Source organism: Amblyomma mixtum, chromosome 7, assembly GCF_055824585.1.
Source record: "Amblyomma mixtum isolate Tamu chromosome 7, ASM5582458v1, whole genome shotgun sequence".
Classification (NCBI taxonomy): domain Eukaryota; kingdom Metazoa; phylum Arthropoda; class Arachnida; order Ixodida; family Ixodidae; genus Amblyomma; species Amblyomma mixtum.
Window position 1 is genome coordinate 29,007,738 of NC_143018.1, and position 71,414 is coordinate 29,079,151.

The following is a 71,414-nucleotide window of genomic DNA, read 5'->3' on the forward strand; positions in this document are numbered from 1 at the left end:
ATCATGGCATAGCCGAGCTAGGCCACTCTGAATTGTTTTCTGGGAGTGGCTCCCAAACTGTTTCTGTGTCGATTACAAACAACAAAACTTCTGAATTGATTGCCATCTGCGGTTTTTTGCACAATGTTCTTCGAGTTTTCTGAATGCGTTCTTTAGTTTTTCCTGATCATTAGCGTCCTTTGTTTAATGTTATAGCGCACAATCTTCAGCGAAGGGCCGTATTTTCACTTCAGTTTCGCTTGGTATGTCGTTTATAAAGAGTAGGAACAACAACGGAGCCAAAACTGTACCATGAGGGACTCCTGAAAGAACAGGAACTAATGCGACTATCACTGGAATTTGGACACTTCGATGTCTATGGTAAGCAGAATGCTTTAGCTGTGTGGGAACCCTAGTTCTTCATCAAAAACACTGATTCCAGCGCGGGGCATAAGCATCCAGTCCGTTGGTAGGGGTTCGCCTCCGAGATCATGTTTGTTGTGGAATGCAGATTGATGGTCGCTAGGTGGTTCCAAACTTCAAACTTAAAATGCATTCCTAGGATAGCATTAAGGGAGCACTGTTGTAAAACTCAAAAATTTGCAAAGTGCATGTGTCAATTTACTGTCGGTCTTGTAGTGCACTACCCCCACGGGGTGATGACGCGGCCTCCAGATGCGCGTATCTGCGGACAGTCAAAATTGGTCATAAGTTCTACTTGTCAAGAATAGTTCTCTGCCATGCCGACTGAAGCAGTAACCATACGGCCGTCGAGAGCCATTTGCAGCTGGGATGCTTCTGCTGTTGCGTTGCACGTCACTGTCCGCGTCGGGTAATAGCTTCGCCGGGTTTGGTTTAGAAATCCTGGGTCGGGCGTGTCATCATGATTTTTCTCAGCGGCTGCATCTTCAGACTTCTATCGCGTTTTTCTCAGACTTATCGTCTTGTGCAGGGTCATTGTAGTGGATGCGTCCCCATGAGTCGTCGTCGGATCAGTACCTTCGTCGTCTCACCGTAAAGCAACTCCACCTCCAGAACATTATCTCTTTACGACTGCCGGGCTACCTACGAGGACTGGGGCAACTTCCGCGGGCAGCAGCTCCGCACCAGAGGCTTGGCTCTGAGAAGCGGCGTGGGGGATGGGGAGTGACGGCGATGAGGACATTAATGAACGGTCGAACGAATATTGAGTGCAGGCCAAGTTGTTTTCCACTTGGTTGCTTCCGGGTCGCGGTGCGTCGTAGGAAAAAGCGAGAAGGCCCATGCACTTTTGTGGCCACTGTCGAGAGATGTGCCTGGCTTCACCGCAGTGAGAGCACAGGGATGCTTTTCAGCGGTATTCTAAGCGTTGCTTTTCAGGGGCGTCTGGCTCTGTCGTCAGTGAGGTGGGCAGATGAAAATGGGCGGCGCTCTGTCGCGGCAGGTTAATATCGACGAGATATTGGTATGTCTCTTTGAGAAGCCTGCTTTAACCTGGCGGTGTGGCTCACGGCCGGTAGTACTTGTGCTGTCGCAGTCGGGGCAAAGTGCCAAGCTCCTGCTGAACTTCGCATACGACATCCAGGAGAGACTCTTCCTGGGCCTACGATAATGATGCCGGAGTCGACGCTGTTCCTCCCGGACTACTTTAATGGCAATTTCCTACCAGTCGTTGGTGGTGCTTGTCGTGCCCGGGTTAATTGTACAGGCCTGTACCGGGCGGTTGTACCGCCGAGTGTGGGCGGCTTCACCGTGCTTTCGATTGTGGGTGCTTGTGCGAATTCGGCAATGATTTTATGCTAGTTCCTTACGAGACTGTCAAAAAGTGACTACTTTATGCCTAGCATTAGGAGTGCGACTTTCTTTTCTTCTGTAGAGTTGAGGTCCGCTCTTCGAAAAGGCACTCAATTTCTTTAACAGATATGTACATAGTCTCATAAGGCTGCGTTTTCTTTAAAAAGAATGTTGGTAAGTCTTCAGGGCTACACTGTTCAATAAATCCCAAGTCCTCGCGGTGGTCTCATAGGTTCTGTACCATGTTTTAGTAGAGCTGGCGGTCGAAAAGAAAATATGCCGGAGCTTCATCTCATCCTCCACCTGTTGAATATAGCAACGCACTAAAATTGGTAAAGCCATTCTTCCGGATGTTCACTAGGGAAGTGGTAGAATGCTGAAGGTAACCCAGGCTGTTGTAGTATATTAGCGCTGCACGCTGGTGGCGGGTTCATGGTGGACCCACGTTCTACTGGGCCACCGCGGCGGGTGACTATAGCTGTACTTAAAGGGGTGCAACTTTGCTACAGCAACTGTTCAACACGATTAATCATTAATGGCCAGCTCTCGAACCCTGTGCCAATCCGCTCTTCCGTGAAGCAAGGCTGTCCGATGTCTCCTCTGCTTTTTGCTCTTTACCTGGAACCGCTTTGTTTGAGCGTTTTGCGTAACAGTAACATCCATGGGTTCCCTGTTTTGAGTAACGAAGTCAAATTGCTAGCATATGCTGACGACCTTGCATTTTTCTGCATTGACAAGCCCAGCACTGATGATGTGTTGTCCACAATAGATCGATTCGGCATCGTTTCTGGTGCTCAAATGAATCGCTCCAAAAGTTCTGGCCTATGGTTTGGTTCATGGGGCACAACTCCGCCTCGATAAGCTGGCATAGAATGGTCTTGTGTGCTTCCTAAATATCTTGGTGTTCCACTTCATGCCTACAAATCCAGCGCCCATTACTGGAGAGAGCGCGTTCCGGCTGTTGAGCGTTATGCTCAGACGTTTGTACCGCATCGCCTCTCAATTTTTGGTCAAGCCCAAGCTTGCAACACCTTTCTGGCAACAAGGATTTATTACGTACTCCAGGTCCTTCACTGCGCCAGACATTACATACAGCGTTTCCATCGTATATTTGCGACGTTTATTTGGTCCTCCAAATTTGAGCCCATGCGGCGTGATAACCTTTTCAGGCCTATTTGTGCAGGAGGCCTGGGCCTAGAGCACCTGTATGTGAGACAGTTGGTTGCCCGTTTCTTCTTTTTTCGTGCTTGTTCGCTTCCGATTATTAGAGCATTCTTGCAGGTTACCTTCATGACTGTACTTCCGAATTTAGTAGTTTCTTCCAGTTTTACTGAACGACCCCGTTTACTAGGCTTTATGCAGGAAGTTTATGCCTCCGTGCGTTTTTTGACAGTTCGGTTTTCAAATGAGTACTTATATTCTGTTTCGCGCAAAAATCTGTACAGGGATTTGATATCGACGCTCTTCCCGCCCCCACTGTATCGTTCCGTCTACTTTGGGCTCATGGGTCATGATGTCTTAAAGCAAGTGCGTAAAATGCCAATTACTCCTTGCACCAAAACATTTTTCTATAAATTACACACTGAAACTCTACCTGTCAAGACGTGGCTCGATGGGAAAAACATTTTTGTGCCTTCTGTAAACTGTCGCTTGTGCAATGTGCCTGAAACAATTGAACACTGTTTTATAGACTGCAAAGACGCGACTTTGTTTTGGGATGTGTTGCAGAGGACGCTACAGAAAGATTTTCTCCTAAATTCCTACAGTGTGCGCTACCTTGTTGTTTCCCAACCTGATTCGAACCCCTATGACATGATTCTTCTGATTGGACTTCAGAGCCTTTGGAAAACGCGCATGCACGACCGCAACGTTGAACCTGTTGTTTCGCCCAGAATTCACTTTAGCCGAATGTTGCTGCAGGTAACGGACATTTACAAAGAATTGGACTTTGTACCGGATTGGTTTCCTCTCCTGATGCGCTGTTATTCTTACCGGCCTTTTAGTTATATGTTACTATTATGTTTCTGCTACGTAGCGCCTACCTAGGTGCTCTGTAAATGGTTGTTTTTGTGTGTGTGTATACACACACACATATGTATATATATGCTTTCTATACAAAACCATGTAAATAAATGCCATGAAAGAAAAAAAAAGCCGCGGTGGCTCAGTGGTTACGGCGCTCGGCTGCTGACCCGAAAGACGCGGGTTCGATCCCGGCCGCGGCGGCTGAATTTCTTGAAGGCGAAATTCTAGAGGCCCGTGTGCTGTGCGATGTCAGTGCACGTTAAAGAACCCCAGGTGGTGGAAATTTCCGGAGCCCTTCACTACGGCGTCCCTCATAGCCTGGGTTGTTTTGGGACGTTAAACCGCAATAAACCAAACCAAACCTATGCTATAGTCACCCATGCAGGGTCTCCTGTCTTCTATTTTCCTACCTTGTCATTGCAGATGCCCATCAATACAGTGCCCTCTGTTTTTATTGCACGCATTGTCTTTTACACGTCTTGATAGAAGCTGTTGGCTATCTGGTAATCATTGCTGGATTTTGGCGCGTAGGCCTCTATCCCCGTCAATGTTTCCCTGTTTTTAATTAACCCTTTATAACCCTCAATCTGTATGCATGTCTCAAATATATACCAATGATAAAATTGCACCCCGAATGACTATAGAAACTGATCACACTGTAAAGGCATTTCGACTGCTGCTTTTGCAAAAAAACACGCATACATTCGTACGAACGGCTTCGTAAAAAGACCTGACATCGGGTACGTATCCATACTTGTCTTTACGATGAATAAAAAAACTTGCATTAGAACTGAAAACTGAATTAAGGTGTTTTGTGAGGCAGTTGACTGACGGAAAAAGCCCGAAATGTTAATGAATTTTCAAATATTTTTTTTTCTCCAAAATGATCCTCATCGAACAATACACCCGTTGTTGTAAACGCACACAGAACAAGAACGAGGCCAACTAGCGAAAGATGAAAACAGAGTATATGGTTTTCTTAATCGGTTGGTCCCGTTCAGCATGTAAAAATATGGTACTTGAAGCAAGTGGGACGACATTAATCCTGCAGTCTTACCAAGAATAGCGGAACTCTGATGATAACTGCCACCCTTTTATAAATCCTACAAAACTGCTCCATGTTGCCAGCTGTATCCTTACTAATCTAGAATCACACACCTCGCTATCGTCTCTCCGCTAAACCACGACTGCAGACGTCGTGTCCGTTCTTTAGCACTGTGCATCTTTCCCTGTCCTCCTAAGCTCACTAAGCCCTCACCAAGGTGCTAACCAGCTAAGGAAGAATCAGTGATTCGCATTCACACTCTTGCATCTTTCAGAGCGGCAGTGCTAAGCCCTGAAGTTCCAATATTGCCCGCCACGCCAGGAGCAACAGCTATTTACAATAAGAGGCATTTTGAAACGATAGCTTCACTCTGCTAGGTAAAGCTGGGTATCGCCGTGTGTGCAACACGACCTTCGGGAGAGCTCTGGGGGCTCTGGTCTGACGTCATGACAGGCCCGTAGAAGAAACCTAGGTAGGCAACCTAGGTCATGTGACCCTAGGGCGTCATCACAACCTGCCCACCTGATTGTGAGCAAACTGACCACCATGACAGGTCCATGGTAGAGAGAGGGTGCGGTAGATGGTCCTTGGCGATCACAAAATGAACAAGGGAGGGGAAAACCCCAGGTTGCTAGAGCCAACGTTTCGACGAGGGGACTTGTCTTCGTCTGGGCAAAGCGTTCATCATCGGCAGGGATTAAATAGGGCCTTCGCTCCGAGGAGGAAGGCCCCGGGGGTGGGGAAGGAAAGTGGTGTGGGAGGGGATGCGTGTCAGGAATGGGAGGGAGGTGAATCATGATTCGTTAGGCTGCAATAGTGGAACAACTTATATCCGGGGGGTGTGTAATGAACAAAAGGCTTTGAAGGGGCTGCGACGGGGGGGGGAGGCGCTGGGTGAACCTGCAAAACTCAGATAAAAGGATTAGTCAGCGTGGTACAGGGAAATGAGAACAATGAAAAAAAGAAAGAAAGCTGGCACTGGAAGGAGAAAGGAAGGGGGGCATTTCCAAGGAAGGACAAGGCAGGGGGAGGGGGGAAATGGCTAGTGTTCAGAGAAAGCCAAAAAGTGGGGGCGGAGGGGGTAACAGGAGTGTCATGGTTTCTAAGAATTGGTAGCAGGGGATTAGGAGAAAAAAAGAAAAAAAGAAAAAAAAGGTGAACAAAGGGAGAGGGTGACAAGGCCGGAAATGTGGTGGAAGATATGACGTGGGAAGGGTGCAAGGAGCGACAATATACTTATGTGAGGTTCTAGGAAATAGTCTGACCACGTGCAAGACATTTGTTAATTTAAAATTATGCTGACCCTGGAATGTACCTGAGAGATTCCAGGTTTCCTCTGGACATGTTAATCCCTGTTGGTTGCAGTGTTTTAAATTTGTGGATTAGGAATGCTTCTCTGTATTTTCTGTCCCTAGTCGATTTGAAGCCTGACTGAAGACAGGTGGCAGTTAAATTGATTGGTCGCGGCAAGTTGCCCTGGAGGGCAAACCTGAGTCGCACATGCCTCGCCGATGGCAGCCCTGCCATTGCACAGCCATCATCGCTTAACCGCCGTACCACGGCGCCAGGAGTGGTATGAGGACCCCCAAGGTTCTACGAATATGAAGTCAAGAATGACAAATTACGCATGTATGGGCGTCAACCCACTAAAGCTATCACGTCATCGCCTTAAGGCGGTGCTTAGTGTCCCTTACAACTTTTTTTTTATTGTGCAAACTGGCCTCCGTAACCAAATGCTGCCGTCTCGCTTAGGCGTAATGTATTGTTGAAAACATAGTGTCTCCAGCTAGAGACTTGTTTATGTTATTTGGGATTCAACTTGGCTAAATATCTACACGTTTCAGGACCACTGTCAATCTGATCGCGAAATTGTCACGGGGCAGTGGCCGAGATGACGCACCGGTAATTCAGGACAGTACACAAGGAGGTGAGACACATCTCGACATTCTTTCACGATGAACTACGTTGCCCAAATGAAATTTCAATTTTTCATGTTTGGTTCTTAAATAGCTGTGTTCGTTTTGTAAACAATCTTTCATATTCAGGTAGTTTGAATTTCGGATATGCACACGCACACACCTTGTCTGCTCACATCTTGAGAAAGCTCCTTGCTCGGAGTGTAAAAAAAAAACAGTGGTTAATAATAATCCAGGAAAATATTACAGGCTTCACACTGAATTTCTTCCCAATTTTGAGCATGGATTGCGCTTACTATTTGCTCCGGAATTTCACAGCAAGAGATAATAATAACAATAATAATAAATACTTTATTCACTCCAAAAAAACAATACAAGACGCGGACGCGCCAAAGCCTCAATTGGGCTTGTAGGGCGCCGTCCGGCAGCAGCAACAACCTCTGTTACCAAATCAATTCTTTGTTTTGTGTACATTAAAACATATGCACTAGAGCTGTTCAAGCTCGGCAATAGCATCACGTAACTGTCTGCGAGTGTTCAAGTTGAAAACATTATCAGGCATCTCATTGAATATACATGGGATATAATATGACCTCATAGACATACCAAAATGAGTTCGCACTGCAGGGACAATATATCGAGAAACTTTTCTTAATGGGATTGGTTTAACGTTGTGGAACCGAAATTCAGAGTTCCAGAAATATCTGAGTACAGTGATTTGTTTGAACACAATGTCAAAGGAAGGCAGACCTGAAGAAAGGAATACACTTTGCTGTTTATGGGGTATTGAATAGATGACACTCTTAGCCATATTCTTGAGAATACGGTTTATCCTATTTTTCCATGTTGCAGAACAGTTCTGAGCCAACAGATCTGAGCCCACACCTCATGGCACCACATTTCCTTGGAGACTTTGCGGCTACACCTGTTTGTGTATCTGCACAACGCGGTCACACACTTGCACCCGCTATGCATAGTTCACTTGGACAAAAACAAGGACCCTACATTACATTAAAAGCTTAGAACGTATGCATACCCACGCATCGCGTACGCAGTGTATTTGGTCGCGCAGGTAGGAAATATCTTTTAGAGCGCAACTCCTAGGCGTCCGCTTCTGTCTTGAGCGTCGTCTTTATTGCCTGCGTAACCGGCGTAACTACAGAAAAGCGAAGGGGCACGGCGAAGCATGAAAGTCCGGCGATGGAAATTGCTTTTCAGGAATGAAAGGCGCCGTAACTGTCTCACTTATCGGTGTACAGTTCAACCACGTCGTGAAGAAAGAAAAGAAGGAGAGTAGGAACACTACGATGGGCCTCATAAAATCCTTCACGTCGAAAAAGTCGCGTTCTTCATTGTCGCAAAAGGAGGAGACGGATGCGATAATTCTAGACTAGCCACAGCGAGGCAGCTGAAGTACTGCCGCACGCAAGAGGTCTTCACCACGGTGAGAAATACATGACTGTGAGAAATAATTCGTGCACGAATCTCCATGCACAGCAGAAGCTGATGACACCCTTTGCTAACACCGGATATCCTCCAGTGCGTTTAAAGAAACCATCAAAGTAGCTCTAAGACTACGTCACTGAGTAGCCGATGGTATCAGCAATATTGAGAGGACGCAGACTTTGGGAGGCCTGTCGTGTTGGCTCACATATATTTATATATATATCTTATCTGCGGGTGCGAACTAACGTGGAAAAAACGAAGAGAGGAAGATGGCGAGATCACGAGCTCGGTAGTCACTGGTGTGAAGGGCCGTGGGAGAAGAACTTCAGGTTTCGCTCGGTAGAGTGGGAGGAAGACGCTGCTCAGTGAATCGTGATCTCGATATTCTTTATGTAATTCAGTTATCACTATTTAAACCTCGCTTATACACCACTGCTGCTGCCATCTGCGAAGACACCCAGCTACTTAAACTACATTGTTGCTAAACTATTTTCTCATCATATGTCTGGCCTTTTTACGAGTAATTCTTGCAGTCTGCTCCGCCGCAGTGGCTCGAGGACACGTGTTCAATCCCGGTCGTTGCGGCATTAATCCAGACCACTCCACTATGGGGTCTCTCGTAGTAAATATTGCGTTGGGACGTTAAACCCTGTATAACCACACCACACCACACCACACCACACCGCACCCCACCCCACCCCACCAACCATACCATACCATACCATACCATACCATACCATACCATACCATACCATACCATACCATACCATACCATACCATAGCATAGCATACCATACCATACCATACCATACCATACCATACCATACCATACCATACCATACCATACGTACCACACCATACCATACCATACCATACCATACCATACCATACCATACCGTACCACACCATACCATCCGATTACTTGACCTACCGGTTACTTCCTCGGATTACTTGACCTTACCCAAGTTTCACGCAATAAGTTTTACCTTAGAATCCTTCAGGTGTCTCCTTTTCACCGCAGGAGCTCCTGCAACGTGATTTTATTCTAAGCAAAGGATGAGAGTCTACTAAAAATTCATCGCTCTGTCCATGAGGTTTCTTTGGTGCGTAGTAACGCGACGCGTCGTATGGTACTAAATCCGTTTTTTTTACTCGTAAGGCTAAGAAATCTCAGGTGTTCAGGTTCCTCATATAAAGTTCAGAATAGCAAGCTGCTAGGCTAGTTGGTACTATTGCATCGTGGTGGAGCAGCGCAAAGGACGGGACACAAGAAACAAGGAAGGACGTACACAGGCGCTGACTATCAACTGAATTTTTATTTCGAAATACACAGAATATAAAGCAACCATGAGGGGGCGGAACGTAGATAAAAGGGTTGCTCGGTCACCGGAATCCAGAAGACAGTCACGTCAGTAGATAAAACATATTGGTAAATGTGGTGGTGGTGAAAGACGATAAAGAGAAGCGGAGGGTGTATAGGGCCAACGCGCGAAATAACGGATGGACGGTAATGAAAGATGAGGTAGCCCAAAAGGGGCTAAAAGCTATAGAGAATCAATAACGGAAAAGATGGCATTAAAACCATATAAAATCGTTAAGAAGAATTACAAAACATTTTAAAAAGATTAATTACCGGTAGGTTGCGAGGTGTGAAGGGCCGGCAATCAACAAACACAATAAGGCCTCACAGAAGATGAATTTTTAAAGAGGCCAAAAAAGGGGGATAAAGGCACGAAACAACTAAAAAGACTAGTAAAGGCCTGCGACGAATAAAAACTAACCCTATGTCACAATTAAAAACCCGGAATAAACATTAAAAACAGGATGGGATAAAATCAAACAACGCAAAGACTCACAACGCATGCCCTGCTGTTCTCAGAAAATCCAATTCTTTCTGAGATAAACTAATGGAAGAAGTACTGACACAGTGGTCTTTCGCACCAATGTCAGACTTCAAGAACATAATAACAATGTAGCTAATATAGCCATCACTGGAAATCTGGCCAAGCACTGCAAAAAATGTGAAAGCAAAACTTGCGCCCCAATATTTGACCAATGTGCAATCATTGGGAAAGGACGAGATCGTACGTCGAGAGAAATAATTGAGGCTTCCAAAATCCGTCGTGCGAAAGACCACTGTGTCAGTAATTCTTCCATTAGTTTATCTCAGAAAGAATTGGATTTTCTGAGAACAGCAGGGCATGGGTTGTGAGTCTTTGTGTTGTTTGATTTTATCCCATCCTGTTTTTATTGTTTATTCCGGGTTCTTAATTGTGACATAGGGTTAGTTTTTATTCGTCGCAGGCCTTTACTCCTCCTTTTAGTTGTTTCGTGCCTTTATCTCCCCTTTTTTGGCCTCTTTAAAAATTCATCTTCTGTGAGGCCTTATTGTGTTTGTTGATTGCCGGCCCTTCACACCTCGCAACCTACCAGTTATTAATGTTTATAAAATGTTTTTTAATTATTCTTAAAGATTTTATATGTTTTTAATGCCATCATTTCCGTTATTGATTGTCTATAGCTTTTAGCCTCTTTTGGGCGACCTCATCTTTCATTACCGATCATCCGTTATTTCGCGCCTTGGCCCTATACACCCTCCGCTTCTCTTTATCGTCTTTCACCGCCACCACATTTACCAGTATGTTTTATCTACTGACGTGACTGTCTTCTGGATTCCGGTGACCGAGCAACCCTTTTATCTATGTTCCACCCCCTCATGATTGCTATACATTCTGTGTATTTCGAAATAAAAATTCAGTTGATAGTCAGCGCCTGTGTACGTCCTTCCTTGTTTCTTGTGTCCCGTCCTTTGCGCTGCTCCACCACGATACTCATATAAGCCTTTCATAAAACTGCTTTGTTGAAAACAATGCTGGGCAAGGACTTCACTAGATAATTCTTTACTTTTCCAGCCCCAGGTAGAAACTATTCATTTCAATACTGGAACAAAAAAGAGATGTGCGCTATTATAACCTTCTCTGACCAAGAATGTAAGTATGACAGTATTTCAGTCCTCAATCTTTTCCGAGAATATATGTTGCCATGCGTCGAAGAAGTGCAAGAAGAGCAGAAAAAAGCTTGTTCTAAAACACTGCAAACGTAAGCACGAAAATGATCTGAATAAGAGAAAGCGAAGGGGGTATTAGCGCCCACCACACTTAAGATTTAAAAATTAGCATTAACCAAACAAGCTTCGTATTAACTCGTAATCAGCTGCTTTTTAAATGTGACAGCGAAAGAGGGAATTCCTTTTATTTATTTATTTATTTATTTAGAACATACTGCAGGCCTACAGTAGGCCCAAGCAGGAGGGGCGAAATACATAATATATGCAAAAAAAAATGGCTGAGGCTTAACTTGGTTAAGCCTGGAGAATGCGAAGCATCATCGTGTCGCGTAATTTGGAGGCGCACAACCACAGCGACGGCGCGAGGTGGGCCCCCGTTTCTCCACTGTCGTGACGTCATCGTGTCACGTGGTGTGACGTCATGTATCACGTGATTTGGAGGCGCACAACCACAGCGACGGCGCGAGGTGGGCCCCCGTTTCTGCACTGTCGTGACGTCATCGTGTCACGTGGTGTGACGTCATGTATCACGTGATTTGGAGGCGCACAACCACAGCGACGGCGCGAGGTGGGCCCCCGTTTCTCTACTGTCGCGACGTCATCGTGTCACGTGGTGTGACGTCATGTATCACGTGATTTGGAGGCGCATAACCACGGTGAAGGGCTGAAGTGGTAGCTAAAGTAGTATGCTTCGCATAAAGGAACAGGTTTCTCTGTAGGAGCTAACTTTCAGAGAAATTTGCCCTAGAATAGTGAAGCCTAGTCAGTTTGGAAGCCTAGTACACGGAAAGAGATGAGATTATTAGTAGACTGTAGTTGCCACGAGCAGTTTTCTTTGGGCAATCTATTTTATTTGCATTTGCAAGAAATTGTACAACTTCAGTTGAAGTGCGCACTACGCCGCTTGAGAATCCTCCAGCAGAGTTTTGTGCTGGCAAGCTATTTGCACAGTTTCAGAGAAATCGCTCTCAGGTGCCGCGTGGCTATTATTATAATGTCCGCTATGTATCGCAGCGCTGCGAGATCGGACAGGAAAGGCTTGAGTTAGGACAGGCCGCAAAGCAAACAAGGAACGGAGGAAAAAAAAGGAAAGAACCTGATTAGCCGTTTCTTTTTCGTATGACAGGCATTGAATTGTGCAGGAGGCGCTGTGGAAACATACCTCACGATATGCACAGGCTACAAATATGAGCTAAGACAATGGAAATTTTATAAATATCTTTCGTGCCGCTAAGTATACTTCGGCCCGATGGCCAATGCATACATTGAATATTAGGCCAAAGGAGCACAAGAAAGCAATGCCAGATCAACGTACTGACTCGTGGTCGAGAATGGTGCTAACTTCAATAAAAAGGTGTGCTGCAGGCCGTTCTTTGAGGCAACTTTCCTCTACCATTATCGCTATAAAAGCGCGAGAGAGATTATGGAGGTGTCCTTTATTTCACGGAAGGACAACCTGTGTGTGCGTCAGTTATTCCTCAACCGCACTCTGCAAAAACGAGATGCCCTTTCTAGAAAGCACTTGACGTGGTCTTCGGGTGTGGTGTTACGCAGTCTTGCTTGTAATGTGTTCTGGTTGTTTCATGTTTTTTAGCATTTTTTTTAGCCTCTGGAAATAAAGGGGTATTTGATGATGGGGGAAACAAGACGATGGTCAGTGAAGAAAAAAATGGCGGACAATTTAGCGTGGTTAGACCAAATGCAATTTCTGTGCTCCAGCACTACGGCTTTCACTTTGGTTTTGGTTTGAGGCTTGTTTTTCAAGGTCAAGCAGACTTCACACAAAGATCAGCGAAATGGGAGTTAAAGGTGCACTAAGAGGAATCTGAATTCATCTTTTTACCGCGGAAACTCGATCTACACGTTCCGAGCATTCTTAGAAACTTCGAATTATTGTCCTGGGCGGCCGATTTGAATAATTTAAATCTGATTAAACGTCCCGGCTCCCGCCTTTCTTGCACGGCTCCCGCAAAAGCAATAGCATAGCAATAGCAATAGCATTTGCACGACGGGACCCGTGCAAATGCTATTGCTGTTTTGTTTTTAGACGCAAAGGAAGTGCAGCAATTGCAAACTAATTGCGCGCTAGTTAATGGCTGAAGAATAATTTCGACCACGTGGGTTTGGTCAAATGGCTTTGGAAGCTTAGCAATCGGATGCATTTTATATTCCTAGCTCATCGAAGTTGAACCATCGGGTTTTGCGGAAATAACAGTGACATCAGGATCGGTCATAAAATACCACAGGGACCGAGTTACTACGGTGGATGTGGAGCAGACTGTTTTCCATCATCGCTATCGGCCGCCTAAGAACGGTCACTGCAGAACAAAGCCCTCTCATATATCTGTTCAACTGACCCTGTCCTGTGCCAACTGCGGCCACCTTAACGCTGTATGGTTCCGAATCTCATCCGCCCACTTGAGTTTCTGCGCCCTCTGCTAGGCTGGTCTTCTCTTTGAATCCAGCTACGTACTGTTGATTGCTTCCTATAGCTAAGTTATATTCATAAACTCTCAAAGCAAAGCGCGCAATTATTTGCTCCTATATAACTGCCTAAAGTATGAATATTTGCAGAGGCTTCCAGGATGCGCAAACCACTGAAGCAATGACATTTGTGCGCTCTAATAGCAATTTAAAAATGTCGCAATGATAGATTAAAAAAAGCATCTATTGAATATTTATAAATAACGGAGGTACGTATGCACAGGTTATATGATTACAAATGACGCACAGCGCCATTAAAGAAACGAGCTGGAATTTCCCTGCATGAAATGTCAAGTGGAAAGAAAACGAAAGCAGTATTACATTGCGTCGTCCTTTACATTGCGTAAAGGACGACGTTAGAAAAAATGGGCAATGCGTTGCCTGCCTACATTTCGTAGCTTCGCTGTATCGGCGCGCATTGATGTCGAAATTTTGGCAGTTTAAGACTATCCTTCACGTGCTGAGAGTTTACATTTGCTGCTTTTCTTCTTTTTTGACAGGGAATCTTAAATGTGAGCTCCACGTTTGGAACAGAAACGTCCAAGGGACTTTGACGAATTGCGAGAGGGAGTTCGATGACCTTTGTTTCGGTCGACCAAAGTATACAGTATTTCGCGAGAATTGCCCCAGATAGCAAGGCAATGAATCTAAACTGTTCTCGGTTGCCCCAGAATTCGACGACTGTTGAGGGCTAAAGAATCGACACCATGGGTGCTTCCCCCTATCCACACTCGATAATAAAAGTTTTCATTCTCTCTCTCCATTATTATTTTGCCGGTATTCGCGGTTCGTAATGAAAGCATACTGGTTGCAGAAGGTTTTATGAAAAGGGTAGCATTTTCTGATGACACAGCTCTAGTGTCCAGGTCGCAATAACGCTGCCCGGCAGTGTAAATATGCGGGGTCTGCCACAGTCCGAAGACATGGGGTGGCTTTCTGGCACCAGGTGTTTCTGCGCGAAGAATTTTCAGTGGTAGAGTCTCTGTAGCTTAAAGGATGAATATCGCAGCATATGTCGGCAGTTTACTGCACAGAAACTAGAGAACTAGAAGAGCAGGTTTTGGTACGTATGGCGAGGTAAGCAATCGGCAATTTCTAAGTAACTATTCAACAACGCGTCGCCTGAGGCGGACATACTGTACTGCAACGGTGGTTATTTTATTTTTGATTCCCGATGAATCAGCTGCGAGTTTTGTGCGCGTTCTCTGCCTTGATAACATTTATTTGCTCTTCAGGCACCCACAGGTGTAAAATATCTGGGGGATGGATGTATTGGCATTCAGGAATAGAGGGCCAGTCTGCTATCTGAGGGAGCAAGACAGTTTCAACGCAACTGTTGTTGTTCCCCAAAATTCTAGCGAAAGAGTACCCCAGTGAAACTGTTGCCTCTCTAGTTTTCAGAACTGCACTCAGCTTCTTGTAACTTCACAGTGCTATCCGCCACCGAGAGGGAAGGGCTTCAATACACCGCTGTTGACGGACAAATACTTCCTGCCTCACTGAGCCCACTACGTTCCACAGCACCAATCCATCCTTATTAGGGAGAAGCAGCGCAACGGCCCACATACACAGACGAGAAGAATGGACGCAACACAGCTCTTCCTTTCTTGCTACCCTTCGTCCCTTCCGCGTTAGTGTGTCATTGCGTTTTTTCACTTTCATGCAAAACTAACTGGACCATCACTTTGTGCTGTCAGTTCTCGATTTCTTCGCTTATTCCATCAATTCTCTGCAGCGCTTACAATCGTTTCTTATCCCATAAGGTATTTGGTAAATTGGTTTTTCAGGGAAGGAAATGGCGCAGTATCTGTATCACATATCTCGGCAGACACCTGAACCGCGCCGTAAGGAAAGGGAGGAAGGTGGGACTGAAAGAAGAAAGAGCGAAAAAGGTGCCGTTGTGGAGGTCTCCGGAATAATATCGACCACCTGGGGATATTTAACGTGCACTGACATTGCACAGCACACGGGCGCCTCTTGCGTTTCGCCTCCATCGAAACGCGGCCGCCGCGGTCGGGTTCGAACCCGGATACTCCGGTTTAAAGCCATTCATGAATTGCTCCCTAATATGTCCTACCGGTAAGCGCGTTGCACACGGGTGCACACGAACGATGGTAGATGCCGGGCTAAATGAAATGGGTAAATTGGTTTTTGAGGAAAGGAAATGGTGCATTATCTGTCTCACATATCTCGATGGACACCAGAACCGCATCGTAAAGGAAATGAGGAAGGGGGGAGTGAAAGAAGAAAGAGAGACAAGAGGTGCCCTAGTGGAGGGCTCCGGAAGCTAGCAAAAATGTTGTTCCTTTATTATTATTTTTAAATAAACCACCACTACTACTACTATTACCACTCTATTGAAACGCAGGCGCTGCGGCCGGGGTCAAGTTGGAGTTCGCGGTTTGAAACTAGGCCGGGGTGGTGGTGAAAAGCATTTCTTTGGTATTTTACAGAGAGGTGTTCGGGGAGAGGCCCCACTAGCGGGGACAGGTCTCTCCCCTTACGATACAAGGCGGAGTCCCTCATTCCGGGATCCCGTTGGTCATGACCACTGTGCAGGTCCGCCGAATCAGGGCGTGTTGGGCCGATAGTTCCTGGCAGCCGAGCAGGGCCGCCTCCCAGTCCTCTCGAGTAGGGGAAGGGGTGAGGGGGGGGGGAGAAGGATCTTGCTTTCATGCCCAAACCATGTGGAAGGTGTCGGCCGCCTCCCCACAGAATGAGCAGCGGCCGTCAAAAGAAGCATTAAAGTGCTTGAGAACCGCCGGGCACAGCAGGGTGTTTGTAAAGAGCATGAGGAAAGTTCGTTCGCCAGCTTTACCCGTCCCTTCATAGGAACCGGGTAGTGCCGGCGTTCGGCACGATAGCGCTCAGTAATGCCTTTAAAAGAAAGGAGTGGGCTGTGATCTGGGTTCAGGTCCTCCCAAGGGACGCCTGGTGCCCGGAGAGGGAGTGCGTGGGCTGTCTCATGGGCGGCTTCGTTACCTGGCATGCCTTGGTGGCCGGGGACCCATATGATTGAGCGATGAGTTGGATCGCCATCGCGAGTACTGTGGCGTAGAATTTGGTGAGCGAGTGGAGTGATCCAGCCGAACTCAAAGTTACGATAGGCTCCGCGAGAGTCTCTGAGGATGAAATTAGAGTCGGCATGGGAGGCTGCGAGGGCGATCGCCACCTCCTCCGCATGCGTTGAGTTGGGCGCTCTCAACGAGAGGCCCTCCACCTGTTTTCCCTCGTGTATGACTGCAGCCGTGTACCATTCCCCCTGGAGCGGTAGGGGCCCGCAATATCGACGTAGAAGACGTGTTTCTTGAAGCCATAGTGGCGGTACAGGGCATCCGCCCACGCCTGGCGCCGGCCATTATGGTCCTCCTTGTTCATCTTAATCAGAAGGGGTCGAACGTAGAGGGCGCGTCTCCACAGTTCGGGCACTAGAAGCCGTTACGCCGTATGGTAATCATGTTTGATATGTAACCGGTCTAAGAGGCTGCGACCGGACACGGTGGGCGACGAGACGAAAATTGAAAGTGAGGAGGATACCGAGGTGGCCCTACAGCCCTTTTTATCAGAATATAATGCCCTCGTAACGCCTGCTGTGGGCTTGTGGGCGGGTTGCTGGTTGTTTCTGCGCAAGACACTCCCCTTTTCGGGCTTGACCTATAATGTTGATAATGAGGGCCGATTGATATGCTGCGATTTTCTGCTCTATGGAAAGCCATGGGGACTAATTAATGTCTATGCGTTTAATACAGTACCACAGCGCATTAGTCTTTTTGAATGCAGCGCCAGCTTACTGCACTATGACCAGCACGTTGTGCTAATGGGTGACTTTAATTGTGTGTGCGACCCAGTTGATCATGGCGGTCGTGCCGGTATACACCCAGAGATAGGAGCGGTGAATGTTTGTCACTTGTTACCGAAGATGCAGGGCTCATTAATACCGGAAGTTCATTTCCTGGTTCCCGCTTATTCACACGCATTCAGTGCCATTCTCACGCTCGCCTAGATCGAATTTATGCATTTTTCGCACTTGTCTCCCGAGAATTGGTCTGTGACACTGCACCAGTTTCATCCTCTGATCACTGTATGGTGGTTGCTCGCCTCGGAAGCAGTGATTGTTCAAAATTTAGGCCGAAGTGCGCGCTTTGAAAGCTGAACTCCTCAGTAATTAATGAAGAACAGTTTGTCATTCGTGTCCGCTCGCAACTGGAATCCTGTTTCTCGAGCAAGATGCCGTAGTTCGCCGCTTGGGAAATGTTTAAACAGGACGTGCGTGATAAAGCTATAGAAATTGGTTCCGTGAGGTCCTTTTACAGGAAACATAGCGAGCAGACACTCAGAAAAAATTTGTACAACCTGTATGAAATAGGATGCGAAGCACCTGGCTTATATACGGATGAATTTGCTAGTATCAAAAGTGAGCTACAAAGATTTGATGCAGAACGCTACAGGGGTGCCCATGTTCGATCCCGTACCAAGCGTGATCTGCAATGTGAACACCCGACACGACAGGCTTTGCTTGATGAGCGCCGTCATGCGACTGCAAAGTTTATTTCGGGGATGATGTCCAATGGAAAACTAGAGTCCAGTACAAATGAGATGATGACCTTGTTTGTAGATTACTACACAGACTTGTTTAGTGCTTCACCTGAGCACCTTAGTGAGCCCTTTATCAGAAGGCGATTGTTCTGTTATTAGTGGCTCTTTCACGCAGGAAGAGGTGGAACATGCAATTGATCAGTTACCTGTCTCAAAAACGCCTGGTCCTGGCGGAATTTCAGGCGAGTTTTACAAGGCTTTTAAATCTATTCTCACTCCTGTCCTGCTGCGGGTCTTCACGGTGGGTCTAGGTATAGGAGCGCTTCCTCAGTATTTTACAAAAAAGCCACACAGTGCTTATTTCGAAAACTACTGGTGAAGGAAAACTGCGCTCCGTAGAAGATTATAGGCCCATTACATTGGCAAATGTGGATTACAAAATTTTGCTAAAGTCTTGTCAAATCCGCTGCAATTCGTAATTTCGGTACTCATTGGATCTCACCAGACGTGCGGTCTGAGAGGCCGTACCATTCATATTAATGTTCACACTGCGCGGACCATTCTTGAATATTCCTCCTGCTGTCATGAGCAGCGTGCTCTGCTTCAGATTGACCCTGTGAAAGCATCTGACCGCGTTCGCCATTCATTTGTGTTTTTAGCGAGCAAACGTGGGTTTTACTGTACTTAAGGGGGTGCAGCTTTGCTACAGCAACTGTTCAACACGATTAATCATTAATGGCCAGCTCTCGAACCCTGTGCCAATCCGCTCTTCCGTGAAGCAAGGCTGTCCGATGTCTCCTCTACTTTTTACTCTTTACCTGGAACCGCTTTGTTTGAGTGTTTTGCGTGACAGTAACATCCATGGGTTCCCTCTTTTAGGTAATGAAGTCAAATTGCTAGCATATGCTGACGATCTTGCATTTTTCTGCATTGACAAGCCTAGCATTGATGATGTGTTGTCCACAATAGATCGATTTGGCATCGTTTCTGGCGCTCAAATAAATCACTCCAAAAGTACTGGCCTATGGCTTGGTTCATGGGGCACAACTCCGCCCCTGTACGCTGGAATAGAATGGTCTTGTGTGCCTCCTAAATATTTTCGTGTTACACTTCATGCCTTCAAATCAAGTGCGCATTACTGGAGAGAGCGAGTTCCGGCCGTTCAGCGTTATGCTGAGACGTTTGTACCGCTTCAATTTTTCGCCGAGCCCAGGCTTGCAACACCTTTCTCGCAACAAGAATTTATTACGTACTCCAGGTCCTTCACTGCGCCAGACATTACATACAGCGTTTCCATCGTATATTTGCGACGTTTATTTATTCTTCAAAATTTGAGCCTATGCGGCGTGATAACCATTTCAGGCCTGTTTGTGCGGGGTGAGTGCGACCAGAGCACCTTTATGTGGGACAGTTGGTTGCTCGTTTCTTCTTTTTTCGTATTTCTTCCCATCCGATTATTAGAGCATTCTTGCAGCTTGACTTCATGACTCTACTTCGAAACTTAGTAGTTGCTTCCAATTTTACTGAACGCCCCCGTTTACTAGGCTTTATGCAGGAAGTTTATGCCTCCGTGCGTTTTTTGACAGTTCTCTTTTCAAATGAGAGCTTATATTCTGTTTCGCGCAAAAATCTGTACACGGATATGATATCGACGCTCTTCCCGCCCCCACTGTATCGTTCTGTCTACATTGGTCCCATGGGTCATCATGTTTTAAAGCGAGTGCGTAAAATGCCAATTTCTCCTTACACCAAAACTTTTTTTTCTATAAATTACACTCAGAAACTCTACCTGCCAGACCGTGGCTCGATAGGGAAAAGCATTTTTGTGTCTTCTGTTGACTGCCGCTTGTGCAATGTGCCTGAAAAAATTGAACATTGTTTTATAGACTGCAAAGACGCGATTTTGTTTTGGGATGTGTTGCAGAGGACGCTACAGAAAGATTTTCTCCTAAATTCCTATAGTGTGCGCTACCTTGTTGTTTCCCAACCTGACTCGAGCCCCTATGATATGATTTTTCTGATTGGACTTCATAGTCTTTGGAAAACGCGCATGCAAGACCGCAACGTTGAACCTGTCGTTTCGCCCAGAATTTATTTTAGCCGAATGTTGCTGGAGGTAACGGACATTTACAAAGAATTGGACTTTTTGCCGGATTGGTTTCCTCTCTTGATGCGCTGTATATCCTTGCCGGCCTTTTAGTTATAATATGTTTACTATTATGTTCGTGCCACGTAGCGCCTACCTAGGTGCTCTGTAGATAGTTGTTTTAATGTGTGTATATACACACACACATGTATATATATCCTTTTTGTACAAAACCATGGAAATAAGTACCATGAAAGAAAAAAAAAGCTGGCATGACGGAGTGGTTAGCGTGCTCATCTCTCACTCCGGAGACCCTGGTTCGAATCCCCAACTCGTCCAGTTTCCTACTGTGTTATTTTTTATGTATATGGGCTGACTAAAAATGAGGCTAATTGCTTAACCGATATCATTCGAATGCCATCGATTCATTGCGCGCCAATGCTGCTAACGCTGGCTTCGAAGTCCAGAAGTGGCGGACCTCCTAGTGGCGCTATCTGTCGTAGACAGAGCAAACTGCCGGCGCCGCTGCTGCGCTGCGCGCCGACGGCGCTGCCATCTGGCGGAGCGCGGCTGAAGCAACGCTGTTCAAGGTCAACCGTGGCCACCGCCGGGGCCTACGCGGCGGCTCGTAACCTGGCGCAGTATTGTTTACGCAATAATAAAGTTTTCCCTTCCTTCCCGTAGTGGCCCATATGGTGATGTCGTCGGCCTACAGCGCATGCTGAACACTGCCGACACCCGCTAGCTGTGCCGGAAGATGCATCGAACTCGGCAGCGTCCGTGTGCTGTGCGGTGTTAGTGCACGTTATATCTCGGCATGGGTCCACGATCAACCGGAAGCCCTATGTAATTCTTGTTGTTGCGACTGAAAGAAGGATGAAAAGGAAAGTGCACGGGCCTGCCGACTGGCTCGAGCTGAGTAACAACCGCTTCCATGTGCAGACAAAAGAGAGGTGAAAGATGCGAGAGGAAAGAGAGGAAGAAAAAATGGCTGAGGCTTAACTTGGTTAACCCTGGTCAGATGCGAAGCATATTGATGGCTAGGCTTGGTAATACATGGCTTTCCTTGGTTGAATACTTGGTCATTTTAATACAACCACTAGAAGCCTTCGTCGTGGGGGAAGACAACGGCATGGCTACAGCGGAACGCCGACTAACCCCGAGACGCGCGTTGGGTGGGCGCCTGGATTGCCACGGAAGCCGCGTCCTCCTGCCCTGTGGAGCGAGCGTTTCACCTACACCGAGTGTGAACGCGCGTTCGAAATGCGCGGGAATGCCGCTCGAGGACAGTGCGGCGTCTGTGCGATGGCATCGTTCTCCCTCCCAGCGCGTGACGGCGATCTGTTGTGACGTCATGTGTCACGTGGTGTGACGTCACTGCACCACGTGGTGTGCACGGCGTGTAACCACGGCGAAGGGCTGTATGTACCTCCGCCTTCCTCTGTCGTGACGTCATGTGTCACGTGGTATGCACGTGGTGTGACGTCACTGTACCACGTGGTGTGGACGGCGCGTAACCGCGGCGAAGGGCTGTAGTGTACCTCTAGTAATATGCTTCGCATAAAAGAACAAGCGCGTCGCAACAACCGCGTCCGCCGAAGCGAGCAGCCGGCTGCAACAGATACCCCCTCTCCCAGGGAGCCCTATTCTACTACTTCTTTTTAAGGCGGAAGCCTTTAATGTCTCATCGTTGTAAGCAGCTGGTGTCGACAGAAAATGTCACGCTTTTCAATTGGTGGAAACGGTCGTGACGTCACAGTGCGCGAATTTCAAACGGGGCCAATTGTACTTTGGCTAGTAACCATGCAACCAATTGAAGGGATCGTATAGTGATGCTCCAATTAAGTGGGACTGAGCTTAGTTAATTGCTAAATTACCCAATTAGCTTTACTAGTCAGGCCATATAAATAAATAAAACCGATTAAGAAATTGGTCGAGCTCAGGAATCGAACCCCGGTCTTCGGCGTGAGAGACGAGCATGCTATCCACTCCGCCATGCCAGCTCGATGGTTTGGAATGAATAAAGGCGCGTCTAGTGAATACGGTGTCTTCACTCACTCTCACCTCCTCCATTCCCTTCCCGCGAGGTTTAGGTGTCCACCGACAAATGAGAGACAGATACATTTCCTTTCGTCAAAAACCAATTTACTGACGAGCGAGGCGTAGAACCGAATGGGCGATGGCGCTCTATGGTCTCCTTGGCAGCGTTGCAAGACGCTGTCGCGTTCCACTCTTAGGGGCATCAGTGACCACACTTTAGGTCAAAAAAGTGCCCCCCTGAATTTTGTGAGACAGTTACTGCGTAATTTCCTTTCCTCAAATACAATTTTCATTTTCTTCATTACGGCTCCTCTTTATCTATCTTCTTTCACTCCCACTTCCTCCCTTCCTCTACGGTGAGGTTCAGGTGTCCACCGAGATGACAGAGAATTACTGCGCCATTTCCTTTCCTCAAAAAGCGTTGCGCTCAAAGGGCAAGGCATCGCGCTGAACGGGTGGTGTTCCGTGGACTCCCTGGCAGCGCTACAACGCGCTGTCGCGTTCCACTCCTAAAGGCGAAGCTTAAGCGTCATTAATTAGCAGTTGATTAGTATTCAGGCATTAATCAGTAATTAACCATTAATTAGTGATTTGTCATCACTTAGTAATTAGTAGTCAATTATATGTGACGCCACCGGTGCCACAGAAACAGCGAAGGTGGTGCGGAAAACGCTTCCGCCTCTACCCACTTTAGACAGTCAAAGTGCCCCCTGAATTTTTTTCTACTTTTGAAGCGAAAAGCTTCAGTAGGCTCGTCAACACCGCGCTTCGCGCGAGCCGGAGGCCAGATTTGCCACTTCTGCGCATGCGCGAAACCGAGCGACGTCACGCGCAGCGAAGGTGGCCGCCGACTCTAATAAAAATAAATAATAAAAATAAGCACTGAAACGAGAATAAAAAGTAAATGAAAAAATAAAATAGAAATAAAAATAAATAAAAGACAAACAGTGCGCCAGGGAAAAACATATCTCGGTGGACACCTGAACCACGCCGTAAGGGAAGGAAAATGAAAAGAAAATTTGCCTTTATGGAAAGGAAACGACGTCTGTCTCATATCTCGGTGGATACCCGAACCGCGCCGTAAGGGCCTGAAGTAAAATGAAATGAAAATTGGTTTTAAGGAAAGGAAATGCCTGTCTCTTGGTGTACACCCGAAAGGAATGGATACCGCAGTACATGCCTCTAAAGCAACTTTCTAAGACAGCACCGTATTCACTACACGCGCGTCTTCTCCTCCGGCTCCATACAGGCAGTGTGAGGACGGCCGAACGCCTCCATCGTTATCGTGGTGCTCCCAGTGCTTTGTGCGCCAACTGCGACAGCCATGATGTCAAACCAAGCTCAACAGCAGCTTTTCGCTTGTATATCCAGGCTTAACCAGAGCTAAGCCACTGCCAATTTTTTTTAAATTTCCACCTCTTTCCCTTTCCTCACAGTGCGGTTGAGGTGTCCACTGGAATGTGAGACCGTTACTGCCTCCTTCATTTCCCCAAAACTACTTTTTTTGGACGATCTGCTTCGCTTTCGTAATCTTTCATCACCACTTCTGAAATATTTTTTTTTGTTGACTTCAGTCATGCGTTTGAGGATAATAGCCACGAGCTTCATAGGAAGCAAGAGGCAATGTATGCCGGTGGGCCAAATTTTGAACGCATACTGAAGAAATGAGCGGCAAGAACTATGAAGTTCTCCGTACAATATACGAGAGTTTGTTGAGATGCCGCAAGGCAACACACCTTTAGACAGGCGGCTTGGTTTGCGGTCTGTAGGCGTTTTTGGAGAACGGGCGTGCCCGGACGCTCGGTGTTCTCGTCTCTCGCACTAACGCGTGACTTGTTCACGTTCACCTCGTGAACAGGAATTCCGGGTTTTGTCTCTCTTGATCAGGCTAAAGCCTTCGATCGGGTCGAGCACCGATACCTTTTTGGAGTTCTCGGGGCTTTCGGCTTTCTGCCGGAGTTCGTAGAGCGGTTGGAGCGGCTGTAGTTTCGGGATAGGGCGCGGTATTCGCCAGGGTTGTCCCCTCTCACCTATGCTCTTCGTGTTATGTTTAGACCCGCTCTTGCGTCGCGTAGCAGAGTCTCCATCGATTCGCGGTTTTCAGTTGCCTGGCCAGGGCCAGGTGAAGGTGTCAGCGTACGCTGACGACGTGTCCTTGTTTCTGAGGGACGCGGACAGCTTCGTAGCGTTTGTACGGCTTTTTTCCAGTTACAGCGAGCTGTCCGGCGCCCTCCTCAACAGGGGCAAGAGCAAAGGCCTGCGTTTCGGGGCTTTCGCGTCGGACCTGCTGGGCGAGGTGGAGTGGGTACCGGCTTGTAAGGTGCTAGGAGTCGTGTTCCTCTCTTCGGGGGAGGTAGCCCGCGACTCGTGGACCGAGTTGAGAGGGACCGCTGAGCGACGCCTGACAGTAGCAGCGCGTTTCCGCCTGTGGCTGTCGGAACGCGCGTTTATCATAAGGTCATCGGTGTGCGCGCCGCTCTATTATATAGCTCGCGTCGCTTGTCCGCCGCGCACCTTTACGCGCCGCTTGGCCACTCTCTGTGGCAGTTTTTTCTGGGCGGGAAAAACGGAGACCGTCGCTCGCGCGCTCCTCCGTCTTCCCACGCGCATGGGCGGATTCAGCCTGCCCAACCTGCGCACAATGTGCAGTGTGCTTGCTGTTCGAGGCGTCCGTGACCTGGTCAACGCCACCGACTACCCGGCAAGAGGGCTCCTCGCCTACCTTCTCGGGACTTCGCGGCGCGTCTTTTTTGGTGAACTCGTAGGTCCTGGGCCATGTTAGCGGAGTCTGCGGCAACGCGAGTGTGTGTTCCCGGTGTGCCGAGCCTCATGATTCTGAGACATGCACAGCACAAATTCTCAGGTGTTCAAACTGCAACGGTCCCCATGCCGCCTCATCTAGAGACTGCCCGCGGCTAAAAGAAGAGCGTGCTGTCCTAAGACAAATGGTCCGAGACAACTCGACGCATCGCGAAGCCGCCGCGATCGTTCGCAAGAGACGTGCCCGACGCAAGAGGAAATCCAGACAGGCTGCTGCCAATGACAGCCGCAACGACGCGCTGTTGGCGCCTCCTGCTCACCCTCCTCCACCTCCGGTTCCACCTCGCCCCAGTGTGCTCCGTCCGCCCTCTGTGGACAAGGGTGGCCAGATGTCATCAGGTTCTGATCCTTGGCCAGCGCTTCCGCCATTATGTCCTCCTGAGGCCCCTCCACGTAAGCTCCCATCGCTGAGCACGTCGGCCGCTGCAGACGGGCTCCCGGAGCAAGACCGCCAAACCCTTGTGATTTTAAAGACCGTGGTCAACGCAATTCGGCCTCTCGTACAGGCTCTGCAATCCCCAACTGCTCGAAGCGTTTTACTAGTGCTGGACTCCCTTGGTTCAGCACTTCAAGGACTTTAATCCATAATGGCTGGCCACCTTCCCTCCTTTCGTGAGGAAGTCAGAGGCGCCACGATCTTCCAATGGAACGCAAGAGGTCTGAGGTCGCGAATGTCAAGTTTTCGTCCTTACGTATTCACTAACTACTTCCCGATATTGGTAATCTGCGAGCCGAAATTATCAGAAGCAATCAGGCTCTCCGGGTACGAATCTTTTTTCGCCCCTACATGCGGGGAGCGCAGCCAAGTCTTGGTATACTTCCGCACTGACATGACGTATGTTTGCTGCTCAGTTCCACCTCACAATGACAATCAATACGCGTGTTTCTTAATCAAGACAAAAACGCTAGAATTCACACTGATTGCAGCATATGTGTCACCCTCCTCTCAATTAGACTGCGAAAGGCTGAAGGCCATCATGGAAGAAACCCGGGCTCCTTGGATCATTACTGGCGATTTTAACGCCCACCATTTGCTATGGGGAAGCACCAGAATTAACGCCAAAGGAAGGCATCTGGCGTTATTTGCTTCCGACAATGATCTGTATGTTATGAATGACTGCAGTCAGACATACCTGCGCGGCTGTCACTACAGCAGCTGCCTGGACCTGACATTAGTCTCAAGGTCGTTGCACCGAAGTGTTCGCTGGTTTTGTGATGTGGAGACCCATGGAAGTGACCACATTCCTACCTACCTCAAAATAAACGGCCTTGGTGCGTCCTCCCCAGCCCAACTCGCGCGAATCGACTGGGCAGTATTTCGAAAACATATGGAGGAGACGAGCAAAGAAGCCCTCACTGGCAGGCTGGAGCACACTATAGCTAATGCTATGAACGTTGCGAGAAGTCAAATCACATCCTCACGAATACGCAGTGATTTTGATATTGAACTAGAACGCCTGCGTGCTCTTCGGCGGCGAGCAGAAAAGCGATACAGACGAACCAAGTGCTTAAATGATCTACGGGAGGCGAGACGTACGCAGAAAAAAATTAAACGAAGAATGGATCAGCTGGCGAACCAGCGCTGGAGGTCCTTTTGTCAGCACTTGGATCCCCGCAAGCCCATGTCCCTCATATGGCGTACTGTTCGGGGCCTCCGTACGCTTCCGCAGCAAAGACAACCGTTTTATGCGTTGGCTTTCTATCAAGATCGACAGCAGTCTGAGGTAGCAACGGACTACTGCAGGAAAATTGCTGGTGTACCAACTGCTTCGAGTTCCCGGCGTGTTCCTCCTGCCTCACGGGTCTCAGCCATGGATGTCATTTTTTCTCGCGAGGAACTCGACGCTGCTCTTGCAGGATGTCGGCGTTCGTCTTCACCAGGGCCAGATGGAATCACAGATGCTGCGCTGTCCCACCTTGGCCACGACGCGCGAGAAGAGCTCCTCAAACGTTACAACGACTCTTGGCTCGATGGTGCTGTTCCTCAAGAATGGAAATCGAGTCGATTGATACCCCTACTAAAACCAGGGAAATCTCCGCTCGAGCTCTCATCGTATAGGCCAATAGCTTTGGCCAGTTGCGTAGGAAAGGTCATGGAAAAAATGATTTTGTCGCGCCTTGAGTGGTACCTCGAGCACTACAAAATATACCCCGACGCTATGGCCGGCTTCAGGCGGGGTCGCTCTTCTGTTGACAACGTCGTTGATCTTGTATCCACGGTTCAACAACAGAAGCGCTTGAAACGTTTGTCAGTGGCACTCTTTCTGGATGTAAAAGGTGCCTACGACAACGTGACCCATGAGGTCATCCTTGATGCGCTGGAAACTGTGGGCATCGGTGGTCGGATGTTTGCGTGGATAGAGAGCTATCTGTCCAAAAGATCATTTTTTATCCAATGTGAAGATGGCCCGACGCCTGCGCATTACACCTACCGTGGCGTGCCAAAGGGCGGTGTCCTTAGCCCTACATTGTTTAATCTGACTCTCATCGCCCTCCCTGAGAACCTCCCCAACACCGTACAGGTGTGTATGTACGCCGATGACATCTGCATTTGGGCCTCCTCTGTGACGCGTCCCCAGGTGCGTGCAAGACTTCAGCGGGCAGCATCGATCACTTCTTCCTATCTCCAGAAGCAAGGTCTCAGCGTTTCACCGGAAAAGTGCGCGCTAGTGGCATTTACACGTAAATGTATGACTCCATATCCGGTACGCATCGACGGTCAAGTCATTTCTTACAGCAAAACTCATCGTTTCCTAGGGATCCTGATCGACCGCAATTTATCATGGAGCCCGCATTGCACTCTACTGAAAAAAAGCTAACATCTATCGCTCATTTACTCCGATTTCTAGGTGGAAAATCATGGGGCTCGTCGGTCCAGTCAATGCTGGAGTTGTACAGAGCTCTATTTGTCGGATGTTTGCGGTACAGTACACCTGTACTCTCAAACACGTGCAAAACTAACATGCGTGCCCTCCAGTCAGTACAGGGTCAGGCCCTTCGCACATGCCTAGGTCTCCCTCGGAGCGCATCAACACTGGGTAGCATTGCACTCGCCAAAGACCACCCAATCTCTACTTATATTGTCCTAGACTGCTTGCGAATGCACATACGTCATATCTCAAGGATTCCACAGCATCACCTTGCGCCTCTGGCACTGCAGAGACCACATTCTGCATTTGCAAAGGTCATAACGACGCAACAGTCGTCGATCCCACAACAGTTCACCCCGGCAGCACTACCTCCCTCTCCTCTGTGGTGTATGCGGCTCCCATGTGTGCGCCTTGCTATTCCGGGGATAGCGAAGAAGTCAAATTTATCGACGCCAGCCATTAAGCAACTGACACTGTCCATGCTCCACTTCGAATATTCGGACCGTACTCACGTCTATACGGATGGATCAGTAACCTTTACTAGTTCCGCTTGCGCTGTGGTCGTTCCTGCGCGACAGACTCAAATTCACCAACAAATTTCGCATCGGACTACCTCTACTGGAGCAGAGTTGGCCGCACTTCTTGCGGCGGTACAGTATATCTCTCAACAATCACCTCAAAAATGGGCTGTTTTCTGTGATTCAAAAGCTGCCCTACAATGTCTTCAATCTGCCTTGAGACATAGCGACCATGAGCAACTTACAGCGGAGATACGATGTCTGCACCACCAGGCAATCGAACAAGATCATGAAATCATCTTCCAGTGGGTACCAGGCCATAGCGGCATTGTTGGTAACGCCTTAGCTGACGATGCTGCTCGATCGGCTCACGATGCAACCAACACTGTCCGCATACCCCTGACAAGAGCTGACGCAGCAAGGCACCTTCAACTGCTCGCCCGAAACCTGACTGTAACGTCGTGGTCTGCCCCTGGAGGTTGGTCACCCCGCTCGCATCACTTCAACCTCTTGCTCCAACATCATATACCATTCGGCCTCCCCCGCGGTGATACTACGCTGTTGTGCCGCCTGTGGCTGGGAGTGGCGTTCACAAACGCCTATTGCCATCTCATCGCAATGGCTGACTCTCCTGCGTGTGACCAGTGCGGTTGTGACGAGACGATCAGCCACCTCCTCTGTGACTGCCCTCGTTTTGAGCGAGAGCGCGGCCTCCTAAGTGCTTTTCTGCTCCGCTTGGACTCGCGTCCTTTAACAGAGTCTAACGCTCTGGGGCCTTGGACACAACCTTCCAGACAACGGAAAGCGGTGAAAGCGCTCCTGACTTTCTTAAGGGACTCGGGGTTGCATTCCCGTCTATAATATTGAAGTTTTCAGAGCGCGCCCTCCGTCTCTGTGACATAGTGGTCGCTGGACACTTAGACAACTCATTTCTTTGCCGCTCTTTTTCCTTTTTTCCCCTTTGTTCCCCTCCCCAAGTGTAGGGTAGCCAACTGGGCATCGCCTGGTTAACCTCCCTGCCTTTCCGTCCTTTTCTCTCTCTGTCTCTCTCTCTCTCTCGTAGGTCCTTCAGCCGAACAGCAGCCGGTGTTCTTCCGGTATGTCTGTCGGACGGCCGAGTCTCTCACCGCCACCCTGCCCGAGGTCGACGTCTCTGAGACGCCGGCCTCCCGCGTTTGCGAGCTCCTTGCCATCCAGGAGGCTACACCTGAACAGCTAGAGCGGAGCAGGCGGGTATGGTGGCGAGACTTGACGTCGCACTGTATACCACCAGACGTCCGCGACGTCGGCTGGCTGCGAGGCTGGAGAGTCCTCCCAACGGGGGTCCGCATCGCCGCGTGGGGCATCGCTACTTCTTCTCGGTGTCCCCAGTGCGGTGCGACCGAGACCCTCGAACACGCGCTTTTTGAGTGCGTCGATCGTAGCGCGCGCTTTTTGGCGGCTGATGTCGCGCATGTTTTTTGTTAGCCTCGACTCGCACACAAGGCCGCGCGACGCATTTGTGCGGCTCTTGCTGTGCGTAGGGGCCTTTGTTTTGTGGCGCCAGAGAGGCGTCGCTTCCTTGCAGGGCCGGCCTCAACGCGCCATGTTCCCCATGCTGCAGAGGGTTCGGACGCGCCTGTTTCAACAGGCGTGTTTAGATCATGTGACCCTCCCAGAAGACGAGTTCCTGCGGCGGTGGAGCGCCCGCTTCATCGCCGCCAGCGGGGACCGCGTGACGGTGCGGCTCCTGCCGTATTGAGTGTGTGGTGCGCGGTGTCGGTGCGCGTTCATCGTATTTAGTGAGCGTGCTTGCCCCCGCGATGCCTGGACATTATGGACCCTTTGAACATTCTGTGCTGTGAATGATTTTGTGTAAACGGCGACAGCAGTCGCCGTCGTGTTCTTGTTTCATAGCTTGTTTGTACCGAGCGACACTAGTCGCTGCCTTGTTGTTTTTGTCTTTGTGAGGGACTATGGTCCCTTTGTATGAATAATGAGTCCAATAAACTTCTCTTCAAGACGGGTGTTGTTGAGCATCACGCGTGTTTGTGAAAGTCAATCTGACTCGTAACCTTGGGATGTGTGTACATAATTTTCAGTGTGCTAGCACTTATAGAGGGGAAAAACCGCGTTTGTCCTTTGTATGTATATGTGTGTGTGTGCGTCTGTCTGTCTGTCTGAGCTCATGTTGGTTACCAGAATAGATGGGCAATCTGCCCTGGTTTCTCCTCCTGTTTTGTAGTGAGGTGTCCACTCATCTCAATTTTGAGTGTCTCCAAAATTCACTCGCAGTGGACTCAGCCCTCTTCACAGTACGGCGAGCCTACTTCAAACTACAGACGACATTATTTTCCCTTGTGAGCGTGCGTGTCGGCATGACAAGCCCCACTTAGCCCTTCTGAGCTTTCTAAAGGTGTTTTCTCCAGAAAAAAAGATAACATTACGCCAAACGCTAGTCTTTCTTGCCATTCCTACTTGGCGTATCAGGCTTCGTGCTGTACATTACGTTTCTTTTTCATCCACACTGTTTTACAACGCCCTGTAAAGGGAAAAAATTCTAGGAGGCGAAATTGTACAGGTCGAGAAGTGTGGAATAAACTGATCCCACCATTGCCAAAGAACATGCACACTGTGCATCATGAAGACCGCAGGGAAAAGAGAGCCGATGCAGCAGAGAAGCGCCTCCGAAATTGGCCGCAATAAATAATGCATGGACAGCGCTCATGCTGCAGACGATCACCAGTAAGATCCGGGTCTATCTGGTATTTCTTGCAGGGGCTGAAGTAAGCTATGCCGGAAGAATCGAGGTCGTGAAAAGAGCAGAAATATTCTCCTCAATAGGCCCTAAGCAGCCAATCAGAAGCGAGTGCCGGGTAAATTTCAGCCGAGAAATTCTCCGGACTGCCGGTAGAGTACACTGCTAGAATTAATCGGACCGACCTACCCACCTCTGCGCACTCTATAAGTTTAGAGGAGGCTGGGCGACAAACTACTGCGCACCACTTCCGGAAGAAGGAGATTCAGACGGCTGACTGGCGACAGGAGTCACGCCTGATTAACCGCTGACCGAAGGCATGGGGCCTACACGGTATATTCAAGAACAACAGCAACAAAAAAAAAGAAACACTCTAATCTAAATCAAGATGCAACAAAACGCTCTCAGGCAGGAACTTAATGCAGTAACAACGCGGCTACCAAATGGAAAAGCATTGAAGCATGCATGACTGAGGAATTACAAAGCTGCACAGATAAGATAAAAGACGAGGTATGGTGAAATGAATTAACACACCATGGGTAATGCCGGTGTAATAAGGGCCAAGGGGTGCACAAGCGTGCAGAGTGTTGCGCGACTGAACAAAGCTATACAAAATTACAAAACGAGCTGCAGAGATCGAGCTACTCGGACGAGGAGTTTGAGAAAGCAGAGGGGCGGTGGGAGGGAGACGGGGGAGCAGTGGCCTATCTGCGGAGTGGCAAGGTCCGGTTCTAATGACCGACGCAGCTGCCGACGTAATGGTTGACGTAGCGGTGTCTCTCATATCAGCGATTGATGAGCACGACGACATGAACATTGACAACGTGAAATTGAAAGGAATAGTGTAGGCTAATGTCTCAAACGTGAGAATTATGCTTACCTACGCTATAACACAGTGCGTACCACCGAAATATGCGCACCTAGGTTCATCACAGGCTACAAATGAGACCTACGAAGTAACATGCATACGCCGGCTTATTTTACGCAGCGGTCCAGTGGAAATCGCCGTGCAAAAAGAACGAAGCAAGGAAAAGAGTAGCTGATGAACCAGTATGTAAAAACAGAGAACACACTGAGTCTGTATAGTACAATTTCTAGCGTTTTCGCTTGTGCACTCCTTATTGCGCTAAATATCAGCTAGCCGAGCCGTCGATCGGGCAAAGCTCCCCGATATGTTTACACATATATACAAAGTTTAGCTTAGCTTAGATTAGCTTAGATTTGAAGAGGGACCGGAGGAAACTGGTGAAGCGAAAGGCTATTAACGAGTTAGCATTAAGAGGGAAGATAGAGGAATTCAGAATGTCGCTGCAAAACAGATTTTCCGCTTTAACTGAAGAAGACGACCGTAGTGTTGAAACAATGAATGATAATCTTACAGCTATCGTTACAGAGTGCGCCGCAGAAGTAGGTGGTAGGATGGTTCGACAGGATACCAGCAAGCTATCTCAGGAGACTAAAGATCTGATTAAGAAACGCCAAAGCATGAGGACGTCTAACTCAAGAGACAGGATAGAACTAGCAGAACTATCGAAGTTAATAAATAAGCGCAAGGTAGCCGACATAAGAAAGTTTAACATGGAGAAAATTGAGCATGCTCTAAGGAACGGAGGTAGCCTAAAATCAGTGAGGAGAAAACTGGGCATAGGTAAAAACCAGATGTATGCGCTAAAAGGCAAACAGGGCAATGTCATCAGGAATATGGATAAGATAGTTGAATTAGCCGAAGAGTTCTACACAAATCTATACAGTAGCGAATGTATTCATCAAGTTCCTGAGGGAGGCAGTCGAGCACAGCAATGGGACACCCTGCCAGTAACGAAAGAGGAAGTAAAGAAAGCCTTAGGACCAATGCAAAGAGGGAAAGCAGCTGGTGAGGATCAGGTAACAGCAGATTTGTTGAAGGACGGAGGAGAGATTGTGCTACAAAAACTAGCCACCCTGTTGACCAAATGTTTTAGGGGAATCCCCCAAGGTGGAGTAGCGGTGGTCCCGGGTTCGAACCCCGGACCAGGACGAATTTTTCTTTAACTACGAAGTTTCTGGGAAAGCTGTATAGCTTTCCTTTGTAGCCGTATGGCTGCGCTCGGGTGGACGTCAATGAGTAATTACTCCCTTATTAGCCACCCTGTACACGCAATGCCTTGTGACATCGACAGTACCAGAAGCTTGGAAGAACGCTAACATTATCTTAATTCATAAGAAAGGAGACGTCAAGGACTTGAAGAATTACAGACCAATCAGCTTATTGTCCGTTGCCTAAAAGGTATTTACTAAGGTAATCGCTAATAGAATCAGGACAACCTTGGACTTTAGTCAACCAAATGATCAGGCAGGCTTTCGTAAAGGATACTCGACAATAGACCACATTCACACTATCAATCAGGTGATAGAGAAATGCGCAGAATATAACCAACCCCTATATATAGCCTTCATTGATTACGAGAAAGCATTTGACTCAGTGGAAACCTCAGCTGTCATACAGGCATTGCGGAATCAGGGTATAGAAGAGTGTTATGTGAAAATATTGGAAGATATTTATAACGCTTGCACAGCTACTATGGTTCTCCATAAAGTCAGCAATAAAATTCCAATACGGAAAGGTGTCAGGCAGGGAGACACGATCTCGCCAATGCTCTTCACTGCCTGCTTACAGGAGGTATTCCGGGGGCTGGAATGGGAACAGTTGGGGATAAGAGTTAATGGAGAATACCTGAGTAATTTGCGATTCGCTGATGACATTGCCTTGCTAAGCCACTCAGGACAAGAACTGCAAAGCATGATCAATCAGTTAGACAGGCAGAGCAGAACGGTGGGGCTAAGAATTAACATGCAGAAAACCAAAGTAATGTTCAACAGCCTAGCAAGAAAACAGCAGTTCGCAGTTGGTAGCGAGGTGCTGGAAGTAGTAAGAGAATATGTCTACTTAGGGCAGGTAGTGACCGCAGATCCGGATCATGAGAGGGAAATAACTGGAAGAATAAGAATGGGGTGGAGCGCATATGGCAGGTTCTCTCAGATCATGAATGGTAGCTTACCAATATCCCTGAAGAGAAAAGTATGCAACAGCTGTATCCTACCGGTACTCACCTATGGGGCAGAAACGTGGAGGCTAACAAAGAGGGTTCAGCTTAAGTTAAGAACAACGCAGCGAGCTATGGAAATGAATATTATAGGTGTAACGTTAAGAGATCGGAAGAGGGCGGAGTGGGTGAGGGAACAAACGCGGGTTAATGACATCTTAGTTGAAATCAAGAGGAAGAAATGGGCTTGGGCAGGGCATGTAATGCGAAGGCAGGATAACCGCTGGTCCTTAAGGGTAACGGAGTGGATTCCAAGAGAAAGCAAACGTAGCAGGGGACGGCAGAAAGTTAGGTGGGCAAATGAGATCAAGAAGCTTGCGGGGATACAGTGGCGGCAACTGACAAAGGACAGGGTTAATTGGAGAGACATGGGAGAGGCCTTTGCCCTGCAGTGGGTGTAGTCATTCTGATGATGATGATGATGACAAAGTTTAGTCGGAAGTAAAATATGGTCCTCTCTGCCCAGTGGGCCGGTTGCGTAGCTACTTCACGTAATATGCGAGAAAGTTTTGCGCTGGGGCTCCGTGTGTAGTGATAGTTATGTGCACGGTATGGGAGCACAACCGCACAGCCAGCTCTGGGAAAATTGACATGAAAATATGTTTTCTTGCATATTAAAGTGTCCACAGAGATTAAGAACACCACTGGAAAACATCGAGAGCAGGCAAGCAGCTACAGCGCTCTTTCAGGCAGGCACGAACTTCGAGACGTAGACTCACCCTGGAACTGTGCATCTTTCCCTCCCTCATCCTCTCCTCACGGCCTTCGCCCTCCGTCACCCTCGTCCTCGCATATTTTCACCGCCAATCCTTCCTCACCCGCACCTCACCGAGTGAAGTTCTCATGAGGTGAGGGTGAGGATGACTTCGATGAGGACCCGACTTCGCGAAGATACCCATGTGGGCCCATAGCTTTGGGAGGTTACTGACTGCGCGCAGAGTTTTTAACATTTTTAAATAAAAAAAAACGCAGTACATAGATTCTCGTGGATTGCTTAACTCCATTCGGAGCCGCCTGGCATGCAAATGCCCAAGAGGAATAAGTTAATTTTATGTCTTGAAGGTCTGCAGCGAGTCTAAAAAAGTAGCTGATCGAGCAAGGAATGTTATAATTTCCTTGCTGTATGTCGTAGTACTTACATTAGAAGTAAAATAAGAGCGTGGCTAACACAGGAATGTTCTCACCATAGCTTGCGTTGCAAAAGAAAGAAAAACTAGTTTATTTGCTTTGGTTCTGGGCTACATTGCCTCTTCTGAGAGAGAGAGAGAGAGAAAGAGAAAGTAATTTAATGAAAGGAAATGTGGGGAGGTAGAACTCCGGCGAGAAAAATCTACAAAGCAAAATTTACTCTTACAAGGAAACTTTGCATCGTAAATGCTCATTTGTTCAAACCCTCTTGTATGCTCCAAGTTTTCTAATAATAATTAAAATAACCTTTATTCAGTAGCAGTATAGGTCTATTGTACATGCGCGCCTAGCCACAGGCGAGCTTTGTAGGACAAGGATCGTTCGTAGTGGCAATTTTCGTTCGACCTAAATAGCACAAATGCGTCACAGAAGATAACAAAACCGTCACACAAATAAAGAAATAAATGAAACCTAGGCTCTCCTTAGCACTTTCCGTAGATCTTATTGCAGAATGTTGTCTGGGAGTATTCGAGCAAATAATTTAATCGGCAAATTAAATAAATATGGATGGAATGGAATAACATCTTTTTGCAACTGTAGCAAAATTTTTACCTACTTTGATCGAAACGACAAAGAATGACGTAATTGTTTTTTCTTTAAAGGACGATCATCTCTCTTATTAAGAGGTATGCTCTCATGAATTTCGATTTGTATTCCTGTTCGCGGCGAGAGGTTCACAACATGTATTTAAATAACACGGCTTAAATTCATTTATGTGAGCGTAATGCAGTTTTGTTTATCCTCTGGTGATTGCTTGGTCTTCGTGTCTTTGTTTTAAAATTGTGTAACCCTCAGTACTGCCTTCCTGCAGAATATGAGGTTTGTAGACTCGTCAAGCTACTCATGGGCTATTTTTTTATACAATCCTTCGGTCTCTGTTGTAAGGATGGAAACAAATTGATTTGATTCGATTGCGTTAGGCATGACAAAGCTATGTCTCCCCGGACGAGTTCTTATTTTCGCTCTACACATTAGTCTGCGCGCAATTCTGAACAGAAATGCGTGTTGTTCGCAGCGGCCTACACACGAGAAAGTTGTAAATCGTTGCGTTTGACGAACTCATCCTCATTAGCATTGCCCCCACAAATGCAATCGCGGTAACTGCATTGGCGCCGCCAATCAAAATCCATAGCCACAGCCGGGGTTTGATCTCATTGGCCATCGGCCGGCTTGGAATTCTTCCAACAACTGCAGTCGATGAAAGAGAGGACAGACTTGTCGTTGTCGCCACATTTTCAGTTGCAATAGCCTCCGTTGGAGTCTGAACTGTTTCATCTGCCGCAATTGTGGATTCGTTTGCGGCGATGTTTTTAACGTATATAGTCGGCATGTTTGTAGCTAGTTGTGTCTCTGTTTCACAGGCCGCCATTGTGGTTTCACTTTCAGGTTTGGATGACTGTGTTGCAGTGGCGCCCGGTGTGTCTGCAAAGGTTGTTGCCGCCTCAGATGTACCTGCAGAAACTTTCTGTGTGATTGTGGTTACAGGTTTTGCAGTCGCTTCTGTTGTTGACGCTGTTTTGGTTGCGTATGCTGAGGTGTCACTTTGTGCTGCTGTTGTCTGGGTTGTGCTAGGATCTGACGTGTATACTAAACTTGTTGCCTGTAATGTCTCGGTTGTCGCTGTTCCGGCCCCTTCGGTCGTGCTTGCCACAGTTGTCATAGCTTCTGTGCGTGCCGACGTCGTCACAAGGGGCGGCGTATGAGACACTAGCACAATATTGGATATCTCGGACGTCAGTCCGTCGCTGTTGTAGACGCGAGCAGCGATGTAGCCGTTCCAGTCGGTGGCGCCATCTTGTCGAAGTGCAGCGAAAATTCCGGGAACCGATGTTGTGACCGCGCGTTTGGTGCCGGGTGGTAGCGGATCGAGGTTGCCCTTGACCACGTTTTCCGCTGTGATTTCAGCTTGCTTCTCGAAGTCCGAATTCAAGTGTTCATATTCTTTACTAGCTCGAATTTCCACTGATGAAGCTGTAAAATATAACAGACTTTCATTCAAACGTATTAAAGAAACATCAGCAGGCTATAAATGTGAGATTATACCAAAAATTATCGGGGAAAATTGGGCAAAAAAGAACTATGCGGTGAGAATAATTTTTCTTCGTTAGCTCTCTCCTTCCCTTCACCTCGCTGCATTTCCTTCACCTCTCCCTCCTGCGGCCGCGGTGGCTCAGTGGTTATGGTGCTCGGCTGCTGACCCGAAAAACGCCGGTTCGATTCCGGCCGCGGCGGTTGAATTTCGATGGAGGCGAAATTCTAGAGGCCCATGCACTGTGCGATGTCAGCGCACGTTAAGGAACCCCAAATGGTCGAAATTTCCGGAGCCCTTCACTACGGCGTCCCTCATAGCTTGAGTCGCTTTGGGACGTTAAACCCCATAAACCGAGCCAATCTCCTTCCTCCTTTTCCTCCTACCAGGTTCATCTCGCCGCGACTACTAATGCAAAGTTGCTTTGTCTCAATGCAACACAAACTTGTTTCAATTCGTTTTGACACATAACTCATGCGATTTTAACTGACTTTCCGCGTCTACTGGCGCAGTTAACAGCGTCGCTTTTTTGATCTGTGCTTGCCGCCTGAATGGAATCTCTGAATGTCTAAACGCGACAAAAAAAAATAATGTACATTGTTTAACTGTCTTTTCTGTGTACTTTTATGTATGTACAGTCTTTGTCAAAAGTAACAAGGCTGTTTGGTTTTCTTCTCAATCGTATATTAAAGCTATTATGTCAGCCCTCAAGCTCTAAATCTCCCTAGTAAGAAGAACCCCTGTTCTCACCTTCAAATAACTTTTTGATCTTTAGGGAAGCCGTGAGGGCTCTGTTATACGAATGAGAAGCAAACCATGGAGCCTGGTTACTTTTGACAAAGACTGTACACTGCACCCCCCCCCCCCCCCCCCCTTATATCCTCAGTGCTGGCGGCATTTGTAAACAAATAAACTGCTATAAAAGAAGGAAATTACAAATGAGGTGGCGCTGTTAAGACGCCTTCATTATGCAGACTAATGCATACAATGTATGTGTGTGGTTAATTTTTATAGTTTTCCGGTATGCACTGAAATATTCGTGGGGGAGTGGGGTACGAACACAAGATATCCAACATGCTTTCCTTGCTATGCTTGCTTGTCAAGAATGAGGGCAACTTTTCTTTACGGTGCAAATTTTAGGATAACTTATAGCAAGATCATATCTGCAGTTTGAAGAAGACGTGTTCCAATAGTTCCTCACCGTCGCCGGATGTCAGGTGGGCTCCTGGCCACGTCCAGCTCAACTTCATGAGGAGGGTTCCGTTCGGTCTTTAGCGTATTTCGGTCACGGATAGGTCCCGGATTTTTCCTGGAGGCACCTGCTTCTCCAGAATATTCTCTGTCACCTGGAATGATCCTCCTGAAGCCACCCTCTGGAACGGGCCAGCAGTTTTTCCGCCTTTCGGAATCTCTTCTACTTCATCGGTGGTGGTGTAGACGACATTGAAGTGGTCCAATGGGTATTCTTAGTTGGCCTCGAGGTCTGATTCTGCACGGAAGTTTATTCAGGTTTATAGTTCGAACGTAAAGGACAACAGCTTCAAGATTACCCACAATGCTGCATCATTTTAGATATTTCAACAAGTACTAGCTTTAGAAGTCAATAGAAACGGGAATATCCTGGCGTGCTTTTTTGCTGCCTTCAATTTCATTTTTCACACATGTCAACAGCTTTTTACTAAAAGCATTTAGAGTAAAAGAGCGTCGAGTATTATACAATGTCCTTTCACCCGGACCAGAGCACCCATACCGATTTGGAGATTGCTTAAGAGGCAGGTATTAAATGAAAAGAGCAGTGAATATTGGTTTTTTATTAATATGGTTTATGGCGTTTGACGTCCTAAAGCGACTGAGGCTATACGGGACGCCATACAGAGGGCGCCCGGTAATCTCGACAACCGGGTTCTTTAATGTGAACAGACATCGCAGAGTACACAAGCCTCTAGCATTTTGCCTCCATAAAATGCGCCCACTGCAGCCTGGATCGAACCCGCGTCCTTCGGGTCAGCAGCCGAGAACCACAACCACTGAGCCACTGCGGCGGCAATAAATTATACGAAGGTATTGTGGGGTCACCTAAAATTTAAAATCTAGCACAGCTAGAGTACTCACCTGCATCCGTAGTAACAAATGGAGTGATGAACAAGCTGCCGGATCCAGGCTTAGCGTCTACCAGCTGAGTGTTGTTGTTGCTGGACACGTGGGCAGTGACCGAGTACCTCCCTTTTCCGACGTAGGAGGTGAAGTATCCACTGTACGTTCCATCGTTTGCCTGGTTGTCTGGATCTGCAGTGTGGCCGAGTGGAAAGAAAAAAAGTAAGTTGAATAAATTCACGGAAATTACACAATGCAATCACTTCTCTCCTCGAAAGATGCGTTCAATGCGATCTCGGGTTGACCGGTTTGCGCTCCGTTCTCAAAAGCGCCGTCTACTTTTGGACTCTTGCCGAGTGGTCTAAAGTGGCGCTGCGCTTTAAACTTTGTCTTCTGGGCTAAATATAGTAAATAACCTGGATATGAAATAAATACACTTGAAAAGCTTAGCTTGACGTCATTGTTTAGTGTCATGAAGAACGCCTCGTCAACAGATCCCAACGCAGCCTGTCGTGTTCGTCTGCAGTGTTCTGGAAAGAAAAGATTGAGCCCACTAAATTAATAAATTCCTACCTTGTCCGTTGTAACTGAGTCGAACCTTAACCTTGGGCGCTTGCATAGGCCTGGTGACCTCGGCAGTGACTTCCGCGTGAAGGCAATTTGCCTTCCTTTCTTCACATCGGCCAATATGATTACTTCATTCGCGTTTGCCACCTTTAGACTGGCCATACGACAAGACGTCCGAATCGGCAAGTCATCCAGATCCTTGGGTTGAGACGTCACTTGTATGTTGACCTCTATTTCTTCAGAGCTAGAGCTCTCCACGTGCACCGACCACGTTCCTGCATTTAAAAGAAATCAACGAATGAATCTCTGAATAAACAAAGTCGACCAATCAGAGCAATGACATCATTCCTGGACAAGATTCACTCTCCCCATCCTAACATCCTTCCCACTTCGCACCCTGCTCCCATTCCTCATTAGAGTGAAGACCCCATTAGACCACGCCAATGATGAACGCTTTGCCCTGACGAGGATAAGTCCTCTTCTCGAAACGTTAGCAAGCACCCCCCCCCCCCCTCCCAGCAACGTCAGCAATCCCCCACCTTTTTTACTTTGTTATGGTGAAGAACCATTTGCCTACCCTCTTTCTAGCGTGGGCTCCAATCAAGGCAAAGTGATTCTAGGGATGAAAACGTGCAATAGATCTTTCACCGCCCTGGAAGGTGAAGAAGTGTCGGCGACCTAAAAGAATGAACAAGGCCTAAAAAAATGAACAAGGCCTAAAAACAACAAGAAGGCAAACTATCATTTTGCTCACTGGCCACCGGGGAAGTAATAAGAGCAATGCCATTCACACGACTATAGGGGAAGAGTGAATAACAGAGAAGTGGAGTAAAACAAAATTTCATAAACGATAGTTGTGAGCAGGAGACTGGCTGGCGGTGTGCCTGATTTTGCAGGGTTCTGGCCTTAACTGTGCGTAACTGCAATTCTTGCCTAATATTATTCCTACATTCTTGTCAAAGAGCTATGACCATACACGAGCCACTTCTTCAAACACTGGTGGCTTGAAAGGTGTTAGCTAGCTAAAAGAAGCTCTTACCATTGCCGGGCTGGGTATGGAGATGGTCTTCATTTCATCCTTGTCTTCACCGCCGCAATCTTGACACTTTTTCCTCATGGGATCTACGAGCCAGGCGGTAATGGGTGGGCTGTTCGGTTTCGTGCGTTGTATGATGACTAGGGTATTGTTGCCCAAACTGTCTTCCAATATAAACTCTTCCTTTAGTTCTTTAATAAAGGATTTTGCATGGTCCACGATCTGCGACACAAACAAAAACATCTCAAAACATGAGAAACACAAACAAAGGTGCGTCAGCTTGAATAGGGTGAAGCCTGCGTGCAAACAGAAAATTTGCCTTCTGATAACTAGACTACCACCAATCTACACGATATCACAAGTGCAGTTTGTGGGAGATGGTTGAAATGCTCGAGCAAATGTTGTCGTCCTTACAGGGTTGTTCATGAAGTAAGCTATTTTTAACATACTGCCAGCCTCTTTCCAGGCTGTTGCAGGATTGGGGTAAAATATGATGGTTTTAGACACGTCACGAAAAAGCATCCGAATAAAGGACGGAAATACGAACACACAAATAATCATATGCGGCATTTTCAAAACAGATGATGTAATACGCTATAATACAATATCTGTAGTGTGTGAAAAATAAGGTTTTGTAAGAAGTGGTACATTCAGTGTCGGAGTATAATAGTTTAAATAAAACAATTAGGACAGGTTACAAAGAAAGTTGCTCCGAGATAAAGAATTCATATCTGCTTGTAAGATATTGCATCCCCTGGTCGCTTTCGGAAGAAATGAAGAACGGAAGGTGTTACCATAAAATTTATGCTCTACTAACTCCTCTAAAAGTTGTATTCTGGTATTTTGTTTATGTGAAGGAAATATTTTTAGCGTACCTAAGCGAATCTATTTTTAGCGCACCTTTGATGAGAGTAAAGCCTAACTTGAGGAGTGAGATTCGGGAGCGATTACGAAGTGGTGCGAAACTTACTTTGGTTAAGAGTTCGGTTGCGGAATAATTACGAAGATATTTGCTAAAAATAAACCTGACTGCTTTCCGCTCAAATTGTTGCACATAAAACCAAATGATCACCGAGACGTTTTTAATACCTGCTTTAGTGTCCTGGAAGCACACGGTGCCATGATTGAGTTGATTTACCCCCCCGTGAATTCAAGACTGTGGAAATGGTTCTGTGCCCTTGGAAATATATATTCCTGACGGAGGACTTAATGAACTGTCACACCACCTCGCATAAAATCTTCATTTTCTGGTTGGCGTGAATCCATATCTTACAACCCGCAGCGGTGGCTTTGTCACTGGGTGCTCGGCTAGTAAGCCGGAGGACCCGGGTTCAATCCCAGCCGCGGCGACCATTTTACGAATGGGGCGAAGCACGAAAGGTGTCCGCGTGCTGTGCGATGTAAGCGGACGTTAATGCACCCCGGAGAGTGTAAATTATCGTGAACTTTTCCACGATTGCGTCGCTCATAGCACATGTGTCGCTCTGGGACGTTCACGTCCCGATATCCCAATTGGATCTATTGTCTTCTATCATTTTAACTTATTTCAGATCCATAGCCCCTGTAACCGTTGCACCAATGAGCTGCCTCACTCGTGCATTGAAGGTATGACAGTTGAATGGTAATCGTTCCTCTCAGAAGCTCTCGCTGTCGGTAACGAAAAAGCCTTTCAATACTAATGAGGTAACTTGAGTACAGTGGGGTCTTGGGGGGACCCTAGGCCCTACGTGCTCCGAATTTCTTCGTTATAATGAAGTTTTGCTCTAGCTATCGGTAACGAAAGAGCCTTTCAATAATAATGAGGTAACTTGAGCACAGTGGGGTCTCGCGGGGACCCAGGGCCCTACGTGCCCCGAATTCCATCGTTATAAGAAAGTTTTGGTCTCGCTGTCGATAATGAAAAAGCCTTTTAATACTAATGAGGTAACTTGAGTACAGTGGGGTCTTGCGGGGACCGTAGGCCCTACGTGCTCCGAATTCATTCGTTACAATAAAGTTTTGCTCTCGCTGTCGGTAACGATAAAGCCTTTCAGTACTAATGAGGTAACTTGAATACAGTGGGGTCTTGCGGGGACCCTAGGCCCTACGTGCTCCGAATTCATTCGTTAGAATAAAGTTTTGCTCTCGCTGTCGGTAACGAAAAAGCCTTTCAATACTAATGAGGTAACTGGAGTACAGTGGGGTCTCGTGGGGACCCAGGGCCCTACGTGCCCCGAATTCCTTGGTTATAAGGAAGTTTTGCTCTCGCTGTCGGTAACGAAAAAGCCTTTCAATACTAATGAGGTAACTTGAGTACAGTGGGGTCTTGCGGGGACCGTAGGCCCTACGTGCTCCGAATTCATTCGTTATGTAATGTGGAAACTCGCACAGTTAGTGTGGACGGCCACAGTCCTTGTCCCAGCGGTGCTGCTCAGCAGGCCGGCGTTAGCAAGCGCGCATCCGAGCTTCGTCAGCTTCGTCTTCTGTCTTCTTCCTCTCCTTCGGCAACGCTAGCCGCTGAGGCAGCAAACCCCAACTCTCTTTCTTACAATACCCCCGGGGTGAAAAGGCGCCATCCTCGCGGCCTAAGGGCACGAGACGATAGCTGTGTCATAGTAGGGCTTCAGGCGGTCTAAGTGCACAATTTCACGCTCGCGGCGGCGATGGTCAGACGAAGGCGGGATGGGCTCCACAAGATAATTAACTAGCGATGTCTGCTGAACAACGCGATAGGGGCCCTGGTATTTTCTCAGCAGTTTTGTAGACTGTCCTGGGCTGGAGGAGGGCACCCAAAGCCAAACCAAGGATTCCGGAAGATAGGTCGGCGGCAGACCGGGGGAAGGGGCGCGGGAGCTGTTCTGACTTTGCTGGTCGTGTGAAGTAAAGGAACGGGCGAGTTGACGGCATTCTTCGGCATGCGCAGTGGCCTGAGAGACGGTTGTAAATTCGGACGAATCCGGGCGGTAAGGGAGTATGGTGTCCATGATGGAGGAAGGCTCGCGTCCGTACAGAAGAAAATACGGGGAAAAACCAGTAGTGGCTTGCGTTGCAGAGTTGTAGGCGTATGTAACGAAAGGTGATCGCGGTCCCAGTCTGAGTGATCGGCAGAAATGTACTTGGCCATCATGTCGCTGAGGGTCCGGTTAAAGCGCTCAGTCATGCCGTTCGTCTGCGGATGGTACGAAGACGTCGTGCGGTGAACGATATGACACTCCCGAAGAAGGGCTTCCACGACGCCGGACAAGAAGACGCGACCCCGGTCGCTGAGCAATTCCTGAGGCGCACCGTGACGAAGAATGAGGTTCTGAAGTATGAAACCGTCTACGTCAGAGGCCGTCTCAGCTGGCAACGAGGCAGTTTCAGCATAGCGCGTGAGATGATCAATGGCGACGATGATCCAGCGGTGCCCTGCGGCAGTGATGGGAAGACGGCCATAAAGGTCAATTCCAACACGGTCGAATGGCGTCACGGCGGGACACGGTAAAGGTTGCAGAGGAGCAGGTGAGTGCGGTGGTGGGTTCTTGCGACGCTGACATTCCAGGCGAGAGCGTACGTACTGGCGGACGAAACGGTACATGCCCCGCCAATAATACCGAAGGCGTAGGCGGGTAAAAGTTTTCAGCAGACCGACATGAGTGCATTGCGGGTCATCATGATAACTGGCACAAATGGCGGAGCGGAGATGTATTGGAATCACGAGCAGCCATTTGCGACGATGGGGGGGTAGTTCCGACGGTACAGCAGCTGGTCACGCACGACAAAGTGATGGGCTTGACGACGGAGCGCTTTAGAAGGGAGGCGCGCTGAGCGGTTGGCTAGGAAATCCAGAAGAGAAGTAATCCAAGGATCCTTGCGCTGCTCAGAAGACATATCAATAGTGTCAAGAGAAGGTGTGAGGCCGGAAATAGATGGTGGGCCAGGTTCAGAGGTCAAAGGGGAGCGCGAGAGAGCGTCGGCGTGTTTACGACCGGAACGATAAATGACCCGAATGTCGTAATCTTGTAAACGCAGAGCCCAACGAGCGAGGCGGCCAGATGGATCTTTGAGTGACGACAGCCAACAAAGGGCATGGTGATCGGTAATGACATCGAACGGGCGCCCATATAAGTAAGGACGAAATTTTGTGATCACCCAAATAATCGCCAAACATTCTTTTTCTGTGACGGAATAATTAGTCTCAGCTTTTGTGAGCGCACGGCTGGCGTAAGCAACGACGTACTCATTGAAACCAGGTTTCCGCCGAGCTAGAACGGCACCGAGGCCAATGCCGCTGGCGTCTGTGTGCAGTTCTGTAGGCGCGGAAGGGTCGAAATGGCGCAAGATCGGAGGAGAGGTGAGGAGCTGGCGCAGCGTTGCAAAAGCTTCGTCGCATGCAGGGGACCAAGCCGACAAGTCGTGGCTACCAGCGAGAAGTTGCGTCAGGGGGGCGATAACGGGAGCAAAATTCTTGATGAACCGGCGAACGTAGGAGCAAAGGCCAAGAAAGCTTCTGAGTTCTTTCAGGGATGTGGGTTTCGGGAAATCAGCAACTGCGCGGAGCTTGGCAGGGTCCGGTAGTACACCATCCTTGGACACGACGTGGCCTAGGATAGTCAGCTGTCGAGCGCCGAAGCGACACCTTTTCAAGTTTAGCTGCAGGCCAGCGTCTCTGAGACAACGAAGAACACTCTCGAGGCGAAGAAGATGAGACGGAATTCTGGGAGAAGATGACAACGTCGTCCAAGTAGCAGAGGCATGCCTGCCATAGTAAACTAGTAAACTAGAATACGCATCTGCAATTTGGGACCCCAGCTACGCAAATTCAATTAATGCACTCGAGCTTGTACAAAATAACGCCTCCCGTTTCATCCTACTTAACTTCAATCGTACTGCAAGTGTCACCTCCATGAAAAATACGCTCAACCTCCCACCGTTAGCCTCCCGTCGAAAATTTTCACGGTTATGTTTATTTCATAAAATTTTTTACAACTGTCCCAATCTACGCGATGAATTGATATCTCCTCCGTCTTTCATCTCTCCACGGCTAGATCACGTTCACAAGGTCGGTATAACGTCGCACGAAACAAAAGCTTGTTCTCAGTCGTTCATTCCCCGTACATCAGCAGATTGGAACCACCTTCCCGGATCGACAGCCTGCATTCAAGACATCCTGCGCTTCCGTAACAATTTAGCTAACATTGTATACTAAGGCTCACAACAAATGTACTTATCATTCTCCATTTCCTTTGTTTACTTTAGTTTCCTTTGTTTGTTCTCTTACCTTGCACTTACATATTATGCTTACTTCTTTTACTGAATTGTATAACCAGGAACATGACGCTTGTATGTTGAATTTTTGTTTTTGTTCACTTTCTGTAATTTGTAACCACTCCCCTCTGAAATGCCTTTGGCCCTGAGGGTATCAATAATAAATAAATAAATAAATAAATAAATAAATTTAAGGCCACGGAGGATGTTGTCCATCATACGCTCAAAAGTGGCAGGCGCGTTGCAGAGACCGAAGGGCAGCACATTAAATTCATACAGCCCATCAGGCGTGATGAAAACTGTTTTCGGGCGATAGACGTCGGCCATCGGCACCTGCCAGTACCCAGAGCGCAGATCCAGCGAAGAAAAGTACTCCGCTCCCTGCAGGCAATCCAGCGCGTCGTCTATACGAGGCAGGGGGCAGACGTCCTTCCGAGTAATTTTGTTTAGCCGACCGTAGTCTACGCAGAATCTAATGGAGCCGTCCTTTTTCTTGACGAGCACGACCGGAGAAGCCCACGGGCTGTGAGAGGGCTGGATAACGCCGCGATGTAGCATGTCGTTCACCTGTTCATCAATGATGCGGCGCTCGGCGGAGGAGACGCGGTAGGGGCGTTGGCGCAAGGGTCCATTGGTGCCAGTGTCGATATGGTGGCGAACCGCTGTGGCACGACCCAACGGTGCTTGAGGAGAGTCCAAGGATGCGCGGAAGCGCTGCAGCAAAGCGATGAGCTGGGCGCGTTGGTTAGGTGGTAGAGCGGCATCGACAGAATGGGAAAACATATCCGGGGAGGACGGGTCGGCGACGTTGGCGGGAGGAGTGAGGGCGTTGATGTCATGGGCGTCAGGGTCATCAAGGACAGGAGAAGCGTCGTCGAGATCGATGACATCAACTGTACCAAGCGATTCTCCCCGAAGTGAAGTGGTGGGCAAAGGCAACGGGTTCGCGATGTACAGAGAGCCACAACCACCAGCAAGTGTGAGCACGGCATGAGGGAGCAAAACAGACTTGCTGTGCGCACAAAAAGGTGAGGGTGAATAAAGGACAGTAGCGTCAGAGAGGGCAACACAAGTCAGCGGCACGAGAACAGAACAGAAAGCTGGCACGTCGACGTCGTCAGCGGCGAGAATAGGCGCGGCGGTAACAGGGGAGGCGTCCACAAGAGCATCACACAGCGACGACAAATCAATTTCAGCACGTGCACAGTCAATGATGGCGTGATGCGCGGACAGGAAGTCCCACGCGAGGATGATGCCATGAGAGGAGCGGGCGAGAACGAAGAACTCAATGGTGTAGGAGAGGCCTTGGATGACGAGGCGGGCAGTGCACGCTGCGAGAGGGCGAATGGGGTCAGTGCTGGCGGTGCGAAGCGAAAGGTCAGAAAGCGGCGTCATCACTTTTTTAAATTTGTGGTACAAGTTGCGAGTAATGATGGACACGGCAGCACCAGTGTCAATAAGCGCGTCAACAGTAACACCTTCAACGATCACTTCAATAACGTTCATAGGAGCGGTGATAGGGTTTGAGACGGTCGTTGACGGCGCAGTTCTTGCCTCCGGAACTGCGGCGTCTAGTTTTCCGCTTGAAGGGGTGGGGACCGGCGACGCATAGGAGAGAGCGAACGGCGTCGAGAAGACGGTGACCGATGGCTTCGGTTGTAGGAGTCGGCGCGAGGCGGAGAGGGATTCGCAGGCGGCAGAGGAGCAGAGACAGGGACGGAGGGCAATGAAGCGTCGTACGTTGGCGAGCGCCCGTAGTCGTAAGGACCGGATCCGCGCGTGCGGCACCAGCGGGCCACATGACCAGCGAGGCCGCAGGCATAGCATATCGGGCGGTTATCTGGGGTGCGCCACGGATCCATAAGGCGGGGACCGGTGCGAGGCAAAGGATGGTGAGTGCGTGGCAGTGCAGGGGCGAGCTGCTGCTGAGGGTACACGTTGACAGGCGCCGCATAAGTCGGAATAACCGGCTGAGGTCGTGGCCGGATGACTGCTTCAGCGTATGTCAACGGTGCAGTGACCAGAGGAGGTGGATTAGTGGGCGGCAGGACCTGAGCTACCTGCTCCTGGATTACACGCTGAATAGAAGGCGATAGCGATGGCGTTGCGGAGGGTTGGGAGGTAACCAGTGATAACTGACGGGCGACCTCCTCTCGCACAAACTTCTTGATGTACTGAAGAAGGGTCGGCTGATCGTTAGCAGGACCGCCTACCGCCAAGCTCGAAAGGTTGTCGTCCGGGCAAATGACACGCCGGATGGCATGACGCTGTTTTCGGAGCTCGTCGTAGCTCTGACACAAAGAGAGGACGTCTGAGACGGTTTGAGGATCTTTAGACACCAACATTTGAAATGCGTCGTCCTCAATCCCTTTCAGAATGTGTTTGATTTTGTCAGCCTCGCTCATGGATGGATTGAGCCGCTTACACAAGTCAACAACGTCCTCGATGTAGCTGGTGAAATTCTCGCCATTCTGCTGGGCACGACTGCGCAAACGTTGTTCGGCACGAAGTTTTCGGACAGCGGGGCGGCCGTAGACGTCAGTCAGGCTGGTTTGGAGAGCCGCCCAGGTAGTAAAATCCGCCTCGTGGTTGCGGAACCACAAGTTGGCGACGTCGGTCAAGTAAAAGATGACGTTCGTGAGCTTAACGACGTCATCCCATTTGTTGTATGCACTCACGCGTTCGTAGGAGGCCAGCCAATCTTCTACGTCGGTGTCGTCAGTGCCGCTGAAGATCGTCGGGTTGCCCTGAAGGACGGCACCGGAACAGATGGCAGGCTGGGCAGGTTGGACCGAGGTGTCTGAAGTCGTGGTAGAGGCTGGTAGCCTGAGCATTGTGGCGTAGATCCACGGGGAGAACAAGCAGCACTTCCACCAAGTGTAATGTGGAAACTCGCACAGTTAGTGTAGACGGCCACAGTCCTTGTCCCAGCGGTGCTGCTCAGCAGGCCGGCGTTGTTTTTGCTGTTGTTGTTGCCCTCTAAATAATGGCGCGTACCCACTGCGGGGGATTGGCCAAGACACAGGCGGCAACTGATAGGTACTCAGCTTTGTCTTCTGTCTTCTTCCTCTCCTTTGGCAACGCTAGCCGCTGAGGCAGCAAACCCCAACTCTCTTTCTTACAGTTACAATAAAGTTTTGCTCTCGCTGTCGGTAACGAAAGAGCCTTTCAATACTAATGAGGTAACTTGAGTACAGTGGGGTCTTGCGGGGCCCGTAGGCCCTACGTGCTCCGAATTCATTCATTACAATAAAGTTTTGCTCTCGCTGTCGGTAACGAAAAAGCCTTTCAATACCTACTCCTTCGTTATGAGGAAGTTTTGCTCTCGCTCTCGGTAACGATCGATTACGTTCTTTCCTAATGGGAAATCCGAGCGCAGCTCATCAGCTGTTTCAGCTTTCCGATAGATTGAGGCAATTCTAGCAAGGCATGTATGTACAATTACACACAACTTGGTACTTTTCACACATATTCCTTCTCCTATAAACACTCCACTAACAGTTCTTGATCGTCATCAAAGAAGCTTTGCGGTTGGAGAAATAGATGGATACATGCTCGACTTGCTGCACCAATGCCTGGTCCATTAACCCAGGGTCAAGCCAGTTATGGGCACTTCCTTTCCTTAAAATGATCGGAGAGTAAAACGTTGTCAGCGCCAACGCCAATGAAAACAATGAACGCCGATGGCCTATGGCTTCAGCGCCGCGTTTCTGGCACAATGTTGTTAATGCCAACGGCGCACATCTGTCACTACCGCCACCAAGCATAATGCACGATTGAGGGCCGCCGCGGTGGATGAGTGGTTATGGTGCTCTGCTGCTGACCCGAAAGACGCGGGTTCGATCCCGGCCGCGGCGGTTGAATTTCTTTGGGGGAGAAATTCTAGAGGCCCGTGTACTGTGCGACGTCAGTGCACGTTAAAGAACCCCAGGTGGTCGAAATTTCCGGAGCCCTTCACTAGCGTCTCTCACCCTGTGTTGCTTTGGGACGTTAAACCCCATAAAACCATAAAACCAAAATCGCGATTGAGGTGCCCACGGTTGAGGGTGATTATGCGCCTTCTCTCTGCTTTCCAAGCTCCCGCTCCATTGGTTTAGCAGATCAGAGCGCGACTAATTTGTCCACAGCTGGTTACAACGGCGACGGCGACGCCGCGAAACGCAGAAACGGGCGCCAAAGAGCTGCGCTTTAAAATTAGCTGCGGTTTAACTACTTCTGAACCTGGTAGCGAGCGAAAGCTATGGAACATAAGGCAACTATACGCGGCTTGGCGTCTGTAATGTTGAGTGCGTTCCGGGCAGAGAGAGAGAGAAAAAACTTTATTGTACAAGGAATTCAGGGCACGCCCCAGGATCCCCGCACGACCCCACTGCACTCAAGTGTTTATGTTCCTAAGGTCCATAACACTGGCAGCCCGGTCGGTTGCGATGGTCTGCACGGCCGGGTCCTCCGAGCGCAGCAGGGTCTCCCAGTCCTCCCAGGTCTTGAGGTTCTCTAGGTCCCGCGGGGGAGGGTCCGCCGGGCAGAGGGAAAGGATGTGGAGGGAAGAGGCGAAGGGTTCTGGGCATAGGGCGCATGCTGGAGTGGGGAAGGAGGGATGATAGTGGGCTAGGGTAAGGGGTGAGGGAAGAGAGTGTGTCTGTAGTCTGCGCCACAGCGGTGCGTGTTTGTTATCTAGGGAGGGGTGGGGCGGGGGGTAGAGCTGCCGTGAGGCTCTGTAGGCCTGCGTCAGCTCGCTGAATGAGTGCATGGGCTCCTTCGTGAATCCCCGATCCGAGGGCACCTGAGCCCGGTTTAAAGAACCTCGGGCTAAAAGATTGGCGGCCTCGTTTCCGGGATTCCCGGAGTGCGCGGGCACCCATATCAGCCCCACTTGGCGGGGCGGGGGTGCATCGGGCGAGTCTAGTATGCCAAAAGCAGGGACATGGACTCGGCCTCGAGCAAAATTTAGAATCGCAGTTTTAGAATCACTTAAAATGTACCGGGCTTCCGTGCGGGTGATAGCAAGTGCAATGGCGGCTTCCTCTGCAGCTTCTGGGGAGGTGTCCGGAGGGAGAGGTAGTGTGAGAAGGGCGGATAAAGAGGACTGCACCACAGCTGCTGTCGCTTCATCACCCGTGCAGGCAGCGTCCACCCATACGGCGTCCGTCTCGGGGCCGTACGCTCGATGGAGTGCCTTCGCACGGGTTCTGCGGCGCTGCTCATGGTGGGACGGGTGCATATTCCTCGGGAGCGGTCTGATGAGGAGCTCCTGGTGAAGGGGTCGTGGGATGGCGAGGAGGGTTGGGTCATTGGCCGGTATTCTGATTCCGAGGGAGTCCAGGATATACCGACCTGTGGAGGTTTGTGTGAGCCTGATGTATTGGGCCTGTCGGTGGGCCTCCACCAGTTCCCCGATCGTGTTGTGGAGGCCCAGGCCTAGTAATCTGTCTGTGGGTGTGTTGAGGGGAAGATGAAGTGCTACCTTGAATGCCTTGCGAATCAAAGCATCCAAAGCATTTATGTGATGTTTGGATAGTTGTAAGTATGGGGTAGTGTACAGCACACGGCTGAGGACAAAGGCATGAATGAGGCGACATAGGTCGCGTTCCTTCATGCCTCTGTGATGTTCCAAAACCCTTCGGATTGGGTGCGATATCGCGCCTACAACCTGCTTGAGTTTCTTGAGGGTGGTGGTGTTTTTGCCATCGTTCTGGACGTGCAGGCCCAATACACGGAGGGTGCCAACCTCAGGTACCGGGTCACCATTCAGTTCAATGACAATGGGGGAGCGGGGACAGCGGTGGTTCTTAGGACGGATGACGAGCAGTTCGGACTTCTCTGGGGAGCAAGACAGTCCGATGGTCCGTGCATAATTTTTGGGTGACTGTGGCTGCTTCCTGTAAGGTGTTCTCTATGCCGCCGTCACTGCCGTGGGTGGTCCACAGGGTGATATCGTCGGCATAAAGAGTGTGCTTCAGGTGGGGAATAGTTGCCAATTTTTGGGCGAGGGGGATGAGGGTAATGTTAAAGAGAAAGGGCGAAGGAACAGACCCTTGAGGGGTGCCGATACTCTGAAGCGTGTAGGCGGGGGAAGACAAAGGGCCGAAGTGTATCTCAGCTGTGCGGTCAGTGAGGAATTGTTGAATGTAGGCATACGTGCGCACACCCACATTCAATGGGGATAGGGCAGTCATGATCGCCTGATGTTCAATGCGATCAAAAGCTTTGGAAAGATCGAAAGCTAAGACTGCCTTGGTGTGACCTGGAAGAAGCGGGTCAAAAAGGTCGTGTGTGAGTTGCAGCATGGCGTCCTGTGCGGATAGATGGGGGCGGAATCCCACCATGCTATGCGGGTAAAGATTGTTGTCCGCCATGTGACTTGTGAGTCTCGCTAACACAACATGCTCGAGGAGCTTCCCGAGGCATGAGGTTAGCGAAATAGGGCGAAGGTTTTGGATGGTAAGTGGTTTGTTGTGTTTGGGTATGAATATTACCTTCGCTTGGCGCCACGACTGCGGGAGGCTACCCTCCCTCCAGCACTGGTTGAAGTATTTTGTAATCTGGGTGATTGATCGGTCGTCCAGATTGCGGAGCATGGAGTTTGTGATTTGGTCTGCACCAGGTGCGGAGTTGGCGCAGAGAATCAGGAGGGCCGCTCTGACTTCCGTCTCCGTGATGTCGGTGTCGAGTGTGGGATTTGCTTGTCCTGTGTAGTGGGGTAAAGGTGTGGGGGCGCCTGGAGAGGCGTACATGGTTTGAAGTGTGTCTAGGAGGGTGTCGGGATCGTCCATGTGTTCGTGTGTGAGGCGTGTCACGTGGTGTTTTGTCGCTGATTTGGTGTGTGTGGGGTCAATGAGGTATCGGAGGAGTTGCCATGCGCGTTTGCCGGACAGGTTTCCTGCGATTCCGTCACATATCTGTCCCCAGTTGGACCGGCAGAGCTCCTCAGAGTGTTGTTGAATTTGTGTGTGCAGCGCGGCCAGCCGCTTTTTAAGTGCCCTGTTAAGTTTGTTGCCTTTCCAGCGTTCCAGGAGGCTGTGATAAGCCTCCCAGAGGTGGGCTAGGCGTGTGTCGAGTGTAGGGGTTTCGGTTGTAGTTTCAATGTGTCGCGTGTTGTGGTGAACGTCATGCGTGAGTGATTGCACCCATGCGTCGATGTCCGCGATGGGAGTGTCTGGGAGGGCGGTGCGTACAGCGCGAAAGGCATCCCAGTTAATGAGTTTGTGTGTTGTATTTGCGTGACGGGGTGCTTTGTACGGGATAGTGATTTGTATAATGTAATGATCACTGCCCAGTGTATGTTGTGTTCTGTTCCAGGTAACGCCGTGGATGCAGCGGCTCAGCGTCAGGTCCGGACTGGTGTCCATGCTGACACTGTTGCCGATCCGCGTAGGCGTCTGAAACGTGTTGTGCACAGTGAGTTGGAGGTTCTGCAGGAGCAGCCACAGCCTGCGACCTCGATGTGTCGTGGTTGTGTATCCCCAGTCAGTATGCTGACTGTTGAAGTCCCCGCCGATGAGCAGGGGATGTTTCCCTGCTAGATGATGTAGGTCTCGCAGAAGTGATTCTAGCGAGGCCATCAGCTGGGAGGGGGGTGGTATATGTTTGCTATAAATATAGAAGGAAGTGAATGTGTGTGATGTATAAGTTCAGTGATCACGCAGGGCGTCTCAGACGTGATGTGATGAGTTTTGTAGGTGAGGCTGCGGTGGACGAGTGTGGACGCCCTGGGTGTGTTAGTGATATCTGAATGTGTAGATGTGTAGCTGGGGAGGGTTGCCCGGTGTGCAGTCTCCTGTAGAAGTAGTATGTGGGGCATGGGTGTGATGGTGGGAAGAAGAAGCTGCAGAGGCGCGCGCTTTGCCCGGAAGCCGCGGCAGTTCCAGGTTAAAATGGGGAGATAATTAGTGTCCCCCCCCCCGCCATATTGGATGTTTGGGGGATTGAGGATGGTAGTAAGACGTGTGTCAATTGGTATGTGTTGTTCAGGAAAGGTGGCTTGTGCTTGCGGAGGTAGGATGGGGGTAGTGGAGGGTGTTTGAAGCTGGGTGAAGCGATGGGTAAGATTGTTTTCCAAGAGTTCCATCATCTTGGTAAGCATAGCGTCCATGCGCTGCTCAAGTTTTTCGGTGAGGGTGGCGGCAAGGTGATTGAATTTGGCCTCGAGGCGGGCGTCTAGCTCTTTGAGTTTGTTGTCAAATTTGGCTTCTAGGGCTACTAATTCAGCGTCTATTTCTGAGGGTACGGGAGGGGGTGTGGCGTCTGAGGTGCGCTGCTTCTTTGCGGGAGGGGTGCTCGATGTGTCTGCGGATGATGAAGTCGGGTTAATGAGAGGGGGTGCAGGTTGAGGTGGCATGGAGGGGGAGGGGGTGATTAGAAGGGAGGAAAGGCGGCTTACCTCGTCACGCAAGGCCTTGAGTTCCCGGTCTCTCGGATCTGCCTGGGAGGAATGGGGTGGTGGGGGTTGACGGGTGGTTTTGCCGGAAACGCGGTCTGCACAGGTGAGATGCGAGGCGTTCTTGCTGCTATGCTGCCGGGTTGTGGAAGGCGACTGGGAAGCCGTCGAGCTGCGTCCGCTGGCTGTTGTTGGTTGATCGCAGCGGGAAAGCCGCGATGTATCCGGAGGAGGGAGAGCGTTCCTCGTGGACGCTAGTTTGCGGCCCCGTGCCTTGCAGTTCCCGGTGCCGGTCATATGAGGGCCTCCGCAGAGAATGCAGCTGGGGGTGCATGAGGCCACTTCCTCTTTGGGATGGGACTGACCGCAGCGGGGGCACTTATTTGATCTTGGCTGGACACACACATCCGCCCGGTGGCCTGGGACGCGGCAGTTCGTGCAGGCGTCTATGTGCCCTCGGTACGGTGTACATCTGTGGAGGGCTCCTCCATACAGAACGGCTCGTGGGACTGGTCCAGCCCGGAAAGTTATTAGGATGGAACGCGTGGAGCCCATTCGGCGGGCGTCCACGATGAGGGCGTCTGGGTTGCCGGTGATCAGGTCTTGTAGGATCTCTGTCGGGGTCTCATTCCAGTACGCATTAAAGATGACTCCGCGTACTGCTCCGTCCGGCGGTGCTATATAAGGTGCGATGGCGAATACTTTGCCCTGGATTGTGATGGTGGTTATTCGAACCAGAGCGAGCGTGTCATCTTTTAGGGGCGTACTTACGGTGCAGGTATTGTTGACCGGGTGTACCCTGATTTGGGTACGCGCTGGTTCGTGAAGCTGGGACGCCGCTTGGAGGATGGCTTCCCGTAGTAGTCTGGGTGGAAGCAGGTCCAGCTGCAGCCCGCCTCTTGATCTAAAAACGACCTTGTAGTCCGCAGCAGGAAGCGGGGGCTGCTGCCGCGAACGCTGCGCAGCTGAGCGCGTTGCTTTCATGTGCGCCGACTTGTCAGGGCATGCAGGCTTGGGGGTACTGGTAGCAGAGGCTGCGGCCTCCTGGCTTTGGGTTGCTGAACGAACTTCCTTGGCGCGGGCAGCCACGCCAAGGATGTGATTCCAGTCCCTTGGGTCATAGTCGCGGGGGTTGAAAACTTCTCCCTGCACCTGCACCTCCATGCTGGCGTTGGTGGCGGAAGCGTCCGTCGGAGTAGGCCTAACTCCCAGCGGAGCGAGGCCTAGCTCAGGCGAAGCGGTCACAGAGGGAAAAAGGGGGGCCGTGGGTGCCCGAAAAATGGCGTAGTCGGGCCAAAAACTGATAGCGTGCGGCGCTCACCTTCACATCAGTGGGTGGTGAAATCTGGGCCGAGTGAAATCTGGGCACTAGATAGGCAGCGCGCCCGCCCTGCCACCCTGGCAGGTAGTAGTTAATGGTTGATCGCGAGAGTTTGTTCACCCAATTAACGTTGCGGCCTATTCCTGCAGTGCGCCGCATGTCTGCCACAACGTTGTCAGCGCTATCGCAAGCTGGCCACATCTCTCTCTCACCATCCCACGTAACTTGGTTGGTTAATTTGTGGAAAAGAAATGGCGCAGTATCTGTCTCACATATCTTGGCGGACACCTGAACCGCGCCGTAAGGAATGGGAGGAAGGTGGGAGTGAAAGAAAAACTCTACCTCTCCCGTAACCGAGAGTAGAGTAAGCATGAAATGTTTACGGGCATAATGCGAAGCGCACGCGGACACGACGAGACGCAGGCCTGACAAGAATGTATATGCAGCGCGTTCGAAACTGTCCGAAGTGCGTAGAGGCGAAAGCGTTTTCAGCACCACTTTGCGTATGTGACACTGGTGATGTTACCACTGGATTACGTCACACATAATTCATGACGAAGTAATGACAAATTACTGATTAGTGTGTAATGACTGATTAATGACTAAATACTAATAAACTGCTAATTAATGACGCTTAAGCTTCGCCTTTAGGAGTGGAACGCGACAGCGTCTTGTAGCGCTGCCAGGCAGTCCGCGGAACGCACCACCCGTTCGGCGTGATGCCTCGTCCTTTGAACGCGACGCTTTTTGAGGAAAGGAAATTACGCAGTAATTTCGCTAACCTCATGCCTTGGGAAGCTCCTAGAGCATGTTGTGTTAGCGAGACTCACAAGTCACATGGCGGACAACAATCTTTACCCGCATAGCATGGTAGGGTTTCGCCCCCATCTATCCGCACAGGACGCTATGCTGCAACTCTCACACGACATTTTCGACCCGCTTCTTCCGGGTCACACCAAGGCAGTCTTAGCTTTGGATCCCTCCAAAGCTTTTGATCGCATTGAGCATCAGGCGATCATGACTGCTCTATCCCCCTTGAATGTGGGTGTGCGCACGTATGCCTACATTCAAGCATTCCTCACTGACCGCACAGCTGAGATACACTTCGGCCCTCTGTCTTCCCCCTCCTACACTCTTCAGAGTATCGGCACCCCTCAAGGGTCCGTCCTTTCTCCCTTTCTCTTTAACATTACCCTCATCCCCCTCGCCCGAAAATTGGCCACTATTCCCCACCTGAAGCACACTCTTTATGCCGACGATATCACCCTGTGGACCACTCACGGCAGTGACGGAGACATAGAGAACACCTTACAGGAAGCAGCCACCCTCACCCAAAGTTACGCACAGACCATCGGACTGTCTTGCTCCCAGAGAAGTCCGAACTCTTCCTCATCCGGCCTAAGAACCACCGCTGCCCCCGCTCCCCCATTGCCATTGAACTGAATGGTGACCCGGTACCTGAGGTTGGAACCCTCCGTGTATTGGGCCTGCACATCCAGAACGATGGCAAAAACACCACCACCCTCAAGAAACTCAAGCAGGTTGTAGGCGCGATATCGCACCTCATCCGCAGGGTTTCGGGACGTCATAGAGGCATGAAGGAGCGCGACCTATGTCGCCTCATTCATGCCTTTGTCCTCAGCCGTGTGCTGTACACTACCCCATACTTACACCTATCCAAACATGACATAAACGCTTTGGATGCTTTGATTCGCAAGGCATTCAAGGTAGCACTTCACCTTCCCCTCAACACACCCACAGACAGATTACTAGGCCTGGGCCTCCACAATACGATCGGGGAACTGGTGGAGGCCCACCGACAGGCCCAATACATCAGGCTCACACAAACCTCCACAGGTCGGTATATCCTGGACACCCTCGGAATCAAAATACCGGCCAACTACCCAACCCTCCTCGCCATCCCACGATCCCTTCACCGAGAGCTCCTCATCAGGCCGCTCCCGAGGAATATGCACCCGTCCCACAATGAGCAGCGCCGCAGAGCCCGTGCGAAGGCACTCCATCGAGCGTACGGCCCCCAGCCGGACGCCGTGTGGGTGGACGCTGCCTGCACGGGTGATGAAGCGACAGCAGCTGTGGTGGACTCCTCTTTATCCGCCCTCCTCACACTACCTCTCCCTCCAGACACGTCCCCAGAGGCTGCAGAGGAAGCCGCCATTGCCCTTGCTATAACCCGCACGGAAGCCCGGTACATTTTATCCGATTCTAAAACTGCGATTCTAAATTTTGCTCGAGGCCGAGTCCATGTCCCTGCTTTTCGCATACTGGATTCGCCCGATGCCCCCCCGCCCCGCCAAGTGGAGCTGATATGGGTGCCCGCGCACTCCGGGAATCCCAGAAACGAGGCCGCCAACCTTTTAGCCCGAGGTTCTTTAAACCGGGCTCAGGTGGCCTCGGATCGGGGATTCACGAAGGATCGCATGCACTCATTCAGTGAGCTGACCCAGGCATACAGAGCCTCTCGCCAGCTCTACCCCCCGCCCCACCCCTCCCTAGATAACAGACACGCAACACTGGCGCAGATTACAAACACATACTCTCCCCTCGCCCCTTACCCTAACCCACTATCATCCCTCCTTCCCCACTCCTGCTTGCGCCCTATGCCCAGAACCCTTCGCTTCTTCCCTCAACATCCTTTCCCTCTTCCCGGCGGACCCTCCCCCGCGGGACCTAGAGAACCTCAAGACCTGGGAGGACTGGGAGACCCTGCTGCGCTCGGAGGACCCGGCCGTGCAGACCATCGCCAGCGGCCGTGCTGCCAGTGTTATGGACCTTCGGAACATAAACACTTGAGTGCAGTGGGGTCGTGCGGGGACCCTGGGGCGTGCCCCGAATTCCTCTGTAAATAAAGTTTTCTCTCTCTCTCTCTCTCTCTCTCTGCCATCTCGGTGGACACCCGAGCCGCACCTTACAGGAAGGTAGGAACGCCACCACCCATTCGGCGCGATGCCTTGCCCTTTGAACGCAACGTTTTTTGAGGACAGGAAATGGAGCAGTAATTCTCTGTCATCCCGGTGGACACCCGAACCGCACCGTACAGGAAGGGAGGAACGTCACCAACCGTTCGGCGCGATGCGTTGCCCTTTGAACGAAATGCTTTTTGAGGAAAGGAAATGGCGCAGTAATTCTCTGTCATCTCGGTGGACACCCGAACCGCACCATACAGGAAAGGAGGAACGCCACCACCCGTTCGGCGCGAAGCTACCGGCGCTTGTATGCCGGTCCTGTAGGAGTGCGTAGAGAGCCTCGTTAAATCTCGTACGGTGCCCGGATGTTCTCGTTTCAGTGCCCGGATGAGTGGAATTCAGTGCCCGGATGTTGGCTCTCGGTCTTGGCGTGACTATCACCACACTGCCGACAACGGGAGCTAAAAGGCATGTATGTGCTTTTTGCACGCGTTATTAGAAATCGGAATTTATAATTCCGTGCATTATCAGACGCACAGCTCGACTGATATCTTGATAAACATTGAGAAGGCACTGGCAGCAGTTATTTTTTTGACTCGTTTGGAGACCAACCGGCGCTTGCATGCCGGTCGCGTAGGAGGGCTTAGAGAGTCTCGTTAAATCTCGTTAAGTCTCGTACGGTGCCCGGATGTTCTCGTTTCAGAGCCCGGATGACTGGAATTCAGTGCCCGGATAATGGCTCTCGGTCTCGGCGTGACGTCACCACACTGCCGACAACGGGAGCTAAAAGCATTTCATGCTTAAAAAGTGAGAAAGGTGCCGTACCGGCGTCCATTCACACGGGGAGACATGCGTACTTCCTTTTCCTTAAAATCATCGGTGTCTAAAACGCGTACGCCAATGAAAAAAAATCTCTGCCTCTCCCGTAACCGAGAGTAGAGTAAGCATGAAATGTTTACGGGCCTAACGTCATCTCGGTGGACACCCGAACCGCACCGTACAGGAAGGGAGGAACGCCACCACCCGTTCAGCGCGATGCCTTGCCATTTGAACGCAAGGTTTTTTGAGGAAAGGAAATGGCGCAGTAATTCTCTGCCATCTCGGTGGACACCCGAACCGCACCGTAATGGAAGGGAGGAACGCCACCACCCGTTCGGCGCGATCCCTTGCCCTTTGAACGCAGCGCTTCTCCCCCGGGCCCCTGTGCGCCTGCGCGGCTTTGCTTCGATGCGCGAAGCCCCTAAGAGATCACGTATGACAACGAAGTGTATCGTGGCATTTATGTGCTTTTTGCACGCGTTATTAGAAATCGGAAATTATAATTCCGTGCATTATCAAACGCACAGCGACTGATATCTTGATGAACATTGAGAAGGCACTGGCAGCAGTTATTTTTTGTGACTCCTTTGGAGACCAACCGGCGCTTGCATGCCGGTCGCGTAGGAGGGCTTAGAGAGTCTCGTTAAATCTCGTCAAGTCTCGTACGGTGCCCGGATGTTCTCGTTTCAGAGCCCGGATGACTGGAATTCAGTTCCCGGATGATGGCTCTCGGTCTCGGCGTGACGTCCCCACACTGCCGACAACGGGGGCTAAAAGCATTTCATGCTTAAAAACACAATGAACGCCGAGAGAGAGAGAGAGAATACTTTATTTACAGAGGAATTCGGGGCACGCCCCAGGGTCCCCGCACGACCCCACTGCACTCAAGTGTTTATGGTTTAGTTTGGTTTATGGGGTTTAACGTCCCAAAGCGACTAAGGCCATGAGAGACGCCGTAGTGGAGGGCTCCGGAAATTTCGACCACCTGGGGTTCTTTAACGTGCTCTGACATCGCACAGTACACGGGCCTCTAGAATTTCTCCTCCAAAGAAATTCTAGCCGCCGCGGCCGCCGCGGTGGCTCAGCGGCTATGGTGCTCGGCTGCTGACCCAAAAGACTCAAGTGTTTATGTTCCGAAGGTCCATAACACTGGCAGCACGGCCGGTGGCGATGGTCTGCACCGCCGGGTCCTCCGAGCGCAGCAGGGTCTCCCAGTCCTCAGGGAGCAGTGTTATCACCGCTCCTGTTCAACATTGCTATGATGCGCCTCCCAAGCCAATTGGCCCGGGTGGAAGGCATTCAACACGCGTTATATGCAGATGATATTACAATTTGGACCACTCAGGGGAGCCTTGGAGACATGGAGGACCGCCTTCAGCAGGCTGCTTCCATAGTCGATGCGTATGCTAATGACTGTGGGCTCCAATGTGCTCCAGCGAAATCAGAGCTTCTGCATGTCAGAGCGAACCCAAATGATAGGACAGCAATACACATCTCTCTGTCAGGAGGTCCTATTAGAGAGGTGGAGGAGCTCCGTATCCTGGGCCTTTTCATTCACCAGAGACTCAGACCGGACTCCACTATTGCGAAACTCAAGAGAGTAGGCGAACAGGTAGGGCGCATGATCCGCCGCGTTTCCAACAAGCGGGGTGGTCTGCGGGGCAGGGACGCGCTTCGGCTCGTCTATGCCTTCGTGACTAGCCGGATCCTCTACGCCGTGCCATATCTCCGCACTACTAAGCAAGACGAGGCGCGAATAGACGCCATCATCCGCAAGGCAACTAAGCGAGCCCTGGATCTCCCGGTGGCTACCTCTAATGCCAAACTCAAGGCATTGGGGGTGCTAAACTCCTACCAGGAGCTGCGAGAGGCCCACCTCGTGAACCAATACACGCGGCTCACGCAGACGGCTCCTGGGCGCCGCCTGTTAAACCGCTTACACATCCAACACGACTGCACTCCAGAGGAGGCGGAGCGTAATCCAGTACTATGGCGCCATATGCTCTGGGTCTCCCCGCTCCCCCGTAACATGGACACCGACATGCATGAAAACAGACGACAAGCGCGGGCTCGGGCTCTTGAGAGACAACACGGCTCCCGACCCGGTGTATATTATGTAGACGTAGCAGGGCCATCGCCCACGGGATTTCACTCGGCCGCTGTCGTTCACCAGGAAATGCACGTTGATGGACTCTCCTTTCGAGCCCCGAATTCAATGCGGGCCGAGGAAGTAGCGATAGCGCTTGCTGCCGCCCACGCCAATTCGAGAATAATCATCACGGACTCCCGAAAAGCATGTGAACATTACTTGGCAGGGGAGATCTCCCCCTTAGCTGCTTGTATTCTACGACGGACTGCCACTGATCCAACACCCAAACGAATCATTTGGGCTCCTGGCCACCAGGGCTTACGAGGTAATGAGGCCGCTGACGCGGCTGCCCGAGCGCTTACTCACCGGGCTCCTCATCCCAGCTCTTCTGGCTCGGAGACTAACCAGCCGCTGCTGCGATTCAGGGAAATATTAACACATTATAGCGACAACCACCGCCTTTTCCCGGCCCCTGCAAAAGGGCTGAGTAAGACGGAGGAGCGAACTTTAAGGCGCCTGCAGACAGGTACTCTACTCTGTCCTGCAATAATAAAACATTACGATCCTAACACGGATGGGCGATGCCCACACTGTGGGGAGACCTGTGATATCTTCCACATGGTGTGGGCATGTACTCAAAATCCCCACCTCCCCCCTTCCCCTACCCCTTCCAGAGAGGCATGGGAGACTGCCCTCCTCAACTGCTCCTCGCTTGAGTCCCAAAGGGCTCTGGTGAAACGGGCGAGAGACGGGGCCTCGTCGTGCGGTGTCCCGGACTAGGGACGCCGACCATGTAGCGGGGCCACTCTGTGGCTCCCAAACTCTTTTTTTACAATATAAAAGTTTTCACCACCACCACCCAGTCCTCCCGGGTTTTGCTTCAGTGCCGCATTTCTGTCACAACGTTGAACGCATGCAACGCACATCTGTCACCACCGCCACGTAAAACACCAACGCCAATGAAAAAACACAATGAACACCGACGGCCTATGGCTTCAGTTGTTGTTGTTGTTGTTGTGATTGAGAGAAGGATGAAAAGGAAATTGCACGGGCCTGCCTACTGGCTCCAGCCGAGCCACCACCGCTGCCACGTGCAGATAGAGGAGAGTTCAAAGATCAGAGGAAAGAGAAAAAGGAGAGAAAAGACGCGCGTCGCAGCAACAACCGCGTCCGCCGAAGCGGACGCTCTGAAAAAACAGATAAGCGGCAGTAGCCGCGATTCGTCACCACCTTCTATGGCTTCAGTGCCGCATTGCCGCATTACTGTCACAACGTTGTCAATGCGAACGCATGCAGCGCACATCTGTCACCACCGCCACGTAGCTTAAAGCACGACTGAGAGAAATGTCATTAGCAATGTGGATAAGATAGGTAAAGTAGCCGAAGAGTTTTACACAAATCTATACAGTAGTGATTGCAATCAGAATGTTACTGAGAGAGGCAGTAGAACACAGCAATAGGACATCCCGAAAGTAACGAAGGAGGAAGTAAAGAAAGCCTTAGGAGCAATGCAAAAGGGGAAGGTAGCTGGTGAGGATCAGATAATAGCAGATTTGTTGAAGGATGGAGGAGAGATTTTGCTCGAAAAACTAGCCACCCTGTAACGCAATGTCATGACCTGGAGCGTACCTAGAGCTTGGAAAAACGCTAACATTATCTCACGTCGTAAGAACGGAGACGTCAAGGACTTGAAGAATTACAGACCGATCAGCTCATTATCTGTTGGCTACAAGGTATTTACTAACTGGAAGTAGTAAGAGAATATGTCTAGGGCAGGTAGTGACAGCTTATCCGGATCATGAGAGGAAAATAACTAGAAGAATAAGAATGGGGTGAAGCGCACATGGCAGGTTCTCTCAGATAATGAATGGCAGTTTACCATTATCCCTCAAGAGAAAAGTATACAACAGCTGTATCTTACCGGTACTCACCTATGGGCCAGAAACGTGGAGGCTCACAAAGAGGGTTCAGCTTAAGTTAAAGACAACGCAGCGAGCTATGGAAAGAAAAATGATACGTGTAACGTTAAGAGATAGGAAGTGGGCGGAATGGGTGCGAGAACAAACGCGGGTTAATGACATCCTTGTTGAAATCGAGGAAGTGGGCTTGAGCAGAGCCTGTATTGCGAAGACAAGACAACCGCTGATCGTTATGGGTAACGGAGTGGATTCCAAGAGAAGGCAAGCGTAGCAGGGGGCGGAAGGAAATTAGGTGAGCGGATGAGATTAAGAAATTTGCAGGAATACGGTGGCCGCAACTGGCGAAGGACAGGGTTAATTGGAGGGACATGGGAGAGGCCTTTGCCCTGCAGTGGGCGTAGCCAGGTTGATGATGATGATGATGAAGAGGTGTCCACTGTTCCAAAGGGACATTTATGTGCCTTTCCTCTGCTTTCGAAGCTGCTGCGCTTTTCGGTTTCTTAGCTTAAAGCGCGACTGTATCCACTATCCCAGTTATGCACTTTGCTTTATCTGAAGGTCAAATGAAGGTGAAAACCGCAAGCGCCGCGAAGAAATGGTTGATCGTGAGTTTTAAGGCGAAAGCCTTTAATGGCTCATACTCCCGTCCGTCGCTCGGCGTTACATCCAGCCCCTGGGATGACTCATCGATGATGAGGGGTGTCCACCGAGATATGTGAGACAGGTACCGCTTAATTTTCTTTCCTCAAATACAATTTTCATTTTTTTTTATTACGGACCTTCTTTCTTCTTTCACTCCCACTTGCCCCCTTCCTTTACGGTGCGATTCGGGTGTGCAACGAGATTTATTTATTTATTTATTTATTTATTTCAAAATACTGCAGGCCAGCCTTGGCCCAAGCAGGAGGGGCATAAGATAACACAAATTACAACACCACGTGAAAACATTTCATGTGACACACAGCAAAAATGGAACTTAAAAGATGAACATAGCAACGATAAAGAGAAATACATGCTTAAAATTGAATACAGGAGAGTCACTTCCTTTTTACTGAAGCAAAAATCTTTTTAGTGCCTGTTCTACTTCAGGAGAGTTAAAAATCGATTCAGGGAGTGCGTTCCAATCTGCTATTGTTTGAGGGAAGAAACTGTGCTTAAATGAGTTCGTTTTAGCAAAAAGAGGCGGTAAGGAGTGCTCCCTTGTATGGCGGGTCCTTCGAGCAGTGGAATGCTTGATGAATGAAGGGGGAGAAATGTTAAGCTTGCCTGAGATAATTTTATGAAGGAAAGAAATGCGGTTAAGTTTTCTGCGTGTACGAAGCAATGGAATGCTATTGTCTTTCATGAGCTGTGTTGGGGAGTCAGACCTTCTATATTTATTAAAAATGAAACGTACTGCCTTCCTTTGGATGAGCTCTAGTTGATAAATATGTTTCTTGGTGTGCGGGTCCCAAATTTCAGAAGAGTACTCAAGTTTGGACCTGACAAAAGTTTTGTAATCCAGAAGCTTAATACCTCTAGGAGTGTGTTTTAATTTGCGTCTCAAGAAACACAGCTGAGAAAAAGCGGCTGAACAGATCTCAGAAATATGAGTACCCCAGGTTAATCGGTTGTTAAGAGTAATTCCTAGATACTTGTACTGTGAGACCTCTCGGATGTGACTGTGGTGAAGGCAATATTGGTAATTACTAACATTTTTTTTTCTCGTAACTCGGAGAAGCGCACTCTTATCAATGTTTAAATCCATGTCCCATTCTTCACACCAGTGACATATTTTAAGCAAAGAATCTTGAAGCAATTGATGATCTGCAATTGAGGTTATTTCTTTGTATCCAGCGCAGTCATCCGCGAACAACCTTATTGACACAGACACAACCTTATTGACACAGACACAGACAACCTTATGACAAAGAATTATTGCGCCATTTCCTTTCCTGAAAACGCGTTACGTTCGAAGGGCACGGCATCGCTCCGAACGGGTGGTGGCGTTCCGTGGACTCCCTGGCAGCGCTACAACACGCTGTCGCGTTCCACTCATAAAGGCAAAGCTTAAGCGTCATTAATTAACAGTTAATTAGTGTTTAGTTATTAATCAGTAATTAAACATTCATTATTATTTTTTCAGTACTTAGTAATAAGTAATTATTTAGGTGTGACGTCATCAAGTGGCTGCGTCACCAGTGCCAAAGAGGCAGTCAGAGTGGTGCGGAAAACGCTTTCGCCCGCTGAATTTTTTTGCTCAATTTATCCCGGCCGCGGCGGTTGAATTTATCTGGAGGAGAAATTCTAGAGGCCCGTGTACTGTGCGGTGTCAGTGCACGTTAAAGAACCCCAAGTGGTGGAAACTTCCGGGGCCCTCCACTACGGCGTCTCTCATAGCCTTAGTCGCTTTGGGACGTTAAACCCCATAAACCAACCAAACAAACCAACCAACTCAATGAACGCTGCGGCCTATTCCTGCAGTTCCGCGTGTCTGCCACAACGTTGTCAGCGCTAACGCAAGCAGGCCACATAACTCTCTCACCATCCCACTATCTGTAGCGCGATCCAGGTGTCCACTGATCCATCATCCAGGGAGCCATTAATGCGCACTGCCTTTGCTTAAAATCAATCTAAAACGTTGTCAACGGCAATAAACACAATGAACGGCGACCCCCTATGGCTTTGGTGCTGCGTTTCTGCCACAACGTTGTCAATGCTAACGCACCGAGGTCCCGTAGTGAAGCCTTTCAATACTAATCAGGTAAACACTTGAGTACAGTGGGGTTCTAGCGGGAACCGGCCCCACGTGCCCCGAATTCCCTCCTCATACTGAAGTTTTGGTCGCGTTGGCCGTAAAGAAAAAAAACCTTTTATACATGGTGGTGGTGGAAAACATTTATGTACAGGTATAATACAGGAGGTTATGCATGAGCTGACCCAGAGGGGGCCAGCCCTTACAAGTACTAGGTGGAGGTCCCTAGTTCGGGACCCCAGTGGCATCGGCCGCCGCCCAGGCTCGCCCGACCAAGGCCCGTTGGGCCTGCAGGTCAGAGCAGCCGAGCAGGGTCGCCTCCCAGTCCTCCCGGGTTGGGTTGTGGTGAGGGGGGATAGCAGGGTTGGAGGGGCAGGACCACACCATGTGGTAGATGTCCGAAGACTTCTCCGCACAGTGCGGACAGCTGCCCGAGAAAGAAGGGTCGAAGTGTTTCAGAGCTGCCGGGCACAGCAAAGTATTAGTATACAGGCGGAGCAGAAGCCGCTCCTCCGCCTGTGACAGACCTTTACACGCGCGGGGATAAAGACCATGGCCAGATTGATAGAGTAAAACGATGTGTTTGAAGGTGTAAGCAGGAATAAATTCGAGTTCCTTATCGTCAGGGTCGGAGGGGAATGTCCGGTGAGAGAGCGCGCGGGCGGCGGCGTCAGCTGCCTCATTTCCCTCAAGGCCCATGTGAGCGGGAGCCCAAACGATACGCCGGTGCGCGGGGTCACCGGTCACCGGTGCGGGGTCACGTTTCAGAACAGAGGAAGAAGACTTCGAAGCCTCTACACTTTTGATGTTGGCAGTGGAACCCCGACATCCTTAAAGCGTGTTTTTCGAAATAGTGCCCCAAATAATGACAGATGTCGCGTGGACAAAATTACTGAAAAGCAAAGAAAGGAAAGGTCAACGTATTATGCTTTTAATGACAATGCTGTACTTGGCAGTTGGCCTAAGACTGTTAGTACGAAGTTTAAAAATTACAAAAAAAACATGAATTTAGGATAAAAATAAATAATTCTGCTGTAAATGTGCGGTAAATTGGTTTTTGAGGTAAGGAAATGGCGCAGTATCTATCTCACATATCTCGGCGGACACCTGAACCGCGCCGTAAGAGAAGGGAGGAAGATAGGAGTGAACGAAGACACCGTATTCTCTAGACTCGCCTTTGTTGAGACCGACGCTGAGATCCTCGCTGAGCTCCAAGCTCGAAACCCCGAACTCCCCATAGTCGCTGCACGCCGCATGGGCCGCACACGACATTTCGTGGTGACTATCGCTAATGCCAAGCTACCCCTCTACGTGAGGTATCTCGGCTTCACTTTTGAGGTGTTCCCCTACAAAAGCCGGCCGGAGGCATGCTTCAACTGCCGGAAGCTAGGGCACAGGGCGGATGTGTGCCCCCACCCACGAAAACCAACCTGCCGACGCTGTGGCACAGCACATGACGCTCCTCCAGCTGGCCAACCGCCCACGTGCCAAGCCTCATGTATCGTCTGCAAAGGTGGCCACCCGACAGGCAGCAGAAGCTGCAAATACCGGTTCACGTCCTCCACTCGGCCCAAGTCTTCCCCATCGGTCACTGACGCCGATACCGGCTCCAACTCGACAAACCCCGGACGCCAGTCCCGGTCCCGAGACCGCAACCGCGGCGACCACAACCTACTGCGGGACGACTCCTTCCCCCCGCTCGGCAGCGACAGCCCTTCCAGCCGCACTCGCAGCCGTTCCACATCCGCCTAACGCAGCTCGGGCCAGCTCTCAAGGCCGGCCGGAGACCAATGCAGTCAAACAAGTTGGATGGAAGACTCCTGCACAAGTCACCGCTTCTCCACCACATTCACAGGTAAGGGAGCTGGCAGACATGGTCAAGGAACTACAGCTACAATTGGCCAAAGCAAATGCCAAAATTCTTAGCCTTGAATGAGCACAGGCAAACCCCAAATTGCAACCGCAGCAGGTGGCTCACGCTCCCACATCCGACCCCGTAGGTGATCCACGCATGGACACTGAACAGTCTAAACGCAACAAGCGCAAAGCACCTCCCCCCTCCTCACAAGCAGACATAGATGCCAAATTCGAGGCAGCTGATACGCGAATGGCCCAATTCGAGGGCGCCCTCCTTCGACTAGCCCCCACCATTGACCGTCTAGTAGAAAGCTGCGCCACAATGGCAGCCAACATCCAAACCCTTCATGCCAGGCTCGATACTCTCACGAATCCCCAGATATCCGCAACCCCTTTGAAGACGACAACCCCTCCTAACTACCCAGCACCCATTATTGTCGCCACATCGGAGAGTGCAACCGCGCGCTCACGTGCAGGCGGCATTCTTAAATCACCCGTCGCGCTATCACAGCGCCCCGAACCCTACGGGAAACGCGATGGCTAGCTCCCCCTTCACAGTTTGGCAATGGAACTGCAGGGGCTTCAAGGCGAAGCGGCGAGCCTTGGAGCACACCCTGCAGGCCCAGCCGCACACCCCCCACATCATCGCACTTCAGGAAACCTACATGGACACGAAACTTACCAGCTACGCCGCATATAACCAACAAACAACACCAGACCAACGGCCCAACACCGCCATCCTGGTCCACCGAAATTTAGCAGCTAATCATATAGACCTTAGTTACCCCGAGGTTCCGCACACTTTCGTACAGGTCCTACCGAACAGCCGCCCACAAGCCCCACTCCACATCCTCAACGTCTACAGTCCCCCTAGCGACAAAAGTACACGAGTGGCAACCCTCGTTCGTAAGGCCTGCGCGGCTGCACAAACAGGGATGCTACTCATCTTAGGTGACTTCAACGCGCCGCATACCGAGTGGGGCTACCCCCGCAAAGCATGCGGTCGTAAGGGAGCCAAAGTGTGGGAGACAGCCCAAACACTAGGCCTGACACTACTCCTAGACCCCGACAGGCCTACTCGCATTGGAAACAGTGTCACACAGGACAGCTACCCCGATCTCACTTTCGCCCGCAACATCCCAGACGCACGCTGGGAAAACCTCGGCATGAACATAGGTAGCGACCACTATGTTCTCAGCACAACCTTCACGGCTACACACAGCAAAGCCCCAACCGAACAATCAGGCACACTAACTGGGACGCCTTCCGATACGTGCGCGCCAAACGCACTTCGGCCCCCATAGACGACCTGAACACATGTACAAACTCGCTGCTCGAAGACACCGCCAATGCCACCTCCACGACTACCCAGGACGAGGATGGCCCCTCACCCGACGCCAAACTCATACACATGTGGGAGGCCCAGCGCAGTCTTAGCGCTCGCTGGCTGCGCCAAAAACATAATCGATCCCTCAAGCTCCGTCTCGTTCGCCTCGAGCGAGAGATCGAAGCTTACTCCATCAAACTGAGTCAGGAGCAATGGCATCAAACCTGCGACCGTCTTAACGGCCAGTTAGGATGCAAAAACTCGTGGTTCTTGCTCAGACATCTACTGGACCCAACTCACACCAAATCCACATCTCACAAGAACCTCACCCGTGTCATACACGCTTTTCAGGGCACAAATGAGGAACTCCTCGCTACCCTGAAAGACAAATACATCAATACTTCCACTGAAATTCCCATCCCTTCAGGGTACACGGGTGCTCAGAACACCAACATGGACGCCGACATCACGGCAGGAGAAGTCCGCGCCGCCCTCAACCAGATTAAAACCACCGCAGCCGCTGGCGACGACCACATAACCAACAAGATGCTTCGTAACCTCGAAGATCAGTCCGTCGAGGCACTCACGGACCTCTTCAACCAACACTGGCATGAGGGTCGCCTTCCAGACACTTGGAAGCATGCCAAAGTGATTTTCATACCTAAGCCAGGCAAACGACTCGAGCTGGGCAACCTTAGGCCCATCTCGCTCACGTCCTGCCTGGGAAAGGTCATGGAACACGTCATACTCAATAGACTACACACTCACGTAGACCAAGAGGACCTTTTTCCCCCCACTATGATCGGCTTCAGGACCGGCCTCTCCACTCAAGACATTATGTGGCAAATCCAACACGACATCCTCGATCCGAGACCCATCCGAGCTACACGAACTATCCTAAGCCTAGATGTCAGCAAGGCTTTCGACAACGTGTCACATGCTTCCATCCTGGCAAACCTCTCACAAATGAATGTAGGCACTCGTACTTACAACTACATCGCCGACTTTCTTCATAACCGTACAGCAGAACTTCACATTGCAGACCTCCACAGCGAGAAGATCACACTAGGCACCCGACGAACACCACAAGGAGCAGTCCTATCTCCGTTCCTTTTCAACACTACAATGAGAGACCTCCCTCCGCTCCTGGAAGAGATACCTCACATTAAACACTCAATATATGCCGACGACATTACCCTGTGGACCAACTCTGGCTCTGACGGGGAAATCCAAAACTCCCTCCAAACAGCAATCGATAAAGTACACTCCTTTGTACAGGCGAACGGGCTCACATGCTCCTCCACGAAGTCAGAATTACTAGTCATCAAGGACAGACGAGTTCGCTTGCCAGTCCCCGACCCGCAAGAACCTATTGTGCTTGAAGTCAACACACATCCCATACCGCCGGTCCGCACCATCCGCGTTCTGGGTATGTTAATACAGAACAACACGCAAAACTCGGAGGCCATTCAGCGCCTC

General features: G+C 49.8%; 3 protein-coding genes across 3 annotated transcripts; all 3 read right to left on the reverse strand.

Moving 5' to 3' along the window:
* Window positions 1-36,404: 36,404 nt before the first annotated feature.
* LOC149335479 (uncharacterized) lies at window positions 36,405-39,099 on the reverse strand (the record flags this gene model as incomplete). The annotated part of the gene is made up of 3 exons (XM_089553930.1): window positions 36,405-36,418; window positions 36,994-37,584; window positions 38,919-39,099. Coding segments are annotated over 3 exons (786 nt in total), but the record flags the coding sequence as incomplete, so codon positions are not given.
* LOC149335480 (calcium-activated chloride channel regulator 1-like) lies at window positions 39,001-40,519 on the reverse strand. Its single transcript, XM_089553817.1, has 3 exons — window positions 40,310-40,519; window positions 39,755-39,928; window positions 39,001-39,131 (listed from the first exon to the last, which is right to left on the reverse strand). Exons 1-3 carry the CDS (start codon window positions 40,353-40,355, stop codon window positions 39,109-39,111), a joined length of 243 nt encoding a protein of 80 aa, XP_089409943.1. The 5' UTR covers window positions 40,356-40,519; the 3' UTR covers window positions 39,001-39,108.
* A 523-nt stretch (window positions 40,520-41,042) lies between these two features.
* On the reverse strand, window positions 41,043-56,916 carry LOC149335481 (uncharacterized). Its single transcript, XM_089552154.1, has 2 exons — window positions 54,946-56,916; window positions 41,043-41,561 (listed from the first exon to the last, which is right to left on the reverse strand). Exons 1-2 carry the CDS (start codon window positions 56,104-56,106, stop codon window positions 41,322-41,324), a joined length of 1,401 nt encoding a protein of 466 aa, XP_089408280.1. The 5' UTR covers window positions 56,107-56,916; the 3' UTR covers window positions 41,043-41,321.
* Between the last annotated feature and the right edge of the window lie 14,498 nt (window positions 56,917-71,414).

Bases quoted from the DNA above. Each gene is read 5' to 3' on its own strand.
- LOC149335480 (XM_089553817.1), bottom strand. From the start codon at position 40,355: ATGCAAGCGCCCAAGGTTAAGGTTCGACTCAGTTACAACGGACAAG. The intron at 39,929-40,309 runs GTAGGAATTTAT...GCCACACTGCAG, and splicing joins ACTCAGTTACAACGGACAAG to ATCCAGACAACCAGGCAAAC. The intron at 39,132-39,754 runs GTGAGTACTCTA...ACTTCCGTGCAG, and splicing joins ATTTGTTACTACGGATGCAG to AATCAGACCTCGAGGCCAAC.
- LOC149335481 (XM_089552154.1), bottom strand. From the start codon at position 56,106: ATGGAGGTGCAGGTGCAGGGAGAAGTTTTCAACCCCCGCGACTATGAC. The intron at 41,562-54,945 runs GTAAGCCGCCTT...TTTGTGTCGCAG, and splicing joins TCAAGGCCTTGCGTGACGAG to ATCGTGGACCATGCAAAATC.